Source organism: Equus caballus, chromosome 5, assembly GCF_041296265.1.
Source record: "Equus caballus isolate H_3958 breed thoroughbred chromosome 5, TB-T2T, whole genome shotgun sequence".
Classification (NCBI taxonomy): domain Eukaryota; kingdom Metazoa; phylum Chordata; class Mammalia; order Perissodactyla; family Equidae; genus Equus; species Equus caballus.
In genome coordinates, this window is record NC_091688.1 from 3368426 (window position 1) to 3429399 (window position 60974).

The following is a 60974-nucleotide window of genomic DNA, read 5'->3' on the forward strand; positions in this document are numbered from 1 at the left end:
AGTAACTGTCTGCCCATTCTTTCATGAAGCAATCAAACCAGTCTGAGTACAACTTGTGTACCTGACCTACTACCCCAGTTATCCAAAAAGCAATCGGCATTAGAGCAAATCGTCCTTAATGTTCAAAGGTCTAGAAGAACGTGTGATTTTATTATTTTATTATTATTTATTAATTTATCCAAACTTGGACACTCATAATAAAATATATAGTCCTATAATCCTTTATATGTAATTCCAAAATACAAAAAGCTTTGAAAACAAAGTTTTCTTCTAATTTATTTGATGGCAAAATCTGACCTGAGCTTTGTGAGGATTTTTATAGTCTCTATATAACACACTTAGTGTGAATGTTTTTGCATTTAATGGAGAAATATTAGTAAAACAATATTATAATCGATATAGTAACTTTCCAAAGTCCTAACAATTCTGAATCTGAAATAAGCCACTGAGACGAAGAATTATTTACAATTATTTCCTGTAATAATGTTGTATTTTATGCCCATGTTTGTGTAGGAGTAAACAAAATTGTCTTCCACTTTTTAAATTATTTATTGTACAACCATTATACACACTGATCCTGAGGAACATGTGTTATTGCTCAAAACATGGAACTGGGAGAGATCACTGGAGAAATTTTTCGGTGAATTATTGAGTATTGTCTAGCAGACCCTGTCTGGGGAGTATTGATTCCCTCGGGGTGTGAAATTTCGAATGACTCTCGGTTAATTCGGCTTGTTTACAACTCTGTAAAAGTAGAAGTTAATTTGTAGAAAAGGGTGGGAATGCAAATGATTCTTTTCTGAGAACAATGCAGATGATTCCTGATCATAGCAAAACAAATGAGTTTTGTCCAGCAAAGACTCAATTAATTTCCATCAGTTAGAAAAGCTGATTCCAAATATTAGAGTTTGTTGCCCTGTATGATATTAAGCAGTTTCGCATCATTAGGAACGTCGTTTCAGAATGCCTTTAGCAGACTGACTATATAAATCTCTGTTGCTCAAATCCTTTGAATTAGTTGTGGCATCTTAATGGTTCCCTCATTAATTAGTGAGTTGAGTAAAATCTTTGATACATTCATCTTATATTTACATGAGTGTCACGTTATTAACTTTTTGAAAATTACACTTTAAAAGGTGCTTGCACTATAGGGGCTCAATTATTAGTTGAGCAAAGACAAGATATGGAAAAACCATAAACAGAGTGTACCATAAGTGATAAATTGTCAGTATGGCTTTGAGAGGCTGTGGTAGTTTCTGGGTGACTGTGTTCTTCTCATTTACCCTACGTTGCTTTTATTCATTTGGCAGACAATTCTGCTTTGCATTATGGAGTGCAGAGGAAGGGAGTACAAACCCGAGTGAGATACAATCGCTGAAATAGAGCTGTTAACAGGCTAGTGTGGGAGAAAGACATGAACAATCCTTACGAAGTAATGATAATGGGTGGGGAAGAGAATAACATTTGAGATCTTACTGTGTCCTTATCCTTTATATATATATATATTTTTTTTTTTTTTTTTTTAAGGATTGGCACCTGGGCTAACAACTGTTGCCAATCTTTTTTTTTTTTTCTGCTTTATCTCCCCAAACCCCCCCCCCCCCCCACACACACACACAGTTGTATATCTTAGTTACAGGTCCTTCTAGTTGTGGGATGTGGGACGCTGTCTCAACGTGGCCTGATGAGCGGTGCCATGTCCATGCCCAGGATCCGAACCCTGGGCTGCCGCAGTGGAGCGCGCAAACTTAACCACTCAGCCACAGAGCCGGCCCCTGCTTTATATTTTTTATGATGCTGTATATTTGTTATTTTATTAACACCTACAATTTTGTAGGAATTTTGCCCCCATTTTATAACTGGAGCACAGACAACCAGCTAACCGCTGTAATAGTAATGAACAAGAAGCTATGGGAGCCCAGAAGCAATTTCTCATGCTTTAATTTCTGAGATCAAAGCATTTCTCTCATCTCGCTCTTAGCTTATTTGGTTGACTCTGGACTCGGGCCAAATCCTGCCGCGGAAGGCCCACGGAACGGCAAGCCTGTTGCAGGCCTGGCTGGTGAGGACGGTGTCGCCGCAGAACGGTGGAGTTCTTCTGAGGTTTGGAGTCAGTCAGGACCAGCTCCTTGCTGAGAAGCCAGAAATCTGGAAGGTCAGAGATAGGTAAGGTTAGCTTACCTCTTAAGCTTTCAGTCTTGAGAGCCGCTTGCAGCCCTCAGATATCCGATATCTGAGAAGGGGGAGGAGGTGGCACCCAGAGTGGCGTGTTACTTGGGAGAGTGCCAGGGCTTGGCACCGCCTCCTCCACCCACAGTGCTAGAGAGAGTTGCGGAAGGTGGACGGTAAACGCTGGCAAATATTGACAGAAGTGAAGGCCACGCAAGACCATTTGGCGTAAGTCTGTTGCGGAAGGATAAGCCTGCAGTTCAAACGGACTGGTCAGCTGGATTTGCATGAACAGAACCTGCGCAATTTCTAAAACTGAGTTTTAAAACTGGCAGCTCTTTTACCAGCCCTGTGGGCTTTTGTGAAGTCCCTCCCTGTCCCAACTTCTTACAGCTGTTCTTGTTTCCTGTGGTAGGATTTTTTTCATTCCTTTCAGAGAAGGGAAATCAATATAACCCCTTCTCTAGGAGGAAAGTGGTTAGTCTGATCTTAAGCAGTGTTAGAAGATATATTTTGATCCAAACCAGGTATCTGGGCTGGGTTAATTCCAGCCTGGGACAAGGGATCGCTCACAAGATGTTTTTCCGGTTTGTATGCTATCTCGTGGTTGTGTGGCTGATTCCTGCCTCAGATGGTACGTATGCTTTTTTTCAAGCTCGGCTGACAAGACTCTTGATAGCAGTTTGTGGGTTATGAGGAATTCTATCTAGGATTGTAATGAAATTTAAATTAATGAAATTATTTCCTTTTTTGAAAAATCTCAAACTACTTAGCCTAATGCTCTGTACTCAATAGGGGCTTAGTAAATATTTAATGATGATTCTGCCCTGTGAAGTGAGTGGTCACCTGTTTACTTTCCCCTTCTGTTCTGGGAGCAAAAAAAGTACCCATTTTGGAATCTTGAGAGGTGTTATCTGTTACAAATGCCAGGACTGCTATTTTGAAATCTTGAGAGGTGTTATCTGTTACAAACGCCAGGACTGCTATTTGGAAAGGGGAATGTTTCTTCAGGAATGGAAACTGATGGTTGAATTTGAGTGAAATTCCTCTTATCGTTTTGAAAACAAAACTTTGGGAATCCTTGGGGAGGGAGGGATACGGAAGCACACAGGCCTGGAAGAGTACAAGGAATCAGAATCAGTAATCCAACAAAATGCACTGGATGGGGAATCCTATAAGGGCTTCCTCACAGCGCATGGTGTGCCAAGTGACTCTGCGTTCTTTTTCCTTCCAGCAGAGAGCTGTCTGTACAGATGGAGAATAACTAGTCCTTGTCTTTTTTGTTGTTGTTGAGGAAGATTAGCCCTGAGCTAACATCTACTGCCAGCCCTCCTCTTTTTGCTGAGGAAGATTGGCCCTGAGCTAACATCTGTGCCCATCTTCCTCTATTTTATATGTGGGACGCTGCCACAGCATGGCTTGATAAGTGATGTGTATGTCTGCGCCCAGGATCCGAACTGGCGAACCCTGGGCCGCCAAAGCAGAGCATGCAAACTTAACCACTGTGCCACCAGGCTGGCCTCAGTCCATATCTTTATTATTAGTATTTTTAGGAATAGCTGGATTAGTTCTCTTTTATACCCAGAGTACAGAACACTAATATGTTTATTTTTTATTCATATGACCAAATTCACATCTTTTTGCATTCTCTCCTCTTTTTCCACCTGGGAAAAACAAAACAAAACAAAGTAAAAAATGACGAGTAATATGTATATTTGGCAGGATGAAAGGGAAGAAAATATCTGCCTCAAACACAGGCTCAAGAATTTTGAGCAATGCTTAACATAACAGGATGATGAGCATGCTCTCGGTAATTTCCAGTCATGCTTAATTATCTTTAGTAAGTTCAAGTGCCAATTGTCACTCTTGTGCATGACCAAGACCTTTTCTGCCACACTTAGGCCAACCCAGTGTTTTCTCATCCTGCCCTGATGTGGTTTGGTACCAGGTACCAGTCCCCATTAAAAACTGCATTTGTAGCTCTAATTTCCTGTTTTCTCAATGAAGCCTGACAAAGTGTAACCATTGCTGTGGTGGGCTTCAGCCTAGCCCTTTCAGATCACTGCCTGCTTTCTTCTTCAGCGGGCCACTGTCCTGACCCTGTGCTGGTGAATGGTGAATTCAGTTCCTTGGGGCCTGTGAATGTGAATGACAAAATCACGTTTAAGTGCAATGAGGACTACATCCTCAAGGGCAGCAATTGGAGCCAGTGCCTAGAGGACCACACCTGGATGCCTCCATTTCCCATCTGCAAAAGCAGTAAGTGTAAGAGAAACAAGCACAAATCCCAAAGATACTGATCAGCAGTGACAGCCTAGGCATTCGCCACATCCTTGCGATGCTTTCCTCTTTTCCATGTCCGGGAAGGGTTTAGGATCTAGCACACAACCAGGAAACAAGTGGAGCTCACAGAGCCAAGCCTCAACTCAAATGATGTATTCCAGTGAAATGAATAGCACCTTTTTCTTTTCTCAAGTAGGAGTCCTGTCCTACTTATGTCCTAGGTCCGACATAGGGTAGTTTGGGGCATGTGACTATTTTTTTTTTTAATTTCAAGATAGTGACCTAAAGTTTTTATTTGAGAAATACACAAAAAAGGGGGTAACCCAACAACTCATCCATTACAAGATTATATGAAATAAGAGTTGAAATACCTCTTTCTATCACTACAATTCACAGCTCTCACAGGTAGTTATATGTGTTTATTTCATGACTTTTTTTATGTTTATGCAGACGTTTTAAATAAACAAATGCACACACACACACACCTGCACACATATATACCTACTAAAATGAGACTTTGTTATATATATTTTGTGTGTGTGTGGATGTGAGGAAGATTGGCCTTGAGCTAACATCTGTGCCGATCTTCCTCTATTTTATGTGGAATGCCGCCACAGCATGGCTTGACAAGTGGTGCTATGTCCGCACCCAGGATCCAAACCTGTGAACCCTGGGCCGCCGAAGCAGAGCACATGAACTTAACCACTATGCCACTGGGCCAACCATCGATACCACATTATCTTGATTACTGTAGCTTTCTAGTAAGTCTTGAAGTTGGGCAGTGTTAGTCCTCCAACTTTGTTCTTCTCCTTCAATGCTCTGTTGGCTCTTCTGGGTCTCTTGCCTCTCCATATAAACTTTTTTGTAGACAACCATAAAATAACTTGCTGGGATTTTGATTGGGATTACATTGGAGATTCAATAGCGATAAAAATGAAAAGAGCTGAATCTTGACAATATTGTCTTCTTATCCATGAACATGGAATACCTCTCTGTTTATTTAGTTTTTGTTTGATTTTGTTCATCAGAGTTTTAGAGTTTTCCTCATGTGGATCTTGTATGTATTTTGTTATATTTATACCTAAGTATTTAATTTTTCTTGGGTGCTAATGTAGATGGTATTATATTTTTAATTTCAAACTCCATTTGTTCATTGTTGGCAAAAGCAATTGACTTCTGTATATTAATCTTGTATGCTGCAACCTTGCTATGATCACTTATTACTTTCAGGAGCTATTTTTGTTGATTCTTTTGGATTTTATACATAGACAATCATGTCATCTGTGAAGAAAGACAGTTTTATGTCTTCCTTTCCAATATATATACATTTTATTACCCCTTCTTGCCTTATTTCATTAGCAAGAACATTCAGAACTATGTTGAAAGGAGTAGTGAAAGGGGACACCCTGCAAATATATTTTTTGGAAACTGATGAGTAATGTCTATATTTGGCTGGATCAAAGGGGAAGAAGCATTTTGTCAGAAAGTAAAATGTACAGCAAAGTTACTTTAAGTGAGACAGCATTAAAATGGTAAATTATAGTTATTGCAATTAGTATACCATTAAAATAGCTAAGTACTGACACAGAAAAGTAAAACCGTTTATTTTAAACTAGTGGGAAAAGTCTGTATTCAATGGTAAAGGGATTATTATCTAATTAGAAAAAAACAAAGTTAGGACTCTACTCACACCTTACCAAAAATAAATTCTGAATGGATTTAAATATATAAATGTAAAAAGCAAAATTACTACATTATTAAAGAAAATATAAAAGAATATGTTTATTATCTTGGAATGGGGAAAGTCTTCCTAAGCAATAACATAAAGCCCAAAGGAAACCAAGAAAATGGGCAGATTTAACTAGATTTTAAAAATCAAGCTTCTATATATTAAAAGACATCATAAAAACTAAAAGACGTAATAGACTTGAAGAAAATATTTGCAATATATTTGATGGTAAAAGAGTTAATATTTCTAATGTACAAAGACCACCTAAAATTAGTAAGGAATAGACAACCCAATAGAAAAATGGTAAATCTTAAGCGTAGACAATTCCAAAATTAACCCCAAACAGCATTTACAAAAGGATATTGAATGTTACTAATAGTTATGGAAATGTATATTAAAATTAGATACAAGTTCTTTGCTGATCAAATTAGCAAAGATTAAAAAATCTATTTCATCTCTTATCTTTCAGGATATGAGGGGCTATGAGAGCCACTTCTGTCAGTGACAGAAAGTGACATAACTCTTTGGAAGTATTTTGGCAGTAGCGTTAAAATAATAAATGGACATGCAGTTTAAAAGCACCAACCATATATGCTTATTTAGGGACTTTGGGGTTACTTAAAACATATGTATATACTCAGTGCACATATACCAAATGCGCATCTGTATAAACTACAAGCATCTATCATTTACATCATTAGCTCAACACAGGTTTAAAGTGCTTATTTCTTCCAGGCCTTTTCTGTTTTACTCTCCTTTAATACAGTAGTTCCTACTCTAGCTCCCAAATGAAGGATCTCTGTCTTTTTGTGTTAGTTCATTGCTCAGTTCTAGGGGACGCTCCCTAGGTTCCTAAATAAAGCAGATTCTCTTCTGTTTAGACCCAAGATCCATGTCATCTCCTTCAGTTCAAAACTATACTCCTAAAAGCCACGAGAAGAACCGGGTCTAACTGGAATTCTTTAATCAACTCGTTAAAGTTCGTTTTTCGTTTCCTCTATACAACTTTTGAACTCAGTTTTTGATCTTTTAAAAATTACTTATTAAATGCTTAAGTAATCATCTCTGTTGTAGAAAAATACAGAAAATAAAAGAAAAAAACATTTAATTACCTACAAACCTACCACCCAGGGATAACAGAGTGCTGTGAAATATAATTTTCAGGCTTTTTTTTCTGTTCATATATAGTTTGTATGCCTATGTTTTACAAAAATAGTGTTATATTATACATACTCTTTTATGCTTTGCTGTTTTTGCTAGACTATTTGTTTTCAAGAGCTTTATGTTTCAATAAATCTACATTTACATAATTATTCTTAATTTAGCCTTTAATCTTGATCAACATCTTTGGGCTCAAACAGTCTCAGAGCTGAAAGGGAATTTAGGGATAATATTATCTAAGCTGCTTGTCTTATAGGTTGGGAAGGAAGCCAAGGAGGAGGAAATGGCTACTTTAGTGCCACGTGGTCAGTGGAAGAGGCAGAAGCGACACTCACAACATCTAGAACCTCGTCCAAGCCTTTCCCACAGTTTTACAGACTCCCAGTTCTGTTCTCCTTTTTTCTGCAGCTGTCATATTGCACAACTGTGTCCCACAGGGGATGTCAACATGCATCTGAGCTCACGCTATTTATCTCCTGTCTCAGGGAGTTAGTCCTTCCACCACTACCTATGGTCTAATTTTTCTTTATTTGTACACTGACAATTAGCATCTCTACAACTTAAATTTCCTTTCCTCAAGCTCCAGCCTGTCGGAAAGTACTCTTTAATTGCTAGCGACTCAGAGGGTAAGCCGGGGGAGGGGGCCTGTCCTGACCGGACAGAAGGAAATGAGTGGAGAGCACATCCTCAGGTCCCGCCTGTGCTGCTGTGACGAGGCCGGTGCTGGCATGGACGGCTGCACTTGGACTGCACAACTCTCACACCTACATTCATTCCTGTCTCTCAGGACACTGTGGCCATCCCGGGTATCCAGCTCATGGCTGTTTTAAAGGAGAAGACTTCACCTCAGGATCTACCATAACTTACTACTGTCAAGAGAAGTAGGTGTACGCAGCCTTTCAAATGCGAGATCTCGCCCATTGATGGGGAGCATTGTTTTTGGGAATGACCCAGTTTGTCTCAAATTAGTCCCCTGATTGCCTCCTGCTTCAGGATTCTGAGCTCATTCTGATTTCGAAAACTACTTTAGCCCACTGCCAGCTCTCCCCAGTCCCTAGAAGACAGACTGGTCCTCCTATTTATCCTAATTACAGTACCGTTTTTTTTTCCTCTTAGTTAAGACAAGATAAAATATTAAAAATGTGTGTTTTTCAAAAAAATCTCAGAACAAAAAATTGAAAGAAATACGGAACATGTGGAAGTGCAGAAATAGAAGAATTTAAAGTAGAGATCATTTTTTTTTAAAGATTTTGTTTTTCCTTTTTCTCCCGAAAGCCCCCTGGTAACAGCTGTATATTTTTTTAGTTGTGGGTCCTTCTAGTTGTGGCATGTGGGACGCCTCCTCAGCATGACCCAATGAAGAGTGCCATGTCCGCGCCCAGGATCCGAACCTTCGAAACCTCGGGCGGCCAGAGTGGAGCGCGGGAACCCAACCACTCGGCCACGGACAGGGCAGGCACCCTAAAGTAGTGATCTTTAAAACATCCTGTTTAAAGTCCAACCTTCGTTTAGACTGCCTGGTCACCCAGCTTACAGATCTCCTAGTATTTTTTTTCTCTTGCCTCAATCTTATTAACTCAAAGTCATGTGGCCTCACTGGCACTTCAATCTTATTATCTACTTCCAAGGACTTTGCAGTCAACTCTCAGGTTTTTCTGATTAAAATCTGCAGCTCTTTTTTAGCCAGTTCTCTAAGATTTATTTGAGGGCTGTCTCTAGCTTTCTACTCCCTTTTAGAGCATAGATGACAGATGCTGTTTTTAAGTTATTGAATGATGAAGTTCTTCTTCCCTCACCCTCCCCACCCAAAAACTGTTCGCATAAACACACATATTTAGAATTTCTCACTTCTCCATGTTTTACGGGCTGACTCATCATTTGGGTCCTCTCCACCCTGAAGGAGAGCAGTTTTGCTTTATTACTGTTTTGCAATCCTGAGACAACTTAGGCATGCCTTCAGGTTCCGGGGCAGGGAGGATCCTGTCACAGTATGAGATACTGAAACACACTACACAAAACCAGCCTTGGTTGCCCAGTTCAGGAGTGGGAAAGGCAAAGTGTTCCTGCAATTCTAATTTCTGTTCAGGTACCACTTAGTGGGCACACGGGACCAACAGTGCGTTGACGGGGAGTGGAGCAGCCCACTTCCAGTCTGTGAGTTGATCCAAGAAGCTTCCAAACCAGCTCCACAGACCGAGTGCGAGAAGGCACTTGTAAGTAGAAGGCTGTTGGTGGTGTTCACAGCCGTATCTCCAGGGCCCGGGTCGCTCCTGGCACACTCCGTAAACATCTGTTCAGTTTGGGATGTCTTTGAGCGCCTTGGCCTGATTGCAGAATGTGGCTCGTAAACTGTTAACTCCTACTTTTATATTTGGAAATTCCCATTCTCCACCATCAGCACAATTACCTCATGAGGCCCTGTTGGCGGGCGTTGTTGTCTCGTGAACTTTGTACCACAAGGTGCATAAACTCATGTCTTAGACTTAAAAATATTCCTGTGAAACGTCTCTAAAATTCTTGTGGACTTCAAAAGGCACTGAACAGATCAATTTTTGTTGAGACTGCTCCTTTAGTTTATATTAATTACTGGGATAATAATAACTACATTTAAGCCAGAAAATTTAAGTGACTTATCATGTTGAAGACCCAGGTCTCTGCTTAAGCCAGCCCGGCTCTGAGCCCCGGTCAGGGACCGAAGCACTACCTCCCGCCCTCAAAGTGGATAGCTAGGTCTCAGTTCTTAAGTTGTAACTTAAAAAATTTCTTCTTTCTGCCGCTTGACTTTCAGGAGAGTGAGGAACTTTGTAAAGCCATAAAGAGCTATATGCAAAGATTACAGGAAAACGGCTTAACAATGGAGGATCTAAAATATTCTCTGGAAATGAAGAAAGCTGAGTTGAAGGCAAAAATGTTGCCCTGACATTGTAGCTAAACCAACTGGGTAATTGAAATACACCTTTGAATAAATTTTTCTCTTGGTTCTGAAATTGGTTTCAGATTTGTCTCTCATTGGACTGAAATGCAACTTCTTAGTAACCAACTGCAGTTGTATAATGCACTGTGTGTGTGTCTTTGCACTGTGTGTGTGTCTCTGCACGTGTGTTGCGCTCAGAATGTGGAAATGCCCAGTGTGGTGGTTGTTTGTGTTTAAGACCAGAATTAGCAGCACATTAATGGGGAGTGAAGGGTTTAATTTCTTGTCTATAAGGAGAATAGGAAGCTCGAGTTACAGCTAAGGGTGTGCCTGGTATTTTAATATGAGACATGCATGATGAGGCAAAAATTAACCTCAAATTAACCAAAACTTATGAGGCAAAAATTAACCTCTGGTTTTGTGAAAATAGACTCGTAGCAGTTACATTCTTAAAATGACCTATTGAGACAAAAGTAGAATTAGCACCCAAACTCTTTCCTGGATGTCCCCTACATCCTGTTTATGAAGCCAGGTTTCCAAATATCCTGCAGTAATGTTGCTTACTGTCTTTTGAGTGAAACCCAGCCCTGCGTGGTAAATGTGAGATGGTGCAACTTAAGCGAATCTATTTCCTTCTCCTTTTTAGAGGGCAGAAGAAGCAAGAATCCTAAGGTTTTCCTGTCAAGATGTCATAGTGAGCCAATATGACAAGCTGCTCCCATCTCTCACTGTGACCTCTACTGAAAGCACATAGGAAATCTGGGTAAAAAACAAACAAAATACATAGAAGAGCTTGAAATGATGGAAAAATCTCTAGGTGGAGTTATGAAGGAGAATAAGAAATGGACTCTCAAATAGCCCAGTCTCTCAGTAGATGCAGATATGTATGTAGACATCATTAATTCAAGGTGGTTAGAATGAAATAAACACCTTTCACTGAACGTCATGCTATTTGGGAGCTCAGATGTGAAGAGGATGACTTCCATCTGGGAGGAGGAGGAGGCAGGGAAACTATCAAGGAAGGAGTCCCAGCTATTTGCGCCTTTAAAAGTGAGCAGGATTTAGAGACAAAGATTAGGGAGGAGGACATTCCAAGTGGAAAGATTTGAGAAATGTAGTAAGAGAGTCACAAGCTTTTAAACCATGTAAATCCACTCCTACGATTAATCTAATAGGAGCAAAATGATTTTTGATTTGAAGCTGTTCATTACATACTAGCAAGACCTTGTGAAATATCCAATCTTAGGAAAATTTTTAATAAATTATGGTACAGCATATGCAAAGCAGCCTTTTACAGTGGTAATTATGAACAGAAACGTCTTAAAATATAAGCTTAAGTAAAAATAGAATAGGGAATAACAAGTACTTACGATTTCTTTATAACCTTTATTCTTGTAGAAAAGGACTGGGTAATATTAGGCAGAGAAGAAAACGGTTATCTTAGAGTGATGAAGTTACAGGTCTTTATTCTCTTAAAATTCTTTAATGTTTTAAATTGCTTTTAATCGTTTTTTTTAGAGGCGTTGCACAGAAGCAGGGAAGATTGGGCATATCTAGGGCATAGCACATGGCCTGGATTGGCCTGGATAAAGCACGGGAATGATGAGAAGGAAGGCTGCAAAGATACATTAAAGCCAGCTTGTAGTGGGTTTTAAAGGGCGTGTTAGAGAGCTTAAACTTTATTTGGTAGGCAGCGAGTAGAGATGGGAGAATTTCAAGCAAGGAAGTGATAAGAACAGAACATGGAAAATTTCTCTCACCCCAATATGCAGTACAGGTGGAAGCAGGAAGAGACAGGACCCAGGATGGCCTGAACTGGTTTGGTGGCAGCAGAAATAGAAAAGAAACAGCAGACAGGAGAGACATTGCAAAATCAAATAAAAACAACTTGTCAACTGGTCGAACACTGGAGGCTGAGGGAGGGGAAGTGTTTAAAGATAGGTCCAAAATTCCATTCCTGGGGGCCTAGATTAACATCGGGGTCAGAAGGTGGCCTGGGCAGGAAAGGAGTAGTTCTCCTTGGGATGTGCTGCATGTAAGGCGCTTGTAACCCAAAACGTAAGTCTGAGATGAGGAAGGCAATCAGAGATAAAGATGTCGTTATGAGGCAGTTCTCTCATAGGGGATAATTAAAGCCATGAGGGCAGGCAAGAGAATTAAAGATGTGAAGAGAAAAATTTTAACAAAGAAGAACCTGAGATGCATCTATACTTAAGGATGAACAGGAGGAAGAGGTGGTGACAAGAACTAAGAAAGAGCATTAGTAAGAGAGGGGAATCGGGGAGGTTTAGGGTAGTGGAAGTCAGAGAAGGGGATAGTTTCAGAAAGGAAATGATCAGCAGTTTTAGCAGCTGCGGAGAAATCGTAAGAGATGAGTTAAAGAAATTTTGAATTTGGAAATAAGGGCGTGCCTCAAAGAGGAGGTCAATAAGGCAGGAAGGAGCCAGACTGGGGACAACAACAGGAGGGGCAAGGAGCGACTAATGAGAAGGAGTCTTTTGAGAAATTCAGCATCTTGTTACAGAAGAAAAATGGATTTTGAGATTTTAGCAAGGTTGAAGGAACATTTCAGAATGAAAGACACATGGAAAATAAGGAAGGAAAAGAGCAAATCTCTTCTGAAACAGAAGTGAATAAGGAGAGAAAATTTGAGGTGGATAGAAGATAATGTAGAATGATTTTTTAGCAAAATAGGAGGCAAGATCGTCTGCTGAGAGTGAGTAAGACAATGTGGTGACCTGGAGAGAAAAATTTGGAACAGTCACTGTGGAAAGTAAAGAACAGGGCTCCAGTAGATTGGGAAATGGTATTCTGAAGACCCAATTTTGGTCGTGGTTTTGCTATTTCCTCCAGTTTAGGTCTTGTATGGTATTTCCTCCAACCTAGCTCTCAAGACTCTGCACAGTCTGGAATCCTCCTCTATGCCCATTCTTGTCACATTAACCGATCAATCTCATCTTTGTGACTTGGCCCACCTCTCTTTATCTCTACTATCTTTCTCATTTTCATCTAATAATTTCCACTCTTCAACTCTCATCTGTCAAAACTTCAACTGTGGTTCAGCTCCTTCTTTTCTGAAAACTTTATGGGACTTTTGGTCTTTATTACAGAAAAAGTGCAGTTGTCAGGAAGAATTGCTCTTTAATAGCAATCTCCTGAGCACATAAACCTTAATCCTGAGGATTAATAGCTTAATTGGGTAATGTCAGGGTTTCAGATCCTTCCTAGATCTATGTGATGACAAACATGGCCAGTCCATCATTGCGTTCTCCTGAGTAGCACTCAATGATAGACCAACTTCTGGAGGTCATTTCGTGCCCAGCCGTCAGTAGTAGGGGTGGTGGTGGTAGTTAACATTATATATTCCAGGCAACTCAACAAATGTGTTAAACTCCTCGCCTTTTATACTTGCTTAGGGTGGGATGGAGACCAGCACAGGGTGAGGTCATCAGTCCCTCAGCCCCAGGAAAGCCTGCTTTACCTAACATCATGGAAAGTGGATCATTTTTGTGGACCTAGTTTGAACCCTACAGTATCCAAGGTTTCCGGGCTATCTGGATTGCATCTTGTATAACCCTCTTGTGTTTACGAAAAGAAAAAAGAATTCTGGCATCAAATTCATATTACCTTTTCACTTAGGGGAAATGGTTGGCAGAGGAGAAAATCAACTATTGCGACATGTTATAAAGATTGAGGGCTAGTGAAGAGAAAGGAGATTAAGTAAACACTGGTGCTTTATTTCTTCTGTTAATTATTCATTGCACCAGTAGAGTCTCTGCCCATCCATTTCCGTCCAGCCAACCACAGGGGCGGAAGGTAGGACTTTTTGGTGGAGCAATTACTAGTAATCTTCAGGGTATTCCGGTAAGCTCTGATCTGGGGAGGAACTAGGACCATCAGAAATCAAGGCTGTTTTCTTCCTTGGGAAACTACCCAAGGCAGCTTGATAGAGTCTGCTACTTCTTCCTCAGCTGCCTGCAGGTCAGTGGACTACTTGGGGTACGCTGGGGAAAAGGCTGGCGATTTGGCCCTTTGAGGAGTGCAAGATTAGAAGGATAAGACAGAGACAAAAACTTGGGGATGTTTTCAGCAGACATCTTTGCAGAAGTTCTGCAGTGAGAGGTAGTGTGACTTGAAAAGTACTTTTAACCCCTTCTGGGCCTCAATTTTTTGTTATAAATGGGGAAATAATAATGCATACTAATAAAATAAACTGAAGCAGGAAAGAAGTAAGACATTGCTCTCATTATTCTATCTAAAAGGTGAGTGTATTGGTCCATTGGTCCTTTACCACCTCTCCACGCAGGGGAGCTGCGGCAGGAGGGAAGCCAGCCTTCCCAAGGGGCTCACAGGGACCTACTGTTCATAGTCTACCTTCTGAAAATTGGTGCAGTTTCCTTTGGAGATTTGATTAACCCCTCCACATCTCCTCCGCCATGGGCAGCAAAGACCTTTAGATTTGATGATAAGAAGGGTGTTGATCAGCCTCTAGTTAGTTTCTGAAGCTGGCAGCCTTTGCTGTCTTCACCTCCTTGCTCTCCCTCACTCTCTGAATCTGGCTACGCTGATTACTCTTCCTTCTTGAAACTCCCTTCTCCCTTGGTTGAGCAGGACGTAGTACAATTCTGGTCCTCACTTCAATTCTTCAACTTCTCTTCACTTTGCTAACCCCTGGTCTGTCCCTAAATATAGCAGCACAAGGAGAATGAAAAGGAGAGTGTCCAGAAGAGGAGGAAGCATCAACGAAGGTTTGTGTTAAGTGTAGAGATGCATTTCAATATAATATGAGCACAGAAGGAAGGAGCTGATGGAGAGAGAAAGGCATTCTAGGAAGGGAGGGGAAAGTGTGGAAGCGAGTTCTTCCCGGAGTCTGAAAGCAATGTGGTTGAGAGTGCAGGTGTAAGCAAGGAGACAAGCCACCTGAGGCTGAAGAGAAATATCCTTTCCAGAGGTATCTGAATTTTCGAAGGAGGAGTTTAGACAAATAAATACAGTAACTTAAAAGTAATCTCTAATCGAAGGAGAAATTTGGGGGCTGAGGATTTTCCCAGCACCTCTCAAAGTGTACTGCATAGCCGATGCCAAGGACTTTTCACAAGAGACCCTCCATGTTGACTATAGTTCTTGACCTGATTTTATTTCTATAGGAATTGAGAAGGTGGTGAGGTTATTGAAATAGGAGGGCTTTGCTAGGGAAGTCTCAGCTTTTCAGTGGCAGTTACTGAATTCCAGACTTTGTAGGAAATAGAAAGATGATCTAAGTTTAATGTCATTGTTTTAGAGATGACAAACTGAGATCCAAGGAGCTGATGTAGCTTCTTCAGGATCACAGAATTGGATTGCAGTATTGCTGGGACTCAAACTCAGGTCTCCTCAAATCACAAGTCCTAGCCTCCATCTCTAGGCTGTGTGGTCTGCCGAGCCCTGTGAAGGTTCTGCTGAGGGACCACAGGAGTAGCGGTGGTGAGCTGCAAATGCTACACCTGGCCCACTGAACCACCACACATCCTGAGAACCAGTAAGGGGAGTCGAATCACTGTAGCACCTCTTCGAAGTTGACAAGGCACTTCACACACTTTATTTCATTTGGTCCTCAGTAAGGCAGGTAGTCATTCTTACTCTGAAGATAAACTGAATTGAATTTCATTTATTCCACATTATTGGATAACTAGTATATGCCAGTTACAATACAAAGTTAGAATTAGAAATTTGAATAAATAACTTCTCTGTCTTCAGGGGACCTATGATGTATTTCAGGAGGCAAAAGTGAACAGATAGTTACAGATGCTGTTACAATTAAGGTATCATCAAAGTCTAGGAGAGCATAGAAGAGACTGATGTTTCGTGGTGGGGTTGAGCAATCCTTCACCAAAGAGGTGACATTTGATCTGGATAGTGCGTCAAGGGGAGGTTGGAAGTAAGAGCACTCATACACAAGAGACATTACATGCAAATGCTTGCAGGTGTTTAAAAAAGTTCCAGGATGCATTTTGGGAAAGGTAAGCACCTTCCTAAGGTTGAAGCACAGTGTTTTAAGTAAGCAGAAGCAGTGGGAGAGTTGAGAGAGGTTTGGGTACCATGGTTGTTTTTAAGTAAATTCCTTTTTAGGAATATAACAGCATCAGTGTGGAAGAGGCCTTGCAAAATGTTTGGAGGCTTTTGCAGTGGTCTAGGGTGGGGTGAAGGGAATTATGAGAACCTAAATCTGGACTACGGAAGTGGGGTGTAGGAGAGTGACAGATTCTAGCACTGCGATGGCCAATGTGACGCGACCTGTTGACTGAATATGGAAAGGGGGCAAGAGAATAGGTTAGGATGACTCGGGTTTCTATTCTAGGAGACTGGATGGGGATTATTAGCTTAGCTGAGACGAAACAGAGGCCAAGCAGTATTGGAAGGCGGATAGTACGTTCAGTTTGGGGTGTGTTGGATTCAAAGTGCCTGAGAGATAGAAATGAAGCAGTAGGAAAGACTGATCTGGGATTAAGTTATAACAGGAATTATGACTTCAATTTTTTTAAAAAGGGTTTTTTGCTTACATAAGAACTCTAACAAGTGGTTTCCAGGGGCAGGGGTGGGAGCTGGGGCGGTGGTGAGAGAAGTCAGGAAAGGTTGGCAAAAGGGTACGAACTTTCAGCTATAAGGTGAACCAGGTTTGCGGATCTAACGTAAGACGTGGTGACTATAGTTAACACCATATTGAATAATTGAAATTTGCTAAGAGAGTAGAACTTAAATAATCCTGCCCAAAAAAGGATAAATATGCGATGTGATGGCTATGTTAATTAACTAGATAGTGAGGGGAAGTCTTTCCACACTGTGTTCTTGGGTCCAATCACCATGATGGACACTTTAAATATCTTACAATTTAGTCATACCCCAATAAGGCTGAAAATTTTTAAAAAAAGAAATCTAACAGAGCCAAAGTTTCAGTTTACTTTCAGGATTGCAAGCAAAGGAGAAAGTGTAATAATTTATTTCCGGATTTGCAAAGAAAACTCGCAAGTGTCTAGAACTTTCAAAAACAGAAATGTTAGTTTAAATGTTATCCCAAACGAAAAACAATTTGCTAAGATAACCAGTCAGAAATATAGACTTTTCCAGGGTTAAAGGTTACATTCAAGCGACAAAGCAACAATCTCTAAAGTGCAGGAACGACTCCTTCGTTAGAAATAACATCTGTGCGATCAGTCTCGTGATGAAGACGTCTGCTCTGCTGCAGCTGCAGGAGAGGAGAGAGGAGTTCCTCCTGATTTTGCTGAGATTTCTTTCACCAACTTTTAGACAGGCCCACAGTTTTAAGGTGAGCACTGGAATTCCACCAGTTAGCAACAAGAGTAAAGGAGACAGGCCTGACTGACTCAAAATTTACATGTGGGAGGGAATAGGGCAGAATAAGATTTTTATTAACGGTTGAGTTTATGGAACACGGAAGTTTCGCTCCTGCAGGGGATAACTGGGCCCGGATGTCTGTGAGTGAGTCATGGATGATGGCCAAAGTCAAGGGCGGAGATGAGCTCCTCTCAGGAAGACACTGAAGGTTGAGGGAGGACAAAGCCCAAGGACAGCACCCCTTGGGCACCAGAGTCTGCTCTGAGTGTGAGCTGGGTCTCACTATTACCAGGGGCCACAGTGAACACCCGACCAAGGGCTCCTGGCCCAAGTCCAGTGGGCTTTCCTCTGCACCCGGGCTTCACTAAAGTCCCTTGGCGATGCAGTCATTGTCATTTTACATAATTACTATGATGATGTTTTGACTCTAGGAGTTCTAGTCCTGTCAGAGTCACATTCCAACACCAATTCTGTCACTCTCTTCCCTAACATTTCTTTTGAAGACTTCAGATATCAGTCGTAAGCCAAACCAGAATCAGAGTTGTAACACTACACTGTAACGGGGATATGGAGATTGACCTGGAGGATGGGAGAGGGCGTTGGAGAAGGGACTGGCAGAATGAGCAGGATTGAAGAGGGAAGGGCAAGAGGGCAGATGATATGGGCAGGGGTGGGAGCTGGAAAGGGTTTGGAGCTGTCAGGGATGCAGGTCCAGCTGGAGCACAGGGCTCAGACCTAATGCTGAAAACCTCGTCACCAGCAGCCGATTCCTGAAGGATCAGTTCACTGCAATCAATTTGCTGAATTTATCAAATTGTCAATTGACCGAACATTGCTTTAAGAAATATTCATTTTGAATATATTCAAAGGTTATGAATATATTCTTTTTGAACATAGCTCATGAATATGTTCTCTGTTTCAGCATTTAAAGTATTTTTGTTTAATTTCTTAAAACTAAGGACTTAATCTTATGGCTGTATTTTTATAAATATATTCATGAATATTTTCCTGCGTATATTCAATGTATGTATTCTTCTTGTGACTATTGTAACAACTGAGACAATTCACATGGGAAATGTGCACTTTACACTACTATCCTCTTGATTTTTTATAGTCAAATTCTATTTTGCCAAAATATTGGTATTTTAAACTCTCTTTCTTCAATTTCACTGAAATTCAATAAATATACCAATCTACAGTCTTGACAAAAATTAAACTCATTCCTATAGTTTTTATATTCATAACAGTTTTTATTAGGTGGGAGAAATTGATCATATTTGGTACATTTCAGTGATGATTTCTTGGACTGGTTTTCTTCATGTGGAACTTGCCTTACCCCCAGCTGTCTCCAGTCTCATCAGATTGTTAGAGTAGAAGGAGAGACTAGAGACTGAAAGGGAGGTCCTAGGGAAAGAGAGAGAGGGAAACAAAAATGAAAGGGGATGTGTAAAGGCCCAAAACACTGGTCCTGGCTCCTCCTAACCTCTTTAGACCACTTCAATTCATTTAGTACAAATTCTCTAAACACATTCTTAGGAAGTGAACACATTTGATAAGTTGTTCATTAGCTTGAATTTATTTTTTGGTAGAATTGTCCTAGCAGACATGATAGGATGTGCATGGGATGGAGTTGCTCACAACTGACAGCAGGTGGAGGAATGGCTTCATCAGAGCTGAATTTTGGAGAGAGAAGATTACATCAGTTATTTCTCAATGGAGAATTTACGTCCCTTCACACAGCACGAAAGACAACTATAAATTTTTTCCCCCTATAACGTGGGACAGAAACATCTTTGACGAAAATATTGAGGAGACTCCCTTTATCTAAATGGATATGTGCTTAGTATAAATTATGGACATGTGGGGAGTGTAGAATCATCTGGAGCTAACAGAGATATCAGAATGAAAGATCAATTCAATGTTTCATTGGGGGTTAACTTCATGTACTCCTTTGAGGACAAGGTCTATTTCTAACGTGAATTTAAGATATATTGCTTTTTCCAAATGGAACGGGAATGGTGGTGAAGAGAAAAATGTCCCTCATGATTTTGCTTTAAGTAAATCTTTAAATAGTCTGATTAAATAATGAAGGCACATTTGTCATGTGTATTTCTCTCTTTCTTTATATATTTGTATGTATCAACATATATAGATGCTTATATATCTCTATATACAAAACCATTTTTTCAAAACTGCAAATTATACAATTAGATGGTTGATTGCTTTGGTTGACAGTTGCCATGAGGGACTCCCAAAACTATTTATAGGGACCCAACTCCTTTCCTCTAACTCATCACTTTCCTGCCTTTTGGTTTGTTTTGTTTTACGTTTCTTCCCTCTTCTCTAACTCCTCTGCCATTTCCTTGGCCTGTCATCTCTGCGGCTCACCTGGCCAACTGCAATAGTCTTCTTAATCAGCCTCCCTGTTTCTTCTCTCTGTTCGCTTCATTCTTTCATGTACACATCTGCCAAGGCGTTCTTCCTAAAGCACAATAATGTGTCACTCCTTAGCTTAAAAACAAAAACTGAAAAATAAAATCCAAAACAAAAAAATAATGGCTCTTTACTCCCCAAAGAGTAGCATCTGTAAATTCCTAAACTTTACCCTGACATCCCATTTAGACACATAAACTGCCCCCTCCTTAACAACTATCTCTCCATCTCAGATACCTTACTTTCCAGCCAAGTTGAAGTACTATCTACTGTTCCTCCAATTTGCCCTGCATCCATTCTCTAACTTTTACAGCTTGCATAACTCAGCTACAGCCACCTCCCTTCTCTCCACTTGGAATTAACCTCTCCCTGAACAGAGTGCTTCCACAGAGGCTAAAACTCACTGTCTTGTGTTGTAACATCTGTGCTCACATCTTTTCTTCCCCTCTAGGCTGTAATGTCCCTGAAGACATGGATCCCATAGCATTTATCCTAGTGCTTTGTGACAAGTAGGAATTCAATGACTTTATTAAATTGAGTTCTTTCAGCAGAAGAATGTGGGAGAAGCATCAGGCTATGCATCCCCCAAGAGCTCCAAACGGGACCCTTCATAGAAAGTGGAAAACGGCAGCCTGGCCCTTCTCTAGGCTGTGGAGACTCTCTGATCCAACTCTGTTCCAAGTGACCTTGGTCATTGCTCTGTTGGCTACTGTTCTTGGTGAGTAATGGGGAGATAAAGTCAGATGGGCAAGAAACATCAAAGATCATTCACTCATTCACTTTTAAGACTAACAGGGAGATGATTAAGCTTTCAACAGAAATCCAGCTTCCGTGACAAAGAGTTTATTTGAACTTGGGATTTATTAATTTGGAATTTAAGGGGATTTGGAATTTAGGGGGATTTGCTTTACCCATAAAAGAGGCAGTTTCTTAGACACTTCCCTCTAGAGTTCCTTCTCCAGGAATTTCCAAAACAATCTGTCTCCCAACCACGACTTGAACAAATCCATGTTATCTGTCAGTCTGACTGAACAATTTTTACTGCCTGTGGGCTTACCCAGAATGGAGAGGGGAAGTGCATACTTCTACTGGGGCTCCTAAAAGGTAAATTGGTCCTGTATTTAGTTCTTACAAGGAAAGTAGGATTAAGATTTTTGCATTTCAAGAGCTCCACGCTTCTCCCCTCATATCATTCAAAATCCAAAAGGTGCAAAAAAGTACAAATTAAAAATGTTATTCTTGTCCATCTCCCAGCCACTCAGTTTCCCTTTCATGAGGCAACAAATACATAATATTATTATCAATGAAATAATATGTTTCTGTTGAAGAAAACTGTAGGGACTTCTGGCTTTGCCTGGATGCATCTGACTCAGCAGATATGGAGAATCTAATAGGCCAATGAAATCATGTCTTCTATCCTTTTAAGATAGGTAATCTCATATAACAGAAGAGGAGAACAACTTCCGCCTTTGATCATTATCGTTGTCATTACCATTTATCAACAAACATGGATTACTGATCACTCACTGGATTCTTTGAACAATGAGGTTAATAGGAGTTATTATTTTTCTTGATTAGAGGAGAAAAGAACAGTTCCTGCTCTAAAAATCATGCTACTGAAACATTAAGATGCTGAGTGCCAACCTATAACTTTTGGTGCTCTTTGTCATTTCGGTGTCCAGGTGATTGTGGTCCCCCACCGAATCTATTGTTTGCTTCTCCAATAAATGAGTTGAATGAGACAGACTTCGAAGCTGGAACTATTCTGAAATACAACTGCCGCCCTGGCTACAGTAAGACCAGTTCAAAAAATTCCCTTACCTGTCAACACGGAGGTGTTTGGAAATATACTCCCTTCTGTACCAGTAAGTAGGAGCATTTATTTTTCTTATTTGAGATTTTTCTTTCTTTGCCACATTGTCTCAGAAACTGAGCTTTCTGAATGCAAATGAGAGTTTTTGGTCATTAAGAAATCATCTAGTTTGTCCGTTACTGATTTCAATGTACGCCTGTGTGCCACTTTTTGAAAAACAGAAACAAACACACAAATAAATAAAGAGAAAAATTAGGAGCTACCTAATTGTATTGAAAAATAAGTCTATCCTTTGCATAATTCAGCAAACATTTCCTTCAGAAATGAACTACAAATTCAGTTTTAATACATTGAAAACCAGATTCACTCTCTACAAAATTATAAAGTTATGTGGCTAGGAAGTGGTAATGCAGTTTCCGAAGAAACGTCACCCCAAATACCCGCCGTGTTGGAAGAAGATGCTGTGTTTCACTCTCAGTTGGGAATACATTCTATGATGTTTTTCCAGTTGTAAGGTATCAATATATAATCTTTTTTTGTTCCTCTTGTGACCAAGAACATGCATTTTTGAGTGGTCTAAGTTCAAAGTACATGCCACAGACATAGAACGGAGTGTGGCTTCCTGGTCAACGTATTAAGTCCTGGACTAAAGATTCCATTACCACAGTGATTTAACTGAGCATTTCTCTCTAATGGTAAAAGGTACTAGAAAAAAATGAGGTCAAATTTTGTGTTCATTTTTCCTCCAAAATAAAAGTTCAGCGAGTCAATATCAGAGATAAGTTCGGATCTGAGCCTCTGGGTCTTTCTGGGAGCAGAGGGCGAAGCCAATCCATCAGTCTTCTTTTCTGATGCCATAGCTCTGAGTCCTCGGAATCACTAATCATCATTTTAATTTTTCTCTCAGAGAAACGATGCAGAAACCCAGGAGAATTACATAATGGGCAAATAAGTAAGACAGATCTCTCTTTTGGATCACGAATAGAATTCAGCTGTTCAGACGGGTGAGTGTGAGGCAATCTAGAAACAACACTTCCTGAAAATTAATTTTAAAAAATAGCTAATGTGTTCATATATTTCTAAAGTAAAAATGAGGTGAAAAGTATACACTGACAATTCTCACCTCCCCTCTATCGCCATCCACCCCATTCCTTCCTGTCCTTAAACAGAGATCCACTTTTATTGGTGTCTTATGTATCCTTCTAGTGTTTACTTTTACAAATACAAGCTAAGAAATTAGTATATGTTTTTATTTTGCACCTTTCCAATAGCAAATGTAGTTTTGAATCTTGCTTTAATTTTTACTTATCAATATATACCGAAGATGTTTACATATTTGTGCATAGAGTTTCCTCATTAATTTCCTTGTATAACTGGGTAGCCTATTATTGTGTGATGTACCATGGATTAATAATCTCTTTGCTGGATCCATGGATATTTCCCATCTTTTGCTATTCTGAACAGTGCTCTGATGTATTACCTTGAACATTATCATTTTGTCCATGTGTACTTATATCTATAAGTTCCCAGAGTGAGATTTCTGGATCAAAGAGTACATATATTTGAAAATTTGAAAGATATTGCCAAATTGCTTTCCCTAGGGGTTACATGGATTTGCACAGTACGCAAATGTCTCTTTCTGTAAATTTCCAACTAAGTATGTTGTCAAACTTTTGAAAACTTGTCAAATTTTTGAAATTTTTCCAATCTAAGAGGTAAAAATGAAATCTCACAATAGTTTCAACATATTTTTCTCTTGTTGTGAATGAAGTTGAGCATATTTTTACATATTCAAGAGATATTCATTTGTGAACTGTTTGGCATGTCCTTTGATGATTTTTTTCTATTAACTTATTGAACTTCTTATTCTTAATTTCTAGGATATATGGACATAAAGACACATACACGAGCCTAGGCATGTTAGGGTTTAGCCTTTGCTTCTAATATGAGCTACAAATTTTTCCCCAAGTATATTGTTTTTCTTTTGACTTGGCTGTTGGTATGTTTTTTCCTCTCAAGGAGAAATTGTTTTTTATGCTGTCAAATTTATCAATCTCCTTTTTAAAAATGGCTTTTACATTTTAGGTCTTAATTTGAAAGGTCTTCCCCAGTATAAGATTTTAAACCATGTATTTGCCTAGATTTCTTCTAATTTTATGTTTTCATATTGTTTAATGGTCAAAGCTTTGATCCATTTGGAGTCAATATGTATAGTGTGCAATATGAGGTACATGGTGGTGTAGTGGTTAAGATGCTGCGCTCTCACTGCCGGGGCAGGGGGCTCCTTTCCACTCATCTGTCAGTTGTCATAGTGTGGCAGCTGCATATCGCTGTGATGCTGAAAGTTATGCAACTGGTATTTCAAACACCAGCAGGGTCACCCATACTGGACAGGTTTCAACAGAGCATCCAGACTAAGACAGACTAGGAAGAAGGACCCGGCCAGTCACCCCCAAAAAGTGGAATAGCAGTGGAGTATTGTCTGATACAGCACCCGGAGGGTGAGAGGATGGCACAGAAAGACCAGGCAGGGTTCCGCTCTGCGGTCCGCAGGGCCTCTAGGAGTCAGGATGGACTCAAGGCACTGAAAACAACAAATGAAGGACATATCCTAGTCTATATTTTTCCATATGGCTTTCCTGTTATCCAATATCACTTATTTCAAAATCCATCTTCAATCTACTAAATATACATCGGGGTCTATTTTTGGGTTTTCTATGTAATGCCGTTGTTTTACCTATATATTCACATACACATTCATGGTCATCCACTTATTGAGGCTTTATAATATGTTTTAATAGCCAATGTGGGCAGATCTACATTATTGTTCTTCTTTTTTGGAATTTTCCTGACAATATTTATTTGTTTATTTTTCTATATGAACTTTAAAGTTAGGCATATTTTTGAGACAGTGTTGGATTAGTTTTTAACTTAATTTTAGAAGAATCGTTTTGGTTTTTTGTTGTTTTTCAGTCTCCCTAGACAAGAATCTATTACTGTAGGGGAGGCAAAACTTTTCCTCTACCCTCTTAGGGTCTCCGGTTGGGCCCGAGAATTAAGTTGACATAAGGCAAATTGACAGGAGAAAAGCATAGAAATTTTATTTTTACGTGTACCTGGGAGCCTTAACAGGAAAATGAAGGCCCAAAAAGCAGTTAGGCCTAAGTGCTTATATATTAGATTGAACAAAGAGTAGTAACTGTGAAAAAGTAGTAAGTAAAATATATGGAGAGGCCAAAGGAAGATAAGGACTGTTTTTAACGAGGCCTGTTGGTCCAGATTTCCCTTGGTCTCAACTCCCCCTCTCTGGTGATGAGTGTCTCTCCCTCAGATCTAAGGAAGGGCATCTTTCACATGGGAGTTCGAACTACTGCTTTCAGTAAGGAAAGGAGGGGTCAGAGCGCCCTTCTTGCATCTGCTGTTTTTCAAGTGCATTTACCTTGAAATAATCCTTATGCCCAAGTGGCACATTTTGCCATGGCATATTCTGTGCCATTCGTTTTAGTCTTTTTCTCTTGTTTCTTCAGGAGTGTTTCAAAGTTGTCTTCAAATAGATTTTGCATTTCTTGAAGTGTTTAAACCTAGGCATTTCATTTTTGCTATTTAAAATGTATCTTTTCTTCCATTATATGTTCTGATATATATATATAATTGATTTCCGCTTGTTAATTTGATATCTCAGCTAACTTCTTGAATTCTTTTATTATTTATAATAGTCTTTCAGTTGAATTCTCTTGGGATTACCCAGTTTGCAATCATATCATCTGTAAATAGTGGTTGTTTTACCTCCTACTTTCTAATTTTTATATTCCTAATTTCTTTTTCTTTTCTATGTCAGTTGTATTGGTCAGGATTCACTCTGAGCAACTATATATATATAGTATATGTGTGTATCTATATGTATATATGTATATAGTATATATATATATATACGTGTGTGTGTGTATATATATATACACTATATATATGATAAGGGATTTATTATGGGGATCTGACTTGATACAGTTGTGGGAGCTGGTTGAACAGTGTACAGGAGGCTGTTTCTTCTTTGTCTGGTGCTGTGGCCTGAAATCAGCAGGATAGGCAGCCAAAAAGGGAAGATGGGGGCCAGCCCAGTGGTGTAGTGGTTAAGTTCCCGTGCTCTGCTTCAGCAGACTAGGGTTTGCAGGTTTGGATCCCAGGCACAGACCTAGCACTGCTAGTCGAGCCATGCTGTGGTGGCATCCCACATAAAATAGAGGAAGTTAGGCACAGACATTAGCCCAGTGACAATCTTCCTTAAGCAGAAATAAAAAAAGGAAGGATGGCAACAAGTGCTAGCTCAGGGCCAATCTTCCTCAGGAAAAAAAAAGGTTTGTTGTTTACCTGAAATTCATGTTTAACTAGGCACCCTGGTCATTTATCCTAGGTATTTTAATTTGCTAAATTTGGCAACTTTAGTTTAATGGAACTCTTTTTGTACCCCATGTGCCACATAATGACATTTCAGCCAGTGGTGGACGGCATTTATGACAGGGATCCCATGAGATTAGTACCATGCAGCCTAGGTGTGTAGTAGGCTACACCATCAAGGTGTGTGTAAGTGCATTCTATGATGCTTGCACTATGATGAAATCACCTCATGTATGTATCCCCATTGTTAAGCAATGCATACATAAGCACATACGTGTATGTGCATATATGTGCTATTTATATATATATTTTATATTTAGAAATATTCAAAATTTGGTTCTAGTGGTTACCTTTATACATTTACATTTATATAATATCATTATTCCCCGTTATCGCTAGTCAGTTTAAATTTGTTCCTTGTTATGAGCAACAGGAAACTTATCTTGTACCCTCTCTTCTCCTTCCCACCTGCTCTGTCTTTTCTACGAGTAAATTTATGTCATTTGTGTAATCTCAGTGTTTACTTTGTATTTAACATTAAACACTCACATGTGTCTATAGCTTGAGTCCACTCCCAACCCTTGCAATGTGGGAGTGGGAGAGTTTGTTTTCCTGTCCACTCTCGATCTCATCTCCTATTTTTTGCTAGTTATTTCATTTCAGCACTGTCAGAGCAGTGCCAAACATCTATATTTTTATTTCATTAACATTTGTATTTCCTTCAGCCACTCTTAGCCCCACCTTTCTTTTTGTCTTAGATCACCACATTCAATGCCCACCACCACTTTTTTGTTTGTTAGGTTTTTGTTTTTGCTAAAGTTTTCCTGTCATTGCTTGGTTGGCTGTAATTTGTCCTCTGGTAATTTCTTAAAAGAAAAAAAACCTCCAAGTGAAAATTATTCCTTGAGTTCTTGCAGGTTCAAATAATATCCAGGACCTTGATACTTAAAAAATAATGTGGCTGGATAGAAAGTCCTTGGCTCATCTTTTCTCTTCCAGATCATCTCGTTGACAGTGCTGCACACCTTTGGTTGGTAGGTGTTGCTGTGCAGAACTCTGGCACCAGCCAGGAGTTTTTGTCCCTAGATGGGACTTGGTCTTTGTTTGGCTGTCCAAAGATATTATTCTTTATCTTTGAAATCTAGTAATCCTACTCTTAGCTGTTTTGGTGTGGACCATTTTGGTTCAATTTTTTGCTGCTATGTGATGTGCAATTTTAAAGTGTAGATTAAAGTAGTATTTTATTTCTGTAACAGTTACTTAAAATACATTTAAAATAGCTATTTTATTCTGTTTTGTGTTCCTTCTTCAGGTTCTCCAATTAGGTGTTGATTCTCCTTTGCTTAGCATTTATATCTGACATTTTTCTCTAATCTTTCTTCTTCTTGTTTCATTTTGTTTGATTTTTTCATGTTTATCTTGTTTTCCTTATTGTGTGTGGTTTCTGAGAGGGAAAGTGAGAAGATTCACAACTAAGGTGCTGTTGGAACACCAAGGTGTTCCTATCAGAATAACCAAAAACAATACTTTTCATTTATTTTCTTGGCTAGGTTAAAAAATTAAATTTTTAAGAAATTTCAAAATTAAAAAAACGCTTAATTCTCTCTGTATTTTATCTTATTAAATGATTCATTTTCTTTAAGTTATTAAATAAATTTCTGGGGCTCTTAAATCGCTGAAGGGCGTGTTTGCCTTAGTGCTCAATCACACGGTAGGGTCATTCCTCGGGGACAGTACAATTTGACATCATATTAACAATGCCATTTGTTTTCTCTGTTACCATAATACATAGAGTGCAGTAAGACAAACTAAAGAAAGCTTAGGATTTGTCAAGAGCAATAAAAGTGAGGGTCGTGAACAGGCAGTTAATGGTGTACAGAAGACAAGCATCTGGAAGTCAGAAGGAGGCTGAAAACCAGAGGGCATGAGGTTTGGGGGCCAAGAATCTAGCTGGTGCTTATCCAAAAAACCTGCAGCACACACTCAAACGAGTCTTTCCCCTACATTGTCCTGCTTGAGCTCTGAATGAACGCCACGCCTGATCTAGCAGACGCTCCATAATAGATAATAGAGTAAAAGCATAGATGTGCAAACACACGTCTCATTGCAGTGATGACATTTTACTGAATGGAGTCCTCAATGGAAAGCGGTATCCGAGAAAACATTATTGCTTCATTTTTAATATTGACTTGCAATTACATTTGTTCAGATCCTTTTATCCAATTTAATTTAGGATAGGAAGAATTCCATTAAAGTCTCTGATCCTAAAAAGCTTAATATTGTGGTTTAAATGAATGAATGAATAAAGGAAAAAATAAACAAATTAGACTTTCTCCTTGATGTGATGAGGTTTAACTCCAAATTGGCCCAAATGGTAATTAACAATCAAGAGAGCACTTTTTCATTTTTAAATGTTGAACAAAAATTCCATTTGTCCAAACCTCATTGCCAATTTATGTTTAGAGTAAGATGAATTCCACTAAAATCTCTGACTTATCTTATCCAGATATATCTTAATTGGCTCAACCACTAGTTATTGTGACATCCAAGATAAGGGAGTTGACTGGAGTGATCCTCTCCCAGTATGTGTAAGTAAGTAAAGATTTTTTTCTGACTTGACTATAAACCTAAACCATGTTAGGTAATAAAACTCCTGTGAATCTTTGCTGCTTCTTGAGCCCTCCGTTAGAATTTGCCTCATGAATGTGAGATTTGCAAGGATGCCTTCCCTGACCATTTCTTCCTCTTCACTCACTCATCCCAGTTGCCAAGTGTGAGGCCCCTCCAGCCATCAGCAATGGGAAGCACAGTGGTGGAGATGAAGACGTCTACACATATGGCTCTTCTGTCACCTACAGCTGTGACCCTCACTTCTCAATGATAGGCAAAGCCTCCATTTCCTGCACAGTGGAGAATAAAACGATAGGTGTCTGGAGCCCAAGCCCTCCGACTTGTAAATGTAAGTCACAGTGATGAATTCTGGTTTGAGTTGTTTGTTTAAAAGAAAAAGGAAGGTGAGTTTACTGGGGGAAATGGAATGATTCAAAGACAAACTAATTATTGCAATGGTATGGTCATTTATTTTGTTAACTGATACTTATAACGCTATACCAGTATATAGTAACAAGCAGCACTAATAGCTCACTGGCTTTCCCAAGTAAAAGTTGACTCTAATACATACTGAGTCTGCTGCATGTCCAGGAGACTCTCTGGGGAAGCTGTAGTCTGGCGTTAGTTTAGCAACCGGCTCAGCAGTTCAGGTTGCTTTGATCCTGTGGCACCTGTGTATCAAAATGTGCTTTCACAGTCTCTTCAGTAGAGGAATAGAGGAAAGCAAACCGTGCCCTGGCTTTTAAAAGCTTTGGCCTGGAAGTGACCACATATCACTTTACATTGCAGCCTTTTGTCCAAGACCAGTAGTGTGGAGACCCCACCTACTCTAAGGGAAGTGGGGAATATCATCTTTTGTCTGTTCAGGAAGCAGAACTGGAAATATTGGTTAGCACTTATAACAATCAACCACACATTGCCCAGAAGGCAAGCAGAACCAGCTAAACATCAGAAGGTCAACAGGATGAAGCAAATAGTAATTAAGCCAGAAGGTATATTGCGATATTGTTAGTTTGCCAATCTAAAGCATCTTCCTTCACTACTAAGTGCCTACTCAGTATCATTCACTATTCTGATTCATCACAGCACACAATCTAACCAGGAGTTGAGAGCGCATTGATACTGCAAGCAGTTCCAAATGCCTGGAGTCTAGACTGCAAGAGGTAGAGACGGCAGAGACTGAGGCTGGAAAGTTAGCAGAGCCAGGTTATGAAGGGCCTTGTGTGTCAGTCTCAGGAGTTCAGAGCAAAGGTGAGGGTGGACATCGAAAGGCTTTAATCAGGGAAGTAAATGTCCTGCATTTTAGAAAGAGAGTTCTGGCTGCAGAGTGGACAAGAATTTGAGGTGGGAAAAAACTTACTCCATAGACACCTGTTGCAACCATCCAGCCAGGCAGTGAAGTGGCTTCCACTGTAGTCATGGCAGTGGGCCTGCAGAGAAGTCGACAGAGTGAAACAGAATTAAAGAGCAGGACTCATCGGGCTTGAGGACTGACTGCCAGGGGAGGGGCAGTTTGTTCTTGTCTGCTCTTTGCTCGTGAGGGCGCAGATCTCTGGTGACTTGGCTGCCTTTTCATCATGACCGCCATATTACCATTGGCCACTGACCCACCACTCAAATCATCTGGGAAAGTAGACCCTTATAAGGGGATGATTTGGAGGCTTTGAGATTCGGGCTTTGGGGGTTAGATATTGTTAGAATTTTTTAAACTGAGACATAATTGACATATAACATTATATTAGTTTCAGGTGCACAACATAATGATTCGATATTTGTATATATTGCAAAATGAGCACCACAATAAGTCTAGTTAACATCAATCACCATACATAGTTACAAATTTGTTTTCTTGTGATAAGAACCTTTAAGATCTACTCTTTTAGCAACTTTCAAATATACAGTACAATGTTGTTAACTATAGTCACCATGCTGTACTTTATATCCCCATGACTTATTTATTTTATAAATGGAATTTTCTACCTTTTTACCACCTTCACCCATTTCCGCCACCCCCACCCCCACCTCTGGCAACCACCAATCTCTGTATCTATGTTGCTAGGGACTTTTTGATAAGAAAGTTGTAGGACTTTATCCACAATGACTAACATGATGAGACCTCACATTGCTGAGGTTCCTAGGAACTGAAAGGATATATATATAAAGCTTTAAAATGTTTTCTTTGTATCTATTTGTATATACTTGTATCAGGTCTTCCTTGGAACCATACCAACAATAGTCACATCCTTATTGTCATTTCTCTTTTATAACTGAGATGTCCTTTCTTATGCTTCTTTAGATGTTGTCTGTCATAAGCCACAGGTTCCAAATGGAATCTTTGTCTCTGGATTTGGACCCCTCTATACTTACAAAGACGCTATTGTGTTGGACTGCAAGAAGGGTTATGTCCTCACAGGCAGCAGTTTAATCCACTGTGAAGCTGATAACAACTGGGACCCTCCTCCTCCTGTTTGTGAGCTCAGTGAGTATGGACTGAAGGAGTTTCAAGATACCCAGAAATGTTGGTGGGGGCATACTTGTATGCCTAAGCCCACTTGAATCATAGTAAAAACTTAAATTTAAATCAGTAATTTCCCTTATTTTTTTCCTTGGAAAAAAGAATAATTATGGTATGCTGTGCAAAGTCACATAACATCATGAAAGTCTGCTCCATACAGTTGTGCAAATTGTGCGCACTCCAACCCAAAGAGGAGACATTAACATTGTAGACGTTTTGGATTAGTATATTTATGTCAACGATGTTCCTATAGTTGATAGAAAATTGTTTTGTTCTAACAGAATCATTATATTATGATAATTATTTTGAAAGATAAATAGTAAAATGTCCTGAGGGAAAAAAAGTCTTTTTCTAACTTGTGCAAAAGCGTTGTATGGAGTAACTGTGATTCTAATACTCTGAAATTATAAACCCACACAGATCATTAAAAATAATGCTAATAGTAGCAATGATAGCTTGGTGCTAGTGCAGGTACATAACAAGGATTAACTCAATGAATCCTTCCAGCAATTGTGGGCAATATTATTATCCTCATTTTACAGATGAAGAACCCATTCACAGAGGTTAAGTGACTTGCCCAAGGTCACACAACTGGAAATAGGAGGAAGCCGCTAATGACTTTGCTCTCACTTTTACCTTCATGAAATGTCAAGAACCTTACCCGGGGGGACTTCTGGAATAGTGGTGCAAAAAGCTTGGAGAAACTTCTCTCCTAGAGAGGCATCTATTAAACTTGTCAAGATTAGCAAAGAAAACCATGCAAAGTCTCTGGATTGATCAAGGGTCTTACAAGAAATTGATAAGCATTTATTAAAAAAAAAAATCTATGGAGACTTGGAACAAACAATGGGAAGCCATTACATTAGAGCTAGGATTTGTACTCGGCTCCCAACAGCCTTATGGGAGAACTGTTTCAGTAGGCTCACAAGTGGCAATTCCCATCTCTCCCAGCTCCCTGGAGTGGAAGAGCTATTTGGAGTGGATTTGGCAGCCAGTCAAAATCTTGCGATGGCATTTTCCATAGCTCCATGCTGCAGGTGATGTCAGCCAGATATTAGTGTCTGCTCCTCCACCCCAACTCCCATTATACAAGGAAGATCCGAGTGGGGCATCTGGTGAAGAATTCAGTCCTTTCCTGCACAGCCCTCTGTTGCAGTAGGGCTGCTCCAGTAGGCTCAGCAGCCAAGTGGCATCTCCCATCTTCCCCAGCCTCCTAGAGAGGAAGAACTATTATGCGTAGATTTGACAGCCAGGAAATATTGGCAAATCTCATTTGCCTAAGCTCTGGGCTGTGAAATATCTGTTTTGGTGGTGGGCACAGCCAGGTGGCAGTACCAGTTCCTACCTCCACTCTCTTCTCTCCTTCCCACAGCTCCGATACCATAGGAGGATTCTGGTGGGGCAGCTGGTGAAGAATTAGTTCCCCAATTTCCCCCAGCTCCTGATCCATGGCAAAAGGTTCTGTCAGGGGAGATTTGAAGTAAGCCTCAAAGACTATCGAGGCCCTGCCCTGCCAAGGGACCTGACTTTAATTGGATCAGGTTGTGAAGCAATTTATGCCCCAGGGAGTTGTCAAAAATAAAAGAGCAATCAGCTAACAATTAGTGGAGGCTAACAGCTGTATGTAACAACAATAGAGGCAGACCTGCCAAAAGCTTAACGCTGAACGGGAAAGAGACAAAGAGAAAACCATAGTCATCCCTGGTGGTAGAAAGACTGTGTGCATGCCCAAGGCTGTGCTCTCTTGGAAGCACCATTAGAGGCTGCACAATTTTGGGGAAATAAACTTAACTGCACTAGTTCAGTCAAGTCACTAAACAAACAAACAAGGAAACAACAACAACAGACCCTGGAGTGAGGAAGGGGAATCAACATCCTAAGTTACTACAAGATATTATCTAACATGTCCAGCTTTCAACAAAAAATTATCAGACATGCAGAGAAACAGGAAGGAAAGACCCATACAAAAAGGAAAATCTGACAATAGAAATTGCCTTTTGAGGGGCTGGCCCCGTGGCCCAGTGGTTAAGTTTGCATGCTCCGCTTTGGCAGCCCAGGCTTTCACTGGTTCAGATCCTGGGTGTGGACACAGCCCAGCTCATCAGGCCACGCTGAGGCGGTGTCCCATATAGCACAACCAGAGGCACTCACAACTAGAATATACAACTATGTACTGGGGGGCTCTGGGGAGAAAAAGAAGAAGAAGATTGGCAACAGTTGTTAGCTCAGGTGCCAATCTTTAAAAAAAGAAAGAAAGAAATTGCCTTTTGAAGGGGCCCAGATGTTGGACTTAGCAGAAAATAAGTTCAAAGCAGCTTATAAATATGTTTAAAGAACTAAAGAAAATGTATTTAAAGAATTAAAGAATGATATTATGACAATGCTTCATCAAATAGAGAATAAATAAAGATAGGAATTACATACAAAAAAGTGGAAATTCTGGAGTTGAAAAGTACAATAAGTGAAAGAAAAATTCACAAGAGGAGCTCAACAGTAGATTTGATCTGGCAGAAGAAAGAATTGGTGAATTTGAAGATATATTGATTGAAATTATGCAATCTGAAGTATAAAGAGAAAAAAGAATGAAGAAAAATGAATAGAGCCTCAGAGAAATGTGGGACACTGTTAGACACCTCAATATAGACAACAGAAGAAAGTATCAGCAAAAACATTCAAAGAAATAATGGATGAAAACTTCCCAAATTTGACCAAAAAACACATTAATTTACACATCCAAGAAGGTCACTAAACTCAAAGTTGGATAAATACAAAAATATCCACACCAGGAGACATCATAGTCAAAATGTTGAAAGCCAGGGATAGAGAGAAAATGTCGAAAGCAGCAAGAGAAAAGCAACACCATCATGTACAACGAAAACCCAGTAAGATTAACATCTTACTTCTCATCAGAAACAACGGAGGCAAGAAGGCAGTGAGATGACATAATCAAAGTGCAGAAAGAAAAAGCAGTCAGCCAAGAATCCAGCAAAACATTTCACATTTATATGTGTCACAAGCCCAACAATAAATTGTTATAACTATTGTTTTATATGATTTTATATTTCATGTCTTTTAAAGTAGCTGAGAGAAGAAAAGAGAGCAAGTATATATTTATAGAGTTTATTATATTAATCTTCTTTTTACCGTTTCTGGTTCTCTTCATTTCTTCCTGTGCTTTCAAGTTACCCTTGGTATTATTTCCATACTCCAATACAGCTTTGCTCCCACCCACCTCCTTTGTGCTGTTATTGTCAAATATATCACATTTTTATGTGTTATAGGCTTAATAATGCAAATATATACATATTGTTTTATGCAATTGCTGTTTAAAGTAATTAAGAGAGAAAAGAAGAAATATACAATTATACTGCCTTTTTAATTACCTAAATAATTACCATTGCTGATGCTCATTGTTTTTCTGTGTGGATTCAAATTACTATCTGACGTCACTTGCTTTCAGCCTAAAGAACCTCCTTTAGTATTTCTTGCAAGGTGGTCTTCCAGCAACAATAAGATACCACTTCACACCCATCCGTATGGCTATATTAAAAAGATAGACAATAACAAATGTTGGTGAGGATGTGGAAAAATTGGAACCCTCATACATTGCTGGTGAGAATGTAAATGGTGTAGCCATTTTGGAAAAGTGTTTTGGCACTTCCTCAAAAGTTTAAACATAGAGTTACTATAGGACCCAAGAATTACCCTCCTAGGTATCTATCCAAGAGAAATGAACACAGTTGTCCGCACATAAAAAATTTCATGTGAATGTTCATAGCAGCATTATTCATAATAGTCAAACAACCCAAATGCCCACCAACTAAAAAGCAGATAAACAAAAAGTGGTATATCCATGCAATGGAAGATCATTTGGCGATAGAAATGAATGAGGTATTGATACCTGCTGTAACATGGAGGAAACTTGAAAACATCATATTCAGTGAAAAAAGCCTGGGGCCGGCCCCGTGGCGGAGTGGCTGGGTTCATGCGCTCCACTTGGCAGCCCCAGGTTTCGCTCTTTTAGGTCCTGGGCGCGAACCTAGCACCGCTCATCAGGCCATGCTGAGGCAACGTCCCACATAGTAGAACTAGAAGGACCCACAACTGGACTATACAACTGCCTATTGCAGGGCTTTGGGGAGAAGAAGAAAAAAGAAAAAGCCAGTTACACATGTTGCATAATTCCACTTATTTGAAATGTCCAGAATAGGCAAATTCATATATAGAGAAAGTAGATTAGTGGCTTCCAGGGCCTGGGGGCAGGTGGGAATAGGGAGTGACTGCTAATGAGTACAGAGTTTCTTTTGGGGTTGGTAAAAATATCGTAAAATTGGATAGTGGTGATGGCTGCACAACTCTGTGAATATAATAAACACTACTGAATTGTATATTTTAAGTGGGTGAATTTTATGTTATGTGACTTGTATCTCAATAAAACTGTTAAAAAAGAATCTTACTCTATATAGCATTTTAAACATCTGAAGATAAAATGGAGTAAACATCCAACTTGGCAGATGTTTGTATTATACTCCCATATCATATGAACCGGTGGAACCAGGAGAGAGTGAAGAGGAGAAGATGCAAGGTCTAGGCTCAAAAGATACTTGGTCCTTGGTTTGTTCTTGTGAAGCCCTTAAATGATAAAGTTCCTGGTGTCATCTGGATAAGAGGAATAGCTTTTGTTTATTTTCCCCAATCAATCAGGAAACAAGAAAGCTACATTTGTTTGTCTGCAGCAGTCCTCCAGCCTACCTACCTAGCAAGGCTAATGCATCAATTCAGAAACTAAACTTTCTGAAGTACAATGAAGAGGAGGGAGAGTTGACATTTTGGATAGTTGGTACAACACATAGAAACCGCTTGGTGGTGCCCTTAGTAAGACCCTCTCTGATGCCGCACACATTTGGGCAAACATTCGTGTGTGTTTTCTGGTGTGGCTGATTCATCAGCCACCGCAGGCGGGTTGCTGGCTGGATGAACACGTGACACCCAGTTACAGGACGGGCTCACTGTTGCATTGCTAGTAACAGTGTCCTTTTCTCTTGTTCTTTATTTCTGAGCAGATGGTTGTACCAACTTACCAGACATCCCAAATGCCTTCTGGGAACGATACAGGTATCAGAGGCCAACAAAAGAGGACGTGTATAATGTTGGGACTGTGTTGAAGTACCATTGCCTGACTGGCTATAAACCTGCTTCAGATAAACCCACGGCTGTGATTTGTCAGGAAGATTTCAGGTGGACTCCATACACGGAATGTGAGGGTGAGTTTCTGTTTTTCAAATCTTTTTGTATTTTCAATGTTTGGCATGTACTAGGATTTTTACCTTAAGTGAATATAATGTTATCCCTCAAGATGAGTTTAAAATTATATTAATTCAATGGTACAGTGAACTCATTGCCAGAAGGGACCATAAAGGTCTTGGAGTTTCAGGAGCCAAGAAATTGTAGCCTTTCCCTATCCCAGTTCAGAATCAAGTGAGAAGTAGACACAGAAGTCAAACATTATGCAGATTAAGTATGAGCTTCATTACTGGTAAACGTAGAATGGAGAATACAGCTCAACTATAGCCAGAGTCAGACCTCCATCACACCCCTCTCCTCCTCAGTGTAGACTCTGGGGACCTTGGTAGAAAGAAAGTCTGTGAAACAGTCATGAGATCAATTGGCTGCAAGGTGACTTGTGTCTTATATCTCTTGAGCCACGGGTCTGCAAGCTGAAAGAGCTAGGTCTCTTGAGTTACCTCTGGCAGACAGATCCTGACCCCTGACTCAGTATTCTTGCCTCAGTAGGATAGAAAGGAGACTTTCTCCAGTCTCACTGGTAGAAGACCCCTTCTCTTTTCAAGAGAATGAGTAAGGGGCTTAGAGACAGGTGGATGCAATTTTTTTTAATAGTTTTTTTAAAAATTGGCACTTGAGCTAACCTCTGTTACCCATCTTCTTTTTTTCTTCTTCTTCTTCTCCCCAAAGCCCCCCAGTACATAGTTGTATATTCTAGTTGTAGGTCCTTCTGGCTCTGCTGTGTGCCTTAGCATGGCTTGATGAGCAGTGCCAGGTCCGCACCCAGGATCCTAACTGGCGAAACCCTGGGCCACAAAAGCAGAGCACTCAAACTGAACCACTTGGTCACTGGGCCGGCCTAGGTAAATGTGATTTTATGGGCCTTGGTAGAATTGACAACAGCGGGAGAAAATGCTTCCTTCCACACATCTATCAGAACCTTGCCATTTCTGAGGTAAACACACTGAGGCCCAGAATATAGGGAACTTTATTCTACAGATTGGAATTTGAAAAACATGCAAAATGCACAAATAATGAAAAACGGTAGTTTAGATCAACCTATTGAAAGATTGTTCATTTCACCTTAGGACTTAAAGTTTAATTGCAGTTATTCAGACTCATTTTGGGGAAATAGAATGAATGGTTTTAACAAAATGACTGAATTAAAAATATATTTAACAAAAATTATTGCTACCACTTAAATATATTGATAAATGCAAGCCTTTGAGAATCCTCTTTAACAAATAAAAAACAATGATATGTAATTAATACACTAATTTTTAAAATATAAATGAATGATTATACAGACGTAAAAACCTACTTTTAAATTATGTATTTTACCCACTATGGTCTTATTGATTTAATTATTTAGTTGAGGATATTTTTAACCATTTAAAAAGTAGAAGTGAAATGGTATTTATCCAAGTTATCATAAAATCTAATTAAATATGAATTTGGACTCATGACTTAAATATGTTAAAGTGTTTTCTATGTAAAGCGTTACACAAATATTATTGATACAATTTAGAAACCATAGGAATGTTGAATATTTTTATTATAATTCATAAACAACTGAGCACTGAGAGTATTTGAGTGTGCCTGAGAGACCCTACTGTAGTGCCGATCAAGCTCCTGATACAGAGAGCAGAGCATTTTATTCTTCTGGTGTTTTCTCTTACATCGAACAGTATCAAGTTCTATCTGAAAGTATTTCTACTAATGAACAAAAATTATATCCCTATATCAGCTTTTACTGCATTAAAAATGAATGAATTTGAATAGTTATTTTTCTTAAATTTGGCATCAAAAAAGAAAAATCCTGGCCATAAGCAATAATTTAAATTTACTTCTATGTATTAGCTATCAGGTGGATATAAACTTTTGAGAACATTCTTCCTCTTGTAACTGGGCAAGTGCAAGTTATTAGAGAACTTAATGATGACATAACCCGAAAGAAGCCATAAGGAGATGGATGTTGTCATTGCTCTTGAATATTGAAAATTTACATTTTCATACCTGTTTGACCCAACTTCTCATTTTGGAGACTCCAGATGAAAATATTTAGCTGGTGGGAGATGACTGGTTGGAATCTTTAGCTTGTCAGGGACAGGAGAGCAGACTCCAGGGGCTCGGGTTCCCTTTCCTCTTTCCCCAGTCTTTTCTTAGTGGGGAGCTCTTCCAAAGGTGAAATGAGAGTGTAGCCATAGGAGCCGCCTCAGGGTGGTTTTACTAACCATTAGCCTCACTTTTTACTTTTTAGAGGTATGTTGCCCAGTACCAGAGCTGAAGAACGGTGAAATTTTTAGTCAGAGAAGAAGAGCTTCCACCAGCAGCTGTGTCTATTCCTCCGGAGAAAAAATTACATATTCATGTTTTAAGAAAAAAGAGTTTTCCGCTACTTGCCTAAAAGATGGCACATGGCATCCCAAAACACCAGTATGTGACGGTGAGAGCTTATGGAATTATCTTATTTTAGAAGTTTCTTCATATCAAAGTGATGGAGATTATTAAGGGAAGGTTTCAAATTAGGTAAAAGAATTCGTACACCCTGCACGATTCTTGGAGTGGGTAACTTCGTTCACCGTGCACCCTCCCCTCCCCCATGCCCCATCCAGCTTTCTCTTTTTTCCTCCATTGGTTATCCGCATTCTCTAGACCTTCCTGGCTTTCTTCTCTCTTCTGAGTCAGTGAAAATAGGCCACATCTAATAGATCAGCTAGACTTTTGAATTATTGCCTTCTGTTTCCTGGTGTTTATTCTCTATTCTTCCCTTCCTTCTGGTCCATATGCCTTAACCTGCAGTACAAGACGCGGCCAGGTTACTGGGACCTGCCTTTCTGAACTTGCTCCATTTCTTCCGCTGCTTCCAAGCCCTCCTTCACACTCTTCCCAACTGAAATACCTACCTCTCCCTCACCAAGAGCACTTACATGCTAAACACAATCCTCCCTTCTATCATTGTTTTTCCATAGCCTTATCAATTGATGATCTGGAACAATCACCCCTGCCAGGATAGGGATTCCTCTTCTTGCCTTATGGGCAAGAGGGAGCCCAAAGGAATCCCAAAGGGGTCAGGCACTAGTTGCAGCCTAGAAATCAATGGGATTCTTTTCATGTCCTTCTGGTGGAAGTGTTCCCGCTTTGCCAACCAGGACTTTTCAATCTGCAGATCCCAGAGTTTCAGGGATGAGAAGCACAATTTCCCCAAGTAGGTCACTTAGAGTGATGGTAAGTAGGGCCACTCATGCTTGCATCTCTTGGTTCCTGGACCCATGCATTTTGTTTTATTATATTAGAGGCTAAATACTGTATAAAGGCCAATCTCTGATTTAAAGTGACTACTGTGTGCTGGAAGAAAATGTACAGTAATATTATAAAATCTCATCATCGTAAAGTATTGCCTCTCAACTGGCGCTTCAACTATGCCTTTAACAGGCCACTGCAGTGTTCTAACAGGTCTGTAGGTACTGGCTGATGCAGTCTGTAAATATGAGTAGTGCATTCCATGGCCGTGGTCCCAGGGCCACATGTTTTTTGCTGAGAGTGGGTCTTCCAGTCCATGCAGTGGGATCCCATGCCAATTGTGTAAACAGTCTATAATCCTTTAGATAGCAGTGCTGACTGAAGTCCTGCAGGCAGGAAAGGCCAACCTATACCTGGATAGTTGTTTATTTCTGTCAAAATAGATAGCTGTTCCTTCCAAGTGGAAGAAGCTCCTATATAGTCAATGTGCTACCAAGGGGCTTTTTGGTCGTCTTAAGAGATGGTATCGCATCAGGGACTTAGCACTGTTGCTGGCAGAACGGAGACTCAGCGACAGCAGCCTTGGTGAGTGGGAATCCATGCTGTTGGGCCCACGCTTATCCCCCATCCATGCCACTGTTAACCTAAAAATAAAGAGCCAAAATGAGAGGCAGAGAGGCCTTTAATTGGGATCATGCAATGTGGGGTACACAGATTTAGTTGGCAACCCAAATACTATCCCACTAGGGAGGAAGAGGTAGGGGCTTTTAAAGGCAAAAGGGGGAGGTTTGTATTACAAGGAATGTTAATTGGGGTTGGCTGTGGAAAGCTACTCTTGGCTAAATATAATTGATTGCCAAGGCTAGATAGAGGGAGGCCAAAGTTTGTCACTGTGACAAGCTGCAGATTTCTTGCAGTGTTCTCAGAATATCCGTATCTCGACTCAGTTAAGAAGTTCATGTACTGCCCAGTGAAGATGTACATAAGACTCATTTCCTTAATGGCCTCCTGGGTCCATTTTAAAGCTCTCAGACGTAAGTGACGGTTTTGTTTCACATTTCAAAGACCGTTTGATTGAGATCTCCCCCTGAAAGCATCACTGATCAACCACAGATTTGTTTAGCCCCACGTCGCTGGGACGGACCTGTCCCAGGAAGTCATGTCCCACGTCTAGGGGAAATCTTTCTTCTTTTTTTTCTGATGGTTATTCCAAGGAGTCAGTGGCATAAGGGTTAGGCCACATTTGAGCAAAAAGGAGGCGGTCAGGAAGTGACTCTCAGGCAGCTTCCTCACCTGGGAATTTCATCTGGTTACCTGAAGCCTTATCTATGATTCCAATATGGTAAGAGATCATAACCTTGGCGTCTGTAGAAGCTCTGGAGAAGATCTGGGTGAGTAGCAGCAGCAGAAGTTTAAATACAAGTACAGAAAGCAGAATTCCAATAATAATCATAAAGGAGGTCATTACGTGATATTCTGAAACCATCAGCTAGCTAAGTAGGTCTTTCTTAGCAAGAATATTGAGTTATTATCATGTGGCTCAATAAATTTATCAAGGTGACGGAGTAGTTCTATCATGGGGAGGATAAGTGATACGGTTAGAGCTCTGTGTGCGTACATACTGGCCTGGTCCCAAATCTTGGGAAAGCTGTCAACATCCGATGTCAGCTGCTCCTCTTCCTAGTCAATTTGATTTCAAGGTCTCCAGGATTTGTACAGGGCTAGAGGTCAGGTGGAGCCTTTTTTGGCTGTAAGATATATATCCAAGTTTCAGTGCCTTCTAGTTCTCTGGCAGAGTCAGTGGTCAGGAGCACTTGGTATAGTCCTTTCCAGTGGGGCTCGAGGGCTGTCTTCTGATGATGATGCTTCCAGAATACCCAGTCACCAGGCTCTAGACTGTGACCAACAGGATCCTCTAAGTTGGAATCCAGGAAAGCTTCTTTTACCTGTTGATTATAGACTCAAGCACAAGACATTAAAGACTTACAGTTGGTGGTCATTCTGGCATAGGACAACAAGGGATCAGCAGAAGCTTGTGTACCAATAGACACTGGTCTGCAGTGATTGTCTTGTGTAGAGGGAGTTTATGTTTTCCAAAGTGGGTACTGCAAACAGTCAGTGAGACCAAAGGCAACACCTTAGGTCAAGGGAGTCTAGTCTACAGGTATATAACAAAAACTCAAAGACCATTATCAAGACTAGAATCTAATATCTATAAAGGTGCAAACATAATTCTTCTCTCTATAATTACTCTTATTTTTTTTTTTTTACCAAAGTTAGTCACAGCAAAACTAATTTATTTGTATTAAAACTTCACTTGGTTATTTATATAAATGAGAGTTTCTGAATTTTGAAAGGGCCAGATAGAGAGAAAAAGTAAATGCTTCATCTTTGTTCACAAAGGTATCTTACCAAGGAGTAAAGATTTCTTTAAATCTGGAAAAACGAAAGATTTTAAGAAGTTTGAAAAATAGCAATATATCAGACTAAAAGTCTAGGTTCCTATGCTTTCTTCTTTGTGATCGGATGTACAATTTACAATAATTTGACTTTTGTTTGGATGGGATAGCCTAGCAAGCTCTGAGCCTGGAACCTCTAAAAATTTTACTGTTGTGGCAAATGCCTGAATCTTTACCCTCTCTACTCTGGAGCATAATCCTGTGTGTTGGAAAAACCCAGTCTTTCCCCCCGTGCCCTATGTTTCTCCTGCGTGTTCCCTTTACTGCTCACACAGAGCACTCACAACATTTCCAGTGACCAAATATGTGAGGTTTTTTCCCTCACACCAAGGAATTCTCCACAACACCAACTGGGTGTCCTAAATTTCACTCAATCTGACACTATCTAGCTACAGACAGTATCAGATCCCACAGATTAAGGGCTCAGTCCCAAAAGACTGCCCCCTGCTTCAGATGCCAGGCACAAGCAGTAGGTCCCCATGTCACCCACAACTTCTGTCCAACTTAGCTAAAATCCGAGGTTCCCACAACCCCTTCTCAGGTTCTATTAATTTGCTACAGCGCTCATAGAACTCAGGGAAACACTTGCTTATGTTTACCAGTTTATTAAAGGTTATGATAAAGGACACAGATGAACAGCCAGATGAAAAGATACGTAGAGTGAGGCCTCCAGGAGCGTCCCTAGTGCAGGAGCTTCTGTCCCCGGGCAGTAGGGTTGCATCGCTCTCCTGGCAGGTGGATGTGATCACTAACCTGGAAGCTCTCTAAACTATTGGGATTTACGGAGACTTCCTCATTAGGCATGATCAATGATTAACTCTGTTTCTAGCCCCTCTCCCCTCTCTGGAGGATGGAGGTGAGGTGGGATTGAAAATTCCAAGCTTCTAATGATGGCTTGTTCTTTCCAGGGACCAACCCCCATCCAGGAGCCCACCCAGAGTTACCTCAAGAGAACAAAAGATACTCCCAGTGCTCTCAACACTTGGGAATTTATAACAGTTTTGGGAGCTTTAGGCCAGGAACTAGGGCAGAGACCAGTATACACATATTTTTTTTTCTATGCTCTCACATCATGCTAGCTTCTTCTTCCTCATTCAGTAGAATTAATATAATGCCAGTGATATACTGGATCAATATGATATTCTGTGGATGTCCAAGATGGTCCTGGTATCTTTATATTCTATTATGACAGGGACAGGTGAGTTATCATAGCCCAGGGTTAAAACTGCAAATATATGATCTTGACCCTCCCATAAGTATGCAAACTGTTTTTTACGTTCTTTTCCGATAAGGATGGAGAAGAAGGCCTCTGCTAAATCAGTGGCCTCGTTTTCCTGAAGATACATTTATCTGTTCTAGCAAAGATACCACATATGATGCAATAGTTACAATAAGGGCTCAAATCTTGTTGAGTTTTCAACAGTCTATTATAATTCTCCACAATCCTAATTTTTGCAGTAGACAGACTGATGAAGTAAATGAGAATATGATGGGGATGACCACTGCTGCATCTTTTGTTCTTTAAGAGTTGCACTAATTTCCCCCTTTTCCCCTACTCCTTGGTACATGATACAGTCTTTAAATTTACTTTCTTTGCTTCAAGGGGGAGGGATGTGGGCAGTATCCATGGCTCCTACTTGGCCTTCCTGGATATGATAACTCTTAACCTGTAGGCCAAGGACCCAATATGGAGATTAGGCCAATAACCAATTTTGTCTATTCCATTTATGCTTTTGAAGATAATGGAAATGACCACCAAGTGGTCTACTAGGGAGGCCATGATGGTTCCTCAGCCCGAGGCTTACAGGAGGGCAGCACAGGTCTTACATTTGGCTAAGTGATCCTAAGGGCAGAGAAGAGGACAGGACAGAATGAAGCCTCCTACAAACCACACAGATTCTGGGATGTGTTATTATGTACACTCCACAAGCTCATGCTCTCTCACTTTTATGTCTCACCATCAAGATTGCATTTTTCCTGCGACCATTGACCACGGACATTATAAAGAAGTTAATGGTTTTTGGACAAATGAGGTTCTGTACGAATGTGATGAAGGATACTCTCTGGTTGGACAGGCCAGGCTCTCCTGCAATTCTTCAGGCTGGTCATCTCCAGCTCCTCAATGTAAAGGTAACTTCAGCTCCATTTTCAGCTCATGGCTAAGTAGGTGGAACTGTCATGAAAGAATTCCGAGTAAGGTTTCTTCTCTGCCAGAGGCAGCAGGAAAACATTTGATTTGATTTGATTTATTTTAAATAATCACTATATTCAGATGGTACCCAATGCAAAAAGTATAAAGAGCATACGGACGCAATAATCTCTCCCCTTCTTCTTTTTCCCAGTCACAAAATTCAGCCTCCTTGAGGCACCCCCCTTCCCAGTTTCTTGTATATCTCCAGAAATATTCTATAGGTAGTACATCTTATCTGAGTGTAACTGTGGCCTGAGCAAAGTTTTCATGGAAGCTTACTCTAGCATGAATGTAGGCTCTCATGGGCTAATTCCAAACATGATAAAATGAGGTTTATCCATCAGAGCCTTAGGCGGGGCACCACTTACCCTGAGGTAGGTGTGTAGTGGGGGACTTCTAGTTTGCCAGGCTGTTGCAGGACCAGGAGAAGGCAAGATCGGATTTGATTTCTATATGCACGCAGCTTTAATATCACCTTGCCATCAGCAACTCCGGGGGTGATTTGCCACCATCGTCTCCATTGCATGCAGGAGAATAATAGGCAAGAGGGAAAATTTCATGCCTAGTGTCTTGCAGGGATCAAGCTATGAGGGATAGTTGCTTTGATAGCTCAGAATCTGAGGTCACATGCCCTTCTTATATCCTGTCATTTTTATTTATAAATATTATGACCTTGACCTTGGACAAATTTCTTAACCTGTCTGTATCTCTACTTTCCCCCAAATAAAATGGAAATAATAACAGTACTCACTTTCTAGAGCTGAATGAGACTTGAATGAGATGGTCACATAAAATGCTTAATCTAAATCTGATGCATAGCCAATGCGCAATAAAAATGTTAACTAATATTATTGTTATCAAAATAAAAAAAAAAAGATAAAACAATTAGCAGCACCCAGTACAGTTCATTCTTATAATCCTAGCCTGTCATCGTGTCTTTTTTCGTAGATTTGCAGATTACTTAAAACTGTGTTTCCATTGTAGCTCTGTGTCCGAAACCACAGATAGAGCATGGACGGCTGTCTGTGGTTAAGGATCAGTATATTACACCTGAAAATGTCACCATCCAGTGTGACCCTCACTATCGTTTGGTTGGTCTCCAAAGTATCACTTGCTCAGAGAACAGCACCTGGTACCCCGAGGTGCCCATGTGTGAGTGGGTAAGTGGCACAATTCGAGCAAGTTCCTGTGCTATCAGACCCTAAAACTGGTGCTCCCAAAGCACTATGGGCACCAGCAGTGGTGAGATCTGACTTGTCAGGGTTCATTTCTGAGTCACTCAGAGGAACTCTCTTTTTTTGCCGTGAAGTGTTCCGATGAGTTAGGAGTGGTAAGTTTTCCAGCTCTCACTTGAGAACAGGAAAAACTGAGCCCCTTAGGGAGAGGAGAGTCTCAGAGACTTGGGACTACTGACTCCTAACTTCACTTTTTCTAAACTATATGATATACTGTGTTCTGTTTCTGGGGGGTCAGCAGAAATAGCCTCTGTCCCCATAGAGGCCTTCTGGGAAGCTGTCTCAGAACAGATCTGTATCCCTCTGGGGAAGACTATGGTGGGCCCCAAAGTGTTTTCTGGTTTTCCTGCTCACCCTCCAGTCCTGGGGTTGGTCTTGACCCTGATCCCCTAGTCCTGCCATTGTCAGAATGCAACCGCCTCCCCCCCCACCACTTCGTGATTTAGAGAGAACTCTCTCAACTGCGCTCACCACTGTGTCTCTTTCAGGAGATCGCTGAAGGCTGTGAGCAAGTGCTCGCAGGCAGAAAAATCATGCAGTGTCTCCCAAAGCCGGAGGATGTGAGAACGGCCCTGGAGCTGTATAAGCTGTCTCTGGAGATCAAACAACTAGAAAAAAAATTAGAGAAGGAAGAGAAATGTACTCCGGAGGTGCAAGAGTAATTTTTCCCAGAAGAGGGAGAAAAATGTACCTTGCTGCCTTCAACACAATATAGATCACTTCAGTTTATCCACTTTACCATCTCTTTTGTGCCATCACTCCTGGTAATAAATATCTAGAAAGGATAATTGGTTAATGTTTAATGCTTTGAGATTAGAATTATCGATTAGTGCTTCGTAGAATTATTGATCATCTCGTGACATGTTTTTGCTTTCCTGGACACAAAGTGCTCATTTTTTTCTATTAAAAATTTACATATCAAAAAGTTTTGTCTTTGTGGTCCTTACGACTCTGTGAAATGAGGTCCCTAAACAAACCCATTACATAAAGTTAATACATTTATTTTACTCGAGGGGCCTTGGAAATATGGGCTTGGGTTCACACCAATACATTCCCCTGGACTGCCTTTATTCCATGTGTGCAAATCACTCTGGTCCTCCCTATTTGGATTAAATGTCAACGCACCCTGAAAGCCTTATCCACATTCCCCCATTTGGAGGGAGTCATGCCACCTTCTAAACCCCCCTGCACTTGGCCTTGGCCTCACTAATGCTACTTCTTGACTTTTGCCTCACACGAAGGAGATTTATGTTTGTTTCTGACCCACTTATTCCATCCTGACAGAATGAACTCTGAAGGACTGATGAATGTGAAGCCCACATGGCAGCCATCTGTGTATTCCAAGTCCTCCATCTGATTGGTCCCCATTTTCCTTAATGACAAAGTAAAATGGCTTGAGCAACTATCCCACACATGAGGAGAAACCCCATATCGTTCACATTTACATCTCAGGTCATTCTGGAGGCTTTTATTCCTCCTACTCACCACTTCCTCCAACTCTTGCACCCTCTGAAATCTCTCTCTCATTCATGTCTCAGCTCCTTTGGTCGTCTCGTCTATCTTTTGTGTGTGGAATTCTATGGGGAGCATTGGCCTCTTTTGTTTGATTTCCCCAAACATCTTCCAATGAAGCAATGGTGTACAGTAAGCTTTCACTGAACTGTAGCGATAACAGAGGGGCTCAAACTGTTAGAAAAACCCACTTAACGTGGAAGGTATCTGCCCATGGGCTTAAAAGCCATTTTGCCTGCTCCTGCTACCAGGAATTCCTTTTGGTTGATGTTTATTTTGGGTTTCCCCTGAAAGAAAGATTTATGGGTAACTAGTTTCTTTGGAAGGTGGTCCCAGAAAGCACTGTGATTGAGTGGGGTAGTAAGATGGGGAAGGAAGGAGAGCCTAAACAGGGAGATTTATTGAGGAGGTCATTGCTGTTGATAACAGATAATCATGCTGATCGCCCTCTGAGAGCGTGTAGAACACAATTCTGAGTTGCCCTTCCAAGGATGAGGACCCGGGTTATTTATCCACCAATCCCTCCTCTCGGTGGTGAAGACTCGCTCCAGGAGCATTGACTCCCAACCACGTCTGACTCACACTGCGGGCCAGCTGAGCAGGCTCCCGAAGACCATCAGGCAGAGACACTGGTAGCCCACGGCACTATGGGGCTGCTTGCAGGAACCTCCAGGGCAGAGCACACACGGCCTCTTCTGCAGTTGCCTTTTCTCTGTGGCTCTCTGTCGACGTGCTGTTCTAGTCTCTCTCTCTTTCCCTACTCAAACCTCTCATTTCCCTTTATCGGACCCTGGGAACAGGTTGCTTTTTGCTGACCCTAACACAATTACCTTAATATTTTTACAGTGAGCTGTTTAGTTTTCCACCTCCCATTGGGTTCTGTTCCTGTTCTGGTATCTCTTACTATCTGAATTCTCACAAATAAAATATTTGCTACCACTGTGTACAAAACAACTGAAATTCAACAGGAAGTCAACAACCCACTGTAACAAATATTGATTCTCCCCTTTTTGGTTCGGAGTATGAGGGTGTAGCACAAACCCCACTGGTGCCTCGGACACTCTGTGAATGAGATCGCATCACCATCTGCTCTCACTGTCTACATGCCTTGTGTGTTATAACTACCATCTCCAAATTATTCACCTGAAGTATTCTCTAAGAAAGTGGAAGATATTGTTTGGAATGTGGGTGAGCCAAGGAGGCTTAGGAAAGCCACGTTAGAAGAATTTACAAGAGAGGAATTTGTTCAACCTGCTGCTCGTTGAGGGTTTGAGTGAGAAGAAGGGAAGGAACCTGGATATTTTATAACAAAAATTTAAAATAAATTTTGGAACATATGGAAAAATAATTGCCACTGCCTTATGAGGAAGGGAAGAAGGTGTATCATTTCAAAAAGATTGAATTGCCAGCCATGTCTCATGTTAGCAGAAGCTGTATAATTGTAAGCAAAGGAAACCCAGCCAGGTGCCCATTCTGTCTGTGTGTGTCTCCTGGAGCCGTTGTCTGTCTACTTCCAGCGCCAACAGTGGATGGAGGAGAGGACGTTGCCCAGTTCCGCGGGGGGACGTGTGGGAAATATCTGGCAATTGCTGTTTCACTCTCTGGCTCTCACCGGTTCTCACTCACCTTCTCCCACCAGCAAGAGTGACTACGCACCCCCATTTCCCTCTCTTGCCACCAAATCTGACTCAGAAAAGTCTTTGTCCATTAATAATTTTAAAAATATGACTTTGCTTGTTTATTTTATTTTGTTATGTGACAGTTGAATTAATTTTCTATTTTATTATTATCTATATCACATTATTTTATTGTGTTTTTTTACTATAGTACATGTTTTCCCTGGAACAGAGTAAAAACCTAATTTGTATTTGATACTGTATAGTATCATTGTATACTGCAAGCAGTTACACTCACTGATGAGTTCACTGACCATTAGATAATTAAATAGCTGATGTTTTAAATGCATTACATACATAGACATCCTTGGTAGATTTTCATAGCTGTATAGCTGAACGTTTTATGGATACTGAGAATTGATTTGGATGCTGGGATGGGCCGGGAAAGAATAATTTTTCCCATTTTCATAAATGAAATTAAGATTCCCACTATCTGAAAAGTCACCTTCCACACCATTTTACTAGTGGATTCGAATTGAACAGCTTATATTTTCATATTATGAATGTGCTCAGATAAAGCCTTACCTACCTCAGGCTGCATTCGTTAGCTACACAGAAGCAACAGTCGAGGCTTCGGAACATCAGTCCTTCGAGCTTTCTTCCTCCCCTTCTCCATGAATGGAAAAGAGCAGTGCAGACACCAACCTTCACAGCGATATGAACTATTCCTCCATTCTTTAATTTATCCTTTTATTTAAATGCCTTTCAAAAATTATCTAAAATAAATGCATGTCTATGCAAACAGATATTGAAACAATAATGTTGGGTATAAATAGTTCAGCTCCGTTACATTTTCCCTTTCTCTCTTTCCATTTTAAATTTCATATTTAAAAATTTTAATTTTTGTACATAATTATATAAGCTATAAACTATATTACAAGCGTAACTACTTCATGACCTATCAACTTTGTCTTTAAAATTAATTTAAAACAGGGGCCGGCCCCGTGGCCGAGTGGTTAAGTTCGTGGGCTCCGCTTCTGCAGCCCAGGCTTTCACTAGTTCGAATCCTGGACGGGTACATGGCACCACTCGTCAGGCCACGCTGAGGCAATGTCCCACACAGCACAATCAGAAGGACCTACAGCAAGGGTATACAACTACGTACTAGGGGATTTGGGGGAGAAGAAAAAACAATTAATTTAAAACATATGTACGTATAACAAATTCGTGTACTATCTGGACCCGCAACGTTCGGTTTCTTTGGTCCCAGAGAACCACTGTCACCTCTTGTTGCAGTTTTTTCCTGGTACTTATCATCATATTTTTAGATAATATATTTTTTCTGCTTTTTTTCATGAATTATCCATTTATCTATTGATTACAGACAAAGATCCTATCATCTTCTGACTTAATCATCTGCTTTTCCTCCCTCTTTCTTCCAATGTAGTTAGTGCACAATTTTAGTTAAAACAATAATAACTTTCACATGGTACAACTGCAGTGAACCCAGTAGTGTTCTGTGAGCATGTTTCCTTTCCTTACAGCTTTCTTCTGTTTTATTTTGCTGTTGATAGTACCCTTTTTAGTGCTATTGTCTGCTTGCTTGCTTAGTTTTCTATTTCCGATTCCTCTTAAATACTACAAGAGATTTTTCAGTCTACTCAAATTGTTCCAATATTCAGAGACATCAAATGCTTATTAGCTGCCTTCTTGTCCCCATGGGCCTTTCTCCCAGAGCCCTCCTCCCTCCCACTTGGTCTCAGTTGGAGTTCCACCAGAAGCAGACCCTGAAACGAGCATTAAAGTGTCAGTAGTTTGTGTGGGAAGCACAGCAGACACCAGGAGGTGAACAGGGCAGTGAGACGGAAAGGAAGGCGGCCAATAAGGGACATGTTATCAAGCCTGTCAGGATGACGGGAGCCTAATCCCAGGGGAAACCAGTGAAGATGTTGAACTCACACCTCAGAATGACCACCATAAGTGGAGGGAGCTGGGGTATTAGTACAACAACTTCCACCAGCTGTCAACTGAGGTCTGCTTCTGGAGTTGTTAATTATCTCCTTTTTGCGATGCTAAGTGAGAATCAGAGTAGCTTTAAATGGTTCTGGAGAAAGCCTGGGCAAAAGGAAGCAGAACGGCACTTAGAAGTTGTCCAGACTGTGCTGAAATGGTAGGGCCGTAGCGACACAACGAGACACTGGACCGTATCTGCCACACTTTAAATGCACCCACTGGATGCTGTCATGTCTGCAGACTCGCTTTGTGACTTTGTCTGGTTCTTGAATCCACACTTTCCTCTTTCTTGGTTTTTCATTTTACTAAAGCCTCTCCTTTAGGAACTGCCTAAGAAATGATGTATAGGAAGTAAAATTTTGAGGCCTGGCATATGTGAAACTGTCTTCATTTTCACATTTGTTTGATAGCTTGGGTAGATGTAGAAGGCAGGGTTAAAAATAATTTTCTCTTTTATTTTGAAGGAATTTCTCATTGTCTTGTTACTTCCAGTGCAGCTATTGAGAAGTCAGAGGACATCCTGACTTCTGAACCAATTTTTTCCTCCACTCCAGAAGCTTTTAGGATACACTCGTCATCCATGATGTTCTAAAATATCATGTTGGTGCACATTGCTATATTTTATCTTTTCATTTGTTTTGCCAGTTCTTGACGAGCCCTTTCAATCTATAGACTCATGTTCTTCCATTCTAGAAATTTTCTTATATAATTTCTTCAGTAACGTTTCTTCACTGCTTTCTCTTCATGGAAATCTGGTTAGTCTGATATCGGATCTCTTTGTTGGTTATCTACTTTTGCTATGTTTTCGTTATTTGTGCTTACCCCCAACTCTCCATATGCTTTTTGGGAGATTTCCTTGGCTTTATATTCCAACCCTTTTGTTGAATTTTTCAATTTCTTTTAAGAACATTTTACAACATTTTCCAAAAAGTATTCATTCTTTTCTTTTTCTTTCATTTTTTTTTTAAATAGTACCCTGTTCTTTCTACCTAGATTTGTATCTGTCTCCATGGAGCTGTTTGTGATAGAGAAGTGTTATTTTGCTCCCTGCAAACCTTTGTTAATAATCATTTGTCAGTTGCTCTTTTTTTTTTTTTTTATTAATGTTATGATAGATTACAACCTTGTGAGATTTCAGTTGTGCATTTTTGTTAGTCATGTTGTGGGTACACCACTTCCCCCTCTGTGCCCTCCCCCCACCCCCCCTTTTCCCTGGTAACCACCGATCAGATCTCCTTATCAATATACTAATTTCCACCTATGAGTGGAGTCATATAGAGTTCGTCTTTCTCTGACTGGCTTATTTTGCTTAACATAATACCCTCGTCAGTTGTTCTTTTTTAAGAGAGAGGCCTTAATAATCTCCTGTAAAGTTATGTGCACACGAACGAGTTTTGCTGACAGTAGGCTTACTTGCAGCGTGATGGGACAGGGAGGCATTTTTGGTTCAATTGTGGTGTGACAGAGACTGCTAATGGTTTTCCTATGTTAACCCCTCTTTGTTTTAGGGAACGGTGCCACTGCCACTATTTTCAATATCAGCAGGACACATGGCTCTTCAGCTAGAGCCTCCCTTGGAGCAGCCTCCCCATGGGTGCAACTTCCCGGTCACTTTCTTAAACAAGAAGCTGCTTGCTTTCCACTTCCTCTTTCCCCATGCTAAGGGCTGAAATGCTGACAGGGTGCTGGCAGGCCAACTTCTGCCATTCCGAGGAAGACAGCACCCCACAGGATGCTGAGGCAACAAGGAGGAAGGGACCTGGTCCCTGGTTGACCATGTTGGGCAGAACTGTTGACCACCCTAAATGCCCCTGTACATGCTTTTCATGAAAAAAAGATAAAGTTCAGCCTGATTTGAGTCTCTGAGTTTTGGGGTGTCCTGTCTCCTGACACATATGGGGTGGGGAATCTCCAAACATTAATGTTTATTGTTGTCTTCTCTGTTACTACACAGTTTCTCTAGCGAAGGATCCTCTGGTCTTCTGCCTGCCTGTTTACAACTTGAGTTTCTACCCTGTATGGTGACGAGACGTCTGCTTCTATATTCTCTTTGAACTCTTTCTCCCTCCACTCCTTAGCCTATTTCCACCACCACACTGCTTTTGCCCTGTTGACATTGAGAGAACTTTTATTCTTTCCTGAAACAGTTGCTCCCGTGCCTGGAAGGCAGAGCATTTGCATTCATCTCCTTGTTTGAAGTGACATGTTTTACCTCCGGCTGTGACTAATTTCCCTCAGAGTTTTGCCCACGGCAGTGCTGAATAATTATACCATGAGTAAGAAACGTATAAAGTTCTATGAAATGTTAATTTGGTTCTAAAGTTTAGTTCAGCCTAAGAGAAGTCAACCACAAAACCTCTGCTGTCAAATATTCTCTGACCATAGGAAAATAAATTAAAACTAAGTGAACTATTTCTGTTCTAGGTTTAGTAGCCTTGGGGAGAAAGAAATTGGTAAACTAGAACATGAAAAATGTTCACTGAAGATACTGTATTGACCTCATTGCCACTTTGTAGTTACGAGCTAAAAGGGGACGTGTTATTTTCTAAAATTTCTCTGAATCCAGGAATTACTGTTTGTAGTCCTATGTTTTCACCAATTGAAGACAAATAATCAACTTTCTGAGACTGATAATAAGCCTATTTGCAGATTTAAATGTATGATGAATTCTTCTTTATTCAAAATATATTTAAATAGTCTGAATGAATTCATCTAATTTAAAAAATTTTATTTCTAAAAATAAATTTTTCTTAGACACTTTAGATGTCATCTAGCTCAATACCAAGTAGAAGCTTGGGTGTTACAAGTTTTGGATTATCTCTTTTTTTTTTTTTTTTAAAGATTTTATTATTTCCTTTTTCTCCCCAAAGCCCCCCGGTACATAGTTGTATATTCTTCGCTGTGGATTCTTCTAGTTGTGGTATGTGGGACGCTGCCTCAGCGTGGTTTGATGAGCAGTGCCATGTCCGTGCCCAGGATTCGAACCAACGAAACACTGGGCCGCCTGCAGCGGAGCGCACAAACTTAACCACTCGGCCACAGGGCCAGCCCCTGGATTATCTCTATTTTTAAGGTACACCAAAATGTACACATGTCAATCTAAATCCGATTAGGAAGTAGAAACTACACAACGATTTAACAGGGGAAGTCTATCATAAAGAATTATTAAACTGTGATAAAAGAGTAACTATAAGATATAAGAAAACTCTATCTGGTACCCCAGGGCTGAGGGAAGTTACTCAAGGAAGGACAAACTTTAAAGGGGTCCCTTCCCAAGGCGGGGATTTAGACCTCATTGGAAAAGGTGTAATTGCAACCCCTTAGATGCCAGAGAACCAGCCCTGGTGGCTTAGTGGTTAAAATCTGGAGCTCACACCACAGGGGCCCGGGTTCGTTCCCATTAAGGGAACCACACCACCCATCTGTTGGTTGTCATACTGTGGTGGCTGTGTGTTACTGCCATGATGAAAGCTATGTCACTGGTAGTTCATACCAGAAGGGTCACCCGTGGTGGATGGCTTTCAGTGGAGCTTCCGGACTAGTAAGAAGGCTCAAAAAATTGGCCATGAGAACAGCAGTGAAGCATAGTCTTATATAGGGCCAGAGAAGGTGAGAGGATGGTGCAAAAAGACGAGGCAGGTTCTCCTCTGCTGTCCACAGGGTTGCTGGGAGCTGGAATTGACTCAACAGCACTAACAACAAAGATGCCAGAGATGTTCACTAGTTGCCTGGACCAGATCTGGTCTGCAAAAACCCACCCTCCAGAATGTAGGCAGAGCATAAGTGAGCTGCAGCTGGCCACTACACAGGTAGGCCTGCAGCTGGCATAGGGGCACTGGAGCATTCGGTGTCTGTGAGGTGAATTGCAGATGGTGGCCAGGAGCGAAGGTGTGCAGAGTGATGGGGAATCCATTGGCGAGCCTACAAGGCAGAGATAGCATGCAGGCAAGCTGGTGGCCAGGCGTAAGGGCATGCAGGCAGAGTGCTGCTGTGGCAAAAGGCCCGGAATAGTTCCCCTGTCAGGAGAACCACAGGAAGGTGATGGCCAGGCCAGTTCAGAGCTGCAAGGTTGCTGTGGGACTCTGTGTTCGGGGCACACGGCTGAGGCAGAGTGCCGTTGGATATCCTCACTGTCACACAGCTAAGCCTCTGTGAAGCAGCGGGAAACAGCAGGAGAGTTCCTCCTTCCTGCAATGAGCCTCCAGCGCCCTCTATTGGGAAAGCTTACCACCATGCTCACTGCAAAGGAGAAATGCTGACAGGAACTCTGTCCATTATTCCTGGGCTGTAGGAAATGGTGAATTTGGAGCCAAAGGGCAACACACTGATAACTGGCATAGTATGTATAACTTAAAGTTGCTAAAATAAAAATCGATGTCAAAACCACTCAAGGATTGCTTAGAGTTAGATCTATGGCAGAGGAAATGCTGGAAGAGTAGCAGAAAATTTATTAAAATTGTAGGTTTATATAGTAATTTTGTTTTAGTTTATTTTCAGTCAAGGAAAAAAATGGGAAATGCAATGATTATACATTTCCTATTAGTTGATAAAACAAGACATAGCTCTGAAATAAGACCTTATTTACTCTTATTAAAAGATATAATATTAAAGTAGAAAATTAAAATTTTTCCATGGGTTATTTTATAAGAAAGAGAGAATAATGCTGTCACCAATTGCAAAGCTATTCTTCTAATAGATAAATTTATCAGCCTTTTACAAGGACTGAGTTGATCTATTAAAACATAATGTTTTAATAAATTTTGCATGTTTTTGCAAGGAGTTAAGCTACTGGCATCCAAACGCATAGCTACAAAGGCTCTATTTTGAAGCAAAGATAGACCGTGGAGTACCTAGAGCAAAAAAAGAATAGCGTCTCTGTTAGACAAGTGGTTCCCCAATTTGTTGCATATAAGAGTCACCTGGGACATTTAAAAAATAAGCCAGATCCTTGAAGCCTTACCAGATGTATTTCATTAGGGGACAGGGCCTGGGGATCTGCGTTTTTAACAAACACAAGGCATTTTTTGGGAACTGCCTCACCCAACGTTGCAATCTCTCCCTAGGGGCAGCCTATTCTGTTGATAGGTACATACAGTAGCTCCAAGGCCCACCTCCCTGGACTCAGTCGGGGAGATCTCTGTAGGGTGATCCCAGCTTTAGCATGCCCTGTGGATCTGCTGAAGCTTCTGATGCAACTGCTTCCCAGTTCAGCTTTTCCCTCTGCCCAGTCCTGCTCCCCTCGTTCCCTTATGGGTGTTTTTCCTGAAAGGATTCCTCAGTGAACCACCTGAATGCAAACCTCCATCGCAGAGTCTCTTTCCCAGGGAAGCTAACCTATGAAATGCTCACTGAGCATTTGTATTTCTTGTTTTTTGATTTACTTGTTCTCTGCTCGTTTTTATTTGATGGTTATATTTATTGAATTTGTAAAGAAGTCTTTTATATTTTGGACATTAAATCTTAGTTGTCATATATGTTTTAACTATTTTTAATAGCTTTTTGTTATGATACTGGCTCAACACAAGGTTGACATAAGGGAAGCAATATTGTAGAAAAGAAACCATATTGTAACTTTGAATAACCTCTGATTAACTAACCCAGACATGCTCTGTAGATTTTCTTGCCCCTCCCAGCTGCTATAAGTTGATAACTTTGTTCTTTTGAGTTCCTTAGGAATGTGTTGGCCCCAGGCAGAGAGTCTATGCTGATGGCCAGCATCAATGACAACCGAAAAATAGAGTATAGGGCATTGCTCTGTTCTCTGATGCGTATCCAGTAAAACAAAAGACTATCAGGATCTAAGACCAGACATCTACCCCTACTTGGAGATCAGATGGAGGCCCCCCTGGGATTAGATCTATTTTTCAGGGACTGTTAAAATTTGGGTTGTCGATACTTCTTATCCTTCTGGTCAGACACTTGATTATAAAATGTGCCTTTTGATGTTGTCCCAAAACTGTTGAGCAAGGTACAAAATTCTAATAATGCAAAATGTCAACCTGAAGCTGGAAAGAAGAGAATATTTCCAAATGGATGCTAAACAGCTTCATTCCTCTAACCCAGATCTATGCCCCAATTCAGCAGGAAGTAGCCAGATCACTCATCACCCTGAATCCCTCAAGAATGAAGAATGACCAAAGAATAGGAGGGATTGAAACCAGTCAATAGTTAGCCATTGATGATTAAGTAGCTAGCAACTAAAGTTTTTTTCCTTTTTGCAATTACTGATTATAGCTTTTGGCTGTTTAACCCACCCTTGTTAACTGTGCTGCTTAGGCAATGTGCTGTCTGACTCTCACTAGGTTCCTATTGATAACATCTCCCTGGAGCCTGGGTCACCATGGTAATGGGCGTGTGAGCTGTTTTTCAGGAATTAGAACTCCATTGTCCACTTCAGGCTGGTTGAGACCACCAGCCCATCAACTGGGCCCACACAGATGTCTGATAGGCGACCTTTTGATGTCAAGAGGCTAAAAACTCCACCATCAGATCATACTAATGCTGCCATTTTGTGAACATGGGTCCTAAGAAGAGGCATGGAGTCTGACTACGCTTGTGCAGGTCATCAATTACCTCACCTCTCTTCACCTCCCATCACCTCTCTCCACATTTCAGACCACCTTGCCCCCCACCCCATAAATATCCCTGAGTCCCCATTTTTGAGGAAGTGGATTTGAGACTCATGCTCTTGCTTCCTTGCATGGCTGCCTTGTGATTAAACCCTCTCTCTGCTGCAATCTCGTCATCTCTGTATTTGGCTTTCTGGGTGGCGGGCAAAACAAACCTGGTGCTGTAACAATTATCCCTTCTATTTACTTAACAGTGTTTGATATATGAGTGATGTAAAAAGTTATATTCAAATTAAACCTTTTTCCCTTTAATTGTTTCCAGCTTTGATGTAATGCTTAAAAGCATTATACCCCCAAAGTATATGACTCTCCATGGACGTTAAGAGTCTCCCAAGGGACTTACTGAAAAACAGAAAATCAGTAGGTAAAAGCAAATCCTCAAGGATTGCCTAGTATGAGATCCACGGAGGAGGAAGTGCCAGAAGGGTAGACAGTGAAGGAAAGGACAAAAGGGACGCAGTGAGAATCAGTGGAGCAGACAGGGGCTGCCCCTCCCTGCTTCTGAAGTTTTGTTATAAAGAAGATATTGGAAATCTCATCAGCAAATGCATAACTACCCTTGATGCGGGGTCGATGAGCCGAGGAGTCGAAAGAAAGATTTCTTAGACTCTCAAGATCTGGCAGTAGTGCTCTTTTATTTAGAGAATAGAGATAGAGTAGCATGGGGACAGGACCCATGGGCAGTCAGAGCTTCTGCTGCTGCCGCTTCTGCTGCCCCCGCTGGCATGGGGACAGAGCCCATGGGCAGGCAGAGCTGGTGCGTGGGGACAGGACCCACGGGCAGTCAGAGCTCCTGCTGCTGCCCCGAACTGAGGGTTAGGGCCAAATTTAAGGCATAGGTATGTGAGTTATCTCTTTATTAGTGCCCGTTTGTTCTGGCCATTTGGCGGTCCCACAACTTTTAGATAAGAATCAAACCGGATTGAGTAAATGGCAGAAGTCACCGCTTGAATTTTATCCTCGGTTAAAGATAAAAGGAGGATTTGTCGGGGGGAGGGTCAATTACATGAGGTTGTCAGACAGTTTCCAGAGATAAGGCTATCCCCCCTTCCTCCTGGCTCAGAGAGGGAGGCATCTTCACAGATAGAGGTTTCCCTTAGAAATGTAAATGTTTTCCCAACAAGGGGCAAACAAAATGGAGATTTCCTTTACAAATGCAATTGTCAAAGGGCAAACAAATTCCACTCCTTGGAGCCTGCTTCTTATCTGTAGTTTTAAAAGTAACCAGCCTAAAAATCCTCATCATAAACTGTTTTAAAAGTAACCAGCCTAAAAATCCTCATCATAAACTGTTTTAAAAGTAACCAGCCTAAAAATCCTCATCATAAACCGTTTTAAAATTAAGCAGCCTAAAAATCCCCATCACCCTCACTTTTGAATTGCAAAGCCCTGAGAGGATCCGACTCCAGCAAGAGGGCACTTACAGTCAGAACACCTTTGCTACGGTTAATATTTGAGGAAACATATTTAATGATAAAATATGCATCATGCTTTAATTGCCAGCAATGGCTTTGATTTTAGAGCACAATTGATACGCCTATGTGCTTGGTGGTAATCAAGTCTCACTTCTGAATCCAAGTCTTTCAAGTGTGTCTGGAAACTGAAAACAGTTTAGATAGACGTGTTATGACTCAGCATGTGGGAAACTATGGCTCAGTACTGTAGTATATCTTATCTAATCCAGCTGCTCAGTTTCTATCCACTTGCAAAATATATCTCTAGTTTACCCCAGAAAGACTCCAGTCCCCAGTCTGTCCCAATTTCCTCTTACAGGACATATTTCCTCATGCCTTATGCCATCACTGCCCTATTACCTTTTTTCAAATATCACTACTCTCCTGATGTGTGGTGACCTTTCCCTTTCTGTTATTTATAGTGCTGGGGTTCGGGGCAAGCCACCCAAGATGCATCACTCTGGCATGCGGATTATTTCGAGCTGAAGACAATAAAGACTCAGAAGACTCAGGAAGAACATTTGACCTTCCCCCAGATTGCCCAAAAGAATTTAACATAGAAGGCTTGATCCAAGAAGGAGTTAACATCATATGCTAGCTATAGTATAATGTAAAATAGGTGTGATAGAAAGGCACCAACAAGGCCATTTTTGGCCCAGCAAAACTTGCTTAACAAACATTTGCATTTCCATCTCCATGTAAATTGTCTTCCTCCCCTCTGAAATCCCAAACCACCACCCCCAACATCTCCTTTGCCTTTTGCTGAAGATAATATTTGAGCTGGCAGCTCAGCCATTTTGTGGAGTTGCTCAGTTTTCCTGAGTTTCTCCCTTGTATACATGGTATAAAGCTTTGTTTGCTTTTCTCCTGTTATTCTCTCTCATGTGAATTCTCAGTTCTGAATTCTTAGTGAATCAATTCTTAGGCCAGCCAGAAGGACCTAGAGAGGGTAAAGGAATTCCCTTCCTCTCCTAGAATAGTTTTACAAAATAAGAATGCATCCCTAATTACAACCTTAGTGTTGACTTTTTTCTTTTTATAAATATATATTATATTGTGTCTGATTTCTTTTGCTCATCTTCCTGAGATTTATTCATGTTATACGTAGCTTGAGTTAATTCATTTTCATTGCTATACGTTATTCCATTGTGTGAGCATACTACACTTTATTTATTCATTTTATTAGGGGTAGAATTTTTAAGTTGTTCTAGTTCTTTGGCTATTATACAGCTGTGCATATTCCTGTACACGCTGTCGATGAAAATAATCCATAACCAATCTATAAAGGAAAATTGGGGTGAGTTTATTATGAGCCAGATCTGAGGACTAGCTTAGCCTGGGGCCTTCCTTTTCCAAGCACCACCAAAGAAGTGGGGTATACAGAATGGTTATATACTGTCAAAGATCACGTGTCACATATGATTGAAATGTCCCTTTTACACTAGTCATGAGATTGCTCTGTCAGCACAGCAATTGATGGACACAGCAGGTAGTGGATCTGCTGTCTTAGTGGACACAGTAGGTAGCCGCCCATCTGTTGTCTCAAGCTGGGTGGTCAGAGAGTGGGTGTAGCAATCAATTCCTAGCCTAGGGAAAGATGCTTATCCTTAAGGAAATGCCACTGTGGGGAGTTGCATCTTTATCTTAAGGCCATTTGTTCTTGTCTTTGGGACATGGCAAATGCTTAAAGCACATATACAATGCGTGCTCAACAGCCACATCAGGCACTTTTGGAAAAAGAAGGTCAGGCCGAAATTAGGTTTACACCAAACGGCTTCCTCATATATTCCAATACATCCTATTGCTTACATTTGTTTATCAATACCTTTTGGTGCATATGCTGGTTGTAGAGTGTACATATTTGACTTTCATAGATAAATTTCCAAAATCTAGCTTTCTATCCTGATTGCCGCTTAAGAGCTATATGACAATTAGCAGTTACTTAAACTCTCTGCCCTCAATTTTATTTCTGAGATAACGGAAAGAAT

The 60974-nt window shown here is 40.6% G+C and overlaps 2 protein-coding genes across 33 annotated transcripts; both read left to right on the forward strand.

Moving 5' to 3' along the window:
• The first annotated feature begins 2004 nt into the window (after positions 1–2004).
• On the forward strand, positions 2005–46687 carry C4BPA (complement component 4 binding protein alpha). 32 transcript variants are annotated; one of them, XM_070266627.1, is made up of 14 exons: positions 14038–14237; positions 14949–15004; positions 17404–17559; positions 20570–20739; positions 21704–21886; positions 22742–22838; positions 28733–28818; positions 28991–29185; positions 31133–31315; positions 36415–36615; positions 38895–39080; positions 44302–44466; positions 45512–45687; positions 46251–46687. In XM_070266627.1, exons 4-14 carry the CDS (start codon positions 20577–20579, stop codon positions 46422–46424), a joined length of 1809 nt encoding a protein of 602 aa, XP_070122728.1. In that variant the 5' UTR covers positions 14038–14237; positions 14949–15004; positions 17404–17559; positions 20570–20576; the 3' UTR covers positions 46425–46687. The 32 variants fall into 32 exon arrangements, with proteins under 32 accessions (XP_070122726.1, XP_070122716.1, XP_005609677.3 ...); XM_070266612.1 differs by having other exon boundaries at positions 14039–14072; positions 17409–17559; positions 20573–20739; XM_070266609.1 differs by having other exon boundaries at positions 14097–14237; positions 20573–20739.
• Positions 2310–10329, forward strand: C4BPB (complement component 4 binding protein beta). The gene is made up of 5 exons (XM_014739474.3): positions 2310–2803; positions 4252–4428; positions 8130–8223; positions 9429–9555; positions 10131–10329. The coding sequence occupies exons 1-5, from the start codon at positions 2746–2748 to the stop codon at positions 10260–10262; spliced, it is 588 nt and encodes a 195-aa protein (XP_014594960.2). The 5' UTR covers positions 2310–2745; the 3' UTR covers positions 10263–10329.
• Positions 46688–60974: the final 14287 nt, after the last annotated feature.

Bases quoted from the DNA above. Each gene is read 5' to 3' on its own strand.
- C4BPB (XM_014739474.3), top strand. From the start codon at position 2,746: ATGTTTTTCCGGTTTGTATGCTATCTCGTGGTTGTGTGGCTGATTCCT. The intron at 4,429-8,129 runs GTAAGTGTAAGA...CCTGTCTCTCAG, and splicing joins ATTTCCCATCTGCAAAAGCA to GACACTGTGGCCATCCCGGG. The intron at 8,224-9,428 runs GTAGGTGTACGC...ATTTCTGTTCAG, and splicing joins ACTTACTACTGTCAAGAGAA to GTACCACTTAGTGGGCACAC.
- C4BPA (XM_070266625.1), top strand. From the start codon at position 20,577: ATGTGGGAGAAGCATCAGGCTATGCATCCCCCAAGAGCTCCAAACGGG. The intron at 29,186-31,132 runs GTAAGTCACAGT...ATGCTTCTTTAG, and splicing joins AAGCCCTCCGACTTGTAAAT to ATGTTGTCTGTCATAAGCCA. The intron at 36,616-38,894 runs GTGAGTTTCTGT...TTTACTTTTTAG, and splicing joins TCCATACACGGAATGTGAGG to AGGTATGTTGCCCAGTACCA.